We start from the raw sequence: 72,089 nt of genomic DNA, 5'->3' as shown, positions 1-72,089 counted from the left end.
AGCCTCTGATGAGGGTTCCTTCTTTGGCTACATAACATCATGGCAGATCGCATTGTTGCAGGAATACAAGCAAAAAGGAGAGATCACATGATGACCTAGTAAGCCAGAGACTGTGGAGAAGTCTTACTCTTTCATAATGACTATCAAGATGCAAGAACTAACCAGAGTCTCTTCTGAGGGCAGCATCTTCAGGTCTCCCTTTCTGAGGGCAGTGCCCTCAGTGACCTACCACTAGCTCCACCTCTTCAAGGTTCCACTATCCCCCATATCACCACACTCAGGAGCAAGCTTCCAACACAGGAACCCTGGGTGGACAAACCACAGCTAATCTAAGCACTTGGTAACTGAAGCTTTGCACTCAGTGCACAAAACTCTCACAGTGGGGAGAAAAATCTGGAACTCCTGCAGAAGCCCAGCAGATTGGAGAAGAATCAGCATCCTATAAGCATCCAGAAAGTACAAAGGGAAAGAATTAAGCTTTAAGATGATAATAGTAGTTCTCAATTAATTTATTTGGCAATGATAACCAAACACCTTGCTGGCTTAACTTTTACAGAGGAGCAGGGGAGGTTGGCTGCCTGTACATGGTTCCAGATAAAGGAAAACATTAATGATAAAGAGGGAGAGCAACCAAACACATCAGAAATGAGTGCTTTTCTTTTTTAAGATCATCTTTTAGCTTTGATTTCATTGAACCCTAAACAATGATCCAAGACATTACCTCTGTTCATCCTGATAAGAGCTGACAAGAGTCATGGAGACCACTTGTAGACCTCTGCCTTCCTGTTTCACTCTGACCCAGGTTGCTGACATGGAGATCTGCAAATGGATACAGGTCCTAAATGGCAGGCATCAAGCAGGGTGCCAGGACACAGAATAGAACCCTTCCCTCCAGGAGGCTACTGGAAATGATGAAATGCAATTGATGACTTACACCCAAAGGGACACTTCTTCACAGAATGCCATAGAGCTCAGGAACATATCCAGCCATACTATCTAGACCGTCTCTGCATGTCCAGGTAATGCAGTATACTGGCCACAACCAGAGACTGTGTCAGAAGACTGCAGTTCAAATCTTAGCTCTGCCATTTACCATCTGGGTGATCTGGGCGGCTCCTCAATTTATCCACATCTCAGTTCCCTATATGTAAGAACTGGGGAGTGATGATGTCTACCCTCTGAGATTATAGTGGGAAGTAAAAGAATCTGTACATACAAAAGTAGCTCATATTGTGCCCTGGATATGTAACCACGTTCATCAATCTAACCCAATTAGCCCAATATACAAAAGCACATTCATCTTTGCCCATTTATCCTATCTCCAGCCAAAAGAAACATTATGAAAATGAACTTTTCCCTCAAAACTTTTCTGCCAACTGAGTGAAACTAACCTTTAACTTCCACCTCCCAAGGAATGGCTGGTCTGAGATCTTTCCACCACTATGTGGATTTCTATTCACAGAGTTTCCTTACAAATCTTAGGGAGGTGTGATCCCAGCTAGAAGCCTCATGGTCCTGATAATAAAATTAAAAGGTCATCACTCTGGACAGCTCTGGTGGGGGACAACAGGCCGCTTTTGTGGATAAAGCAGCCACTGTCCACAGGAAAACAGCAGCCCCACATCCACCTGCACCAAAAAGTCCTAGCTAGCACACCGCCCAACAATTCCCTGCCAATCTGTCTGACCATGCAGAGAAGAAGTGTAAATGGGAATGTCAGCACACATGAAGAGTCAGTCACAACAAGGCACATGAGGAAATAGATATCTATAAGGATGTTAGGAGATCAGGCAAAGTACAAAATGAGTGATAAGATCAGGAATAATTTCAACAGGGGGGTAGTTGAACACACTATCCTTGAAAGAATCAAGTGTATACTCACCATAGGATTGAAATTTGAAAACAATAGGCAATGCAAATGTACATGATTTTAGTAATCCATGCTCTCTTTAAAATGAGGCTTTGGGAGAAGAATAAGATAAGTGTGAGTTTGTTCATTTTGTGTCCAGAACATGATGTGATAAAAGGAATATATGGAGCAGGTGTCAGGCGTATTTCTTCCACCATTTCTGGGAGCATGTTTTGAAACCCTATCATTTAGAGTTTGGGCATAAAAATAGGTGTACCCTGGCTTTATGTATATAGAGATGATGCATGAATAGACCATATGGTGAATAAAAAATATAACAGGTTACTATTTTAAATAATGGATAGAAGTGATATTTTAAAAAATACATAAAGTCTGGTATTCACATACAAACATTCAACCCAAGTACTTATACATGTAGTGGTAATATTAGGGTTACTAATTATAACCAACTATGTTTGAGTTTTGCTTCGAAAATGATGATGGAATTCAAAAGTTATGTGATACAAGAGAAATCTCATGAAAAAGCAAGAAGAGCAACATGGAGAAATACATGGGATCTGATACAGGGAGTGAATGAAAGGGAATCATATGCATATCAATTTGTGAATTGTGAATGAAATGATACATCCTATGATGTATATATAATTATGAAATAGAAATATAACAATTTTGAATAAAAATTTAATTCAAAATACACATCATGTCCCATATGAATATACTTTCATTGATCTTAACCTAGGTCACTTACTGTAGAAATATTAGTGTTAGTACTCAATATTCACTGAAGTTCATTTTGAGTATTCCAAAATGAATATGTATGTCAAGAAAATGAATATTTCTGAAAAATATCCCCTGAAAAGTTGATTATAAATCCACACAGAAGGACATGAAAGAATCAAGGTAGTATAAGTATATGACACATATAGTTCATATTTGCAAATTCACACACACACACACTATATATATATATATATATATATATATATATATATATATATATATATATATATATTTAATACATTAAAATGTAATAGTATCTTTGCCAATCAAAATTCATAAGGGGAAATATATCCTTCACATATGTACCAAAAATATTCATTTTCCTCTACATTGTTTCATGTCTAAACTTGTTGAATTGTAAAGCTCACTGCAGCTTGAAATTTCAGTTACCTCAGTGTATTGGGGGGGCAGTGATCTCTTCATTAAATTTATATTTTCCAAAGTGAGAGTACTCTCAAGAATATACTTGTGAGGGCAGTAGGATTGTATATATATGAATATAAAAACATGCATTGTGACCCAGGCGACAGAGACAGGGAGTCAGGAAGTTACATATTTGTAACTTCCTTATGTGTACTGGACTCATGAAAAAACCCAAACACCTGTGTGCTAGTTACTGAAGGGCTTGAAACAACTCATTTGACCCAGAGGATCCCTATTCTGAATTCATAGGGGTCAGGAGCCTGACCAGAGAAGGCGAGAGACTTCATCCAATAGTACACTTCTTTTTCATCCTTTTCGATTGGGATGGACACATGGGATTTTTCTTGATTTTCCTGGGGTGCTGAGAATGTAATTCACAGCCACACACAGGGCCAAGAGTCTGATTCAGACACAGCTTTTACAAAGCACTTTTTGAAAAGGCACAGATTAGGCCTCTTCATTTCCATTTGAAACTGTTTTCTTGAGGAGTCCCAAAGGAGTGCCCTAAGGCAAACACCTCCCTGATATTCAGGGGAACAGAACAATAGGGAAGAAAGAAGCCTGGAGAAAAACTTGTCTTTAATTGAACACTGTGGCACTGACAGCTCCTAATCATGCAACTTGGGTTACTATCTATCCAAGCAGGAATTCTCCAGAGAATTCCTTACCAGTCATGCTAATTTTTTAGTTTTCTGAGATGCTTGGCATGCCTTTCAGCAATCCAGTCCATGACCATGTCACAGAGCTTGAATGTGGTACACATCTTGGACACAAAACCACGAACCCCTTCAGAGAGTGGCCAAAATTCAGGAAGAATACAGAAACTTAGGATCTTGGTAGGTGTTTCCCATCTGCAAGGCAAGCAGCAGTCCATTCATACATTGGACATGAGGAGTCCTGCAAAGATTTCCACTAGACGGGAAACATTCACGGCTGCATACTTCCCTCTACTCTCTTTAACCACAACCCAGTGGGATCCACTGACATAAAAAGGCTCACTAGTTAACAGGCCATTTCAAACCAACAACAGCCACAAAAAATAAAATAAAAAGTTTTTCCTTCGTGTTCTGAGAACATGAGACAAAACGACAAATTGAAACACACACCCACTGAGAAACACAACCACCCATGTATTTGGTCTGCATCTATCCACTCTGTCCTCTGACTGGTGGGTGAAAATATGTTCCTCAGCAGTGGCCCATCCTGTCTTAGGCTCTGGTCTCCTTGGTCATCTCTGTGTAGTTGTCAGGAGCCAGCAATGAGCCAACACTTCTTTCTCAGGAAAGGCCCCTGTTGAGACCATTCAAGGCATTTGCCAATCCACACATCACTAGGTACCAACAAACAATGACTCTGGCCTTGGTACAGGTAATCAAGTGAGCCCACTGGGAGTGGAACTGCCTCTGGATGCCTCGCCTCCTGGATCCCATGTTCAGAGAGTTCCATCACCACGGAAGTGAGGTGAGGTCACTTCCTTCGGGGAAGTGAATGAGGTCACTGCCTTGGCAACCACTTTGTCCTAACAGTTGTTTCCAAGGGTCCCATGAGATGGAGGCTGCCCCACCTTCCTGTGACATTTTCACAGGACATAAAGGTCTATATACCCTAGGAGCCCGGGATCAGCAATCCACACAGACCTGATTGTGTCCATCTTCCCTGCATTGAGAAGAGAGAGGCTGATTCAGCCTCATCCCTTCATCCTGACTGGATTCTTGGAAATGGAAGATGACCTCAGACCTCACAGGTCCTATCTAGCTGCCTACATTTGCTCCAGGGATCATTTCGGCATCTACTTTTGAGCTTCTCAGCAGCTGTAGGATTCCCCACATACCTGTATGGCAAGATCAACTCAGGACCTGCTGTTATGTGAAAATAGATTGAGGAAACAGAGTATGGTTAAGGGTCATATCATGTTCGATTTGGGTTAAAAGTCATTCTGCTGGATGAATATGGCTATTGGTCATCTGGGATATTTATAGGAATGTAAGGGGAAATGTAAGTATGAAAATATAAAAGTCGATAAGATCTGAAGCACACAAGTTTTTTGGGCCCTTGATTTGGATACATAGTTTTGAATTATGTTCTGCAGAGATGAATCCTCTAAATACATGGACAATGGCCGAAGATCTTGTACCTGGGACTACTGAATGTAAAAGACAACTTTAAGTGAAATAGAGTAGGCAGGATTCCAGTGTAGGGTAAGGAAGAAGAGTGAGTTTAGGATTTGGACCAAAGGCCCTTTTTGCAATCCAATGAATTTCTATTAAAGTGTAAATGGGAATTTCAGCACACATGAAGAGTCAATCACAACAAGGCACTTGGGGAAATAGATATCTATAAGGATGTTAGGAGATCAGGAAAGTACAAAATGAGTGATAAGATCAGGGATAATTTCAACAGGGGGATAGTTGAACACACTATCCTTGAAAGAATCAAGTGTATACTCACCATAGGATTGAAATTTGAAAACAATAGGCAATGCAGACATAGATGATTATAGTAATCCATGCTCTCTTTAAAATGAGGCTTTGGGAGAAGAATAAGATAAGTGTGAGTTTTGCATTTTGTGTCCAGAACATGATGTGATGAAAGGAATATGTGGAGCAGATGACATGCATATTTCTTCCACCCTTTCTGCGAGCATGTATTGAAACCCTATCATTTAGAGTTTGGGGATAAAAATAGGTGTACCCTGGGTTTATGTATGTAGAGATGATGCATGAATAGACCATATGGTGAATAAAAAATATAACAGGTTACTATTTTAAATAATGGATAGAATTGATATTTTAAATAATACATGAAATCTGGTATTCACATACAAACATTCAATCCAAGTAGTTATACATGTAGTGTTAGTATTAGGGTTACTAATTATAACAAACTGTGTTTGAGTTTTGCTTCAAAAATGATGAAGGAATTCAAAAGTTATGTGATATAAAAGAAATCTCATAAAAAAGCAAGTAAAGAAACATGGAGAAATACATGGGATCTGATACAGGGAGTGAATGAAAGGGAATCATATGCATATCAATTTGTAAATTTTTGATGAAATGATGCATCCTCTGATGTATATATACTGAAGAAATAAGAATATAACAATTTTGAATAAAAAATTAACTCAAAATACACATCATGTCCCAAATGAATATACTTTCATTGATGTTAAACTGGGTCACTTACTGTAGAAATATTAGGGTTAGTACTCAATATTCACTGAAGTTCATTTTGAGTATTCCGAAATGAATACGTATGTCAAGAAAATGAATATTTCTAAAAAATATCTCCTGAAAAGTTGATTATAAATCCACACAGATGGACATGAAAGAATCAAGGTAGTATAAGTATATGACACATATAGTTTATGTTTGCAAATTCATACTATATTTATATATATATTTATATTTAAACATTAAAATGTAATAGTATGTATGCCAATTGAAATTCATAAGGGGATATATATCCTTCACATATGTACCCAAAATATTCAGTTTCCTCTACATTGTTTCATGTCTAAACTTGTTGAAGTATAAAGCTCACCACAGCTTGAAATTTCAGTTACCTCAGTGTATTGGGGGGCAGTGATCTGTTCATAAAATTCGTATTTACCAAAGTGAGAGTACTCTCAAGATTATACCTGTGATGGCAGTAGGATTATATATATATATAAACATACATTGTGACCCAGGCGACAGAGACAGGAAGTCAGGAAGTTACATATTTGTTAATTTTGAAAATTCATGGAGAAGTATAATGAGAAAAATGTGTCACAGGTTTTATAATATGCATCTCTGATGAAGCAAAGGCAAGTCCAAGTATACACCATGTGTCCTATCAAATGCCTCTACTTCTATTCCTTTAGGATTATTTTTATCGATGTTAAGATAAGTAAGTAGTCAGAGCCTAGAAGGTTATGGGTTAGTGTCAGAGATTCAATATTTCAAATGGCAAAATGGAAAATGAGTCTAATACATATGGGAATACGTTGCACATAAAAATCTTCGACGGTCATCCACCACAATGCCTGGACATTACTATCACCCCAACGCAGACACAATGAGAGGAGAAGAGGAAAAAAATCTGTGAATACGTATGTGGAATTGGAAATTCTGAGGAGCTCACACACTTGGGTGTGGCAGAAGAGATCCCAAAAGTAGAGGACAGGGTAAACCTTCCACAAACATGGAACTTTGCTGGCCTAATGACTTCTTGACTATCTGCTTCTGTCATTCGTGCACTAGAAATATAGCTTTGTGTTTTAGCTTCCTTTGTAGTGAGATCATGAAAGCTTGGTCTTAGTCTATGTGAACAGGAAGACATGGGTTCATATTTTCCAATAGGAACAGGAGGCAGCAGAGATGAATCCTCTCTATGCAGGTAACTGTGGCCGTTGGGGTATGAATGTCTCTCTGGGTGCATTGTGAAGCCTTTGGCTCACTGCCCAGTTTTAATGGCATTTCTTACAGCTTCCATGAAAAATTGTTGTTTGTTTTTGAAATACAAAAAGGTCAACCAGGACACAGTGCTGGACGGAGCTCTGCCAGTGGGGTGAGTCAGGGTCTGTAGGCAAAAACACAAACCGGGCTGCTACCCCATATATCTTTCCAACTTGAGCATAGCAACTTGTTTCTGATCATCGCACCAAATCCTCTCCCCACAACAAAATGCCTTTATTTTTTCGGGGCTCCTGGCTACACCTTGTCAGTCACATGTCATTTGAAAACCAATGACAGAACCACATGGGACAACCACAGATGTTGGATCACACACCTGCACTCCATTGCTCCAGGCCCAGTTCCCTGCTGGCTGCTACTCACTGGCATCTCTGTTCTTCACCATGGTCATGAATTCCACTCAGTCAAAAATGGCACTCGCTGGTTCAGTCATGATGAGCAACAGGATTTCTAAAGGTTCTCTAGGGATTTTTGGTCATGGGATTCTCAAAAACTTCATGGCATTGGCCTAGCCATATTTCAAGAATGAAGAAGTTGACACTTTGGGTTTTGATTTATTCATGATCCATTAAGTGTTGAGGAATCTCCTGTCAGTAAAAGCTCTGGATATCACATGCAGACAAGGTTCCCAAGGAGTGGAGAAAGGTCACAAGAATGCAGGCCCACTGGGGTCTAAAATATGGGGTTCCTGTGAGTTTTGGTTCTCAACTATAGCTGAAAAGGCTTTCACAGCAAAATCATGTGAAATACTGGCTGAGATTCTCAGTGCTGTGGAGAAAGACACCCTCGGCCTAGATCTCACTTTCCAAAGGCTTCTCTAATGCCTGGCCTTCTAAAATCCCAACACAATTCATGGCAATAGTTCTCTGAGATCAGTTACAGGACTCAGTCTCTAATGGCATCACACCAGACATCAAGCTGAGGTGGACCCAGTCATCTTTTCCAACCACCACACAAAAGACCACTATTCTAACAAAAACACTCCCACATGGCCCTCATCTTCTTTCATACAGACACTCATCATAACATTCTGGCTGGTTGTTTCTATAGGGTGAGCAGTCTTAGATGGTGTGCAAAGTAGGCTCTCATGCCCATCATATGCCAAATGTCATGGTGGCCTGGACACCCTTCCTGAGAAACAGGATAGATAAAATGGGCCTGTAGTTAATACTGTTCTGCTTGTCAAATTAGAGGCCTTCTGCCTGCCAGGGGTAGATTCTTTATGTGTACTGGACTCATGAAAAAACCCAAACACCTGTGTGCTAGTTACTGGAGGGCTTGCAACAACTTATTTGACCCAGAGGATCCCTGTTCTGACTTCATAGGGGTCAGGAGCCTGACCAGAGGAAAGGCAAGAGACTTCATCCAATAGTACACTTCTTTTTCATCCTTTTCGATTGGGATGGACACATGGGATTTTTCTTGATTTTCCTGGGGTGCTGAGAATGTAATTCACAGCCACACACGGGGCCAAGAGTCTGATTCAGACACAGCTTTTACAAAGCACTTTTTGAAAAGGCACAGATTAGGCCTCTTCATTTCCATTTGAAACTGTTTTCTTGAGGAGTCCCAAAGGAGTGCCCTAAGGCAAACACCTCCCTGACATTAAGGGGAACAGAACAATAGGGAAGAAAGAAGCCTGGAGAAAAACTTGTCTTTAATTGAACACTGTGGCACTGACAGCTCCTAATCATGCAACTTGGGTTACTATCTATCCAAGCAGGGATTCTCCAGAGAGATCCTTACCAGTCATGCTAATTTTTGAGTTTTCTGAGATGCTTGGCATGCCCTTCAGCAATCAGTCCATGGCCATGTCACAGAGCGTGAATGTGGTACACATCTTGGACACAAAACCACGAACCCCTTCAGAGAGTGGCCAAAATTCATGAAGAATACAGGAACTTAGGATCTTGGTAGGTGTTTCCCATCTGCAAGGCAAGCAGCAGTCCATTCATACATTGGACATGAGGAGTCCTGCAAAGATTATCACTAGACAGGACACATTCATCGCTGCATTCTTCTCTCTTCTCTCTTTAACCACAAACCCAGTGGGATCCACTGACATAGAAAGGCTCCCTTGTTAACAATCCATTTCAAACCAACAACCATGAAAAAAAAACCACGTTTTTCCTTCATGTTCTCAGAACATGAGACAAAATGACAAATTGAAACACACACCCACTGAGACACACAAACCACCCCTGTATTTGGTCTGCATCTATCCACTCTGTCCTCTAACTGGTGGGTGAAAATATGTTCCTCAGCAGTGGCCTGTCCTGTCTCAGCTCTGGTCTCCTTGGCCATCTCTGTGTAGTTGTCAGGAGCCAGCAATGAGCCAACACTTCTTTCTCAGGAAAGGCCCTGTTGAGACCATTCAAGGCATTTGGCTATCCACACATCACTAGGTACCAACAAACAATGACTCTGGCCTTGGTACAGATAATCAAGTGAGCCCACTGGGAGTGGAACTGCCTCTGGATGCCTCGCCTCCTGGATCCCATGTTCAGAGAGTTCCATCACCACGGAAGTGAGGTGAGGTCTCTTCCTTCGTGGAAGTGAATGAGGTCACTGCCTTGGCAACCACTTTGTCCTAACAGTTGTTTCCAAGGGTCCCATGAGATGGAGGCTGCCCCACCCTCCTGTGACATTTTCACAGGACATAAAGGTCTATATACCCTAGGAGCCCGGGATCAGCAATCCACACAGACCTGATTGTGTCCATCTTCCCTGCATTGAGAAGAGAGAGGCTGATTCAGTCTCATCCCTTCTTCCTGACTGGGTTCTTGGCCATGGAAGATGACTTAGGCCTCACAGGTCCTACCTAGCTGCCTACATTTGCTCCGGGGATCATTTCGGCATCTACCTTTGAGCTTCTCAGCAGCTGTAGGATTCCCTACATACATGTATGGCAAGATCAACTCAGGACCTGCTGTTATGTGAAAATAGATTGAGGGAACAGAGTGTGGTTAAGGGTCATATCATGTTTGATTTGGGTTAAAAGTCATCCTGCTGGATGAATACGATTATTGGGCAACTGGGATATTTATAGGAATGTAAGGGGAAATTAATTTCTATAAAATTTATGTTGTTCTGTATACATGAAAATACAGATAACAAATTATTATTTTTTGTGTTAGGATATATAACCCAGAACATTGTACTTGTTTGGCAAACACTGCCACTGAACTCTATCTCCGGCCCCCCACAGATAACAAATTCTTGGTTCAAATAAAGCAGTTTAATTGTGGTTTTTATGATAATGTTTTTTTTTTTTTTGTAACAGAATTTTTTAAGTCCAATGAATGACAGACATTCAGTCATAAATTTCTGAAGACTGTGACTGAGACTTATTCATCTTTTTCCCTTTAGAATTTAGCATAACACCTTGTTTACAGAAGGCCATGAGTGTGTGTGTGTGTGTGTGTGTGTGTGCATGCGTGTGTGTGTGTTTAATTTATATATGACAGCAGAATGCATTACAATTCTTATTACATATATAGAACACAATTTTTCATATCTCTGGTTGTATATATAGTAATTCACACCGATTCGTGTCTTTATACCTGTACTTTGGATAATAATGTTCATCACATTCAACCATCGTTAATTGCCCCATGCCCCCTCCCCTCTCCAACCCTTCTGCCATATCTAGAGTTCATCTATTCCTCCCATACTCCCTCTTTCCATCCCACTATGAATCAGCCTCCTTATATCAAAGAAAACACTAGGCATTTGGCTTTTTGGGATTGGCTAACTTCACTTAGCATTGTCTTCTATAACTTCATGCATTTACCTACAAATGCCATGATTTTTTTCTCTTTTATTGCTGAGTAATATTCCATAGTGTATATGTGCCACATTTTTTTTAATTCATTCATCTATTGAAGGGCATCTAGGTTGGTTCTACAGTTCAGCTATTGTGAATAAACATTGATGTGGCTGTGTCCCTCTAGTATGCTATTTTTAAGTTGTTTGGATATAGACCAAGGAGAGGGATAGCTGGGTCAAATGGTGGTTCCATTCCCAATTTTCCAAGAAATCTCCATACTGCTTTCCATATTGGCTGCACCAATTTGCAGTCCCACCAGCAATGTATGAGTGTACCTTTTCCCCCTGCATCCTCGCCAACACTTATTGTTGTTTTTATGCATAATAAGTGCCATTCTGACTGGAGTGAGATGAAATCTTAGAGTGGTTTTGATTTGCATTTCTCTAATTGCTAGTGATGATGAACATTTTTTCATGTATTTGTTGATTGATCTAACATCATCTTCTGAGAAGTGTCCCTTCAGGACCTTGGCCCATTTATTGATTGGTTTATTTGTATTTTTGGTGCTTAGTTTTTTGAGTTCTTTATATAATAGAGATTAGTGCTCTATCTTATGTGTAAAGGTTAAAGATTTGCTTCTAAGATGTAGGCTCTCCATTCACCTCACAGATTGTTTCTTTTGCTGAGAAGAAACTTTTTATTTGATTCCATCCCATTTATTGATTCTTGATTTTAATTCTTATGTCATAGGAGTCCTATTAAGGTAGTTGAGGCCTAATCCCACATGATGGAGATTAGAGTCTACTTTTTCTTCTGTTAGATATAGGGTCTCTGGTTGTATTCCTAAATCCTTGATCCATTTTGAGTTGAGTTTTGTGCATGGTGAGAGACAGGGGTTTAATTTCATTTTGATGCATATGGATTTCCAGTTTTCCCAACACCATTTGTTGAAAAGACTATCTTTTCTCCAATGATGTTCTTGGCACTTTTGTCTAATATAAGGTAATTGTAGTTTTGGAGGTTAGTCTTTGTGTCTTCTATTCTGTACCATTGGAATACCAGTCTGTTTTGTTGCCAATACTATGCTGTTTTTGTTACAATTACTCTGTAGTATAGTTTAAGGTCTGGTACAGTGATGCCACCTGCTTCTCTCTTCCTGCTAAGAATTGCTTTAGCTATTCTGGGTCTCTAATTTTTCCAGATGAATTTCATGATTGCTTTTTCTTTTTCTATGAGGAATGCCATTGGGATTTTGATCAGAATTGCATTAAATCTGTTTATTGCTTTTGGAAGTATGGTCATTTTGATAACATTAATTCTGCCTATCCAAGAGCAAGGTAGATATTTCCATCTTCTAAGATCTTCTTTGATTTCTTTCTTTAGAGTTCTGTAATTTTCATTATATAGTTATTTCATCATTTTCATTAAGTTGATTCCCAAGTATTTTATTTATGTATTTATTTATTTAGTTTTGAGGCTATCGAGAAGGGGGTAGTTGTCCTCATTTCCCTTTCTGAGGATATCTCACTGATATACAGAAATGCCTTTGATTTATGGGTGTTGATTTTATACCTTGCTATTTTGCTGAATTCATTTACTAGTTCTAGAAGTTTTCTGGTGGAAAACTAGAAAACTAGTTAGAGTGTTCCAGGTATAGAATCATATCATCAGCAATTTCTATTTCCTGAAATAAATTGGAGACTATTGGTATTAGTTCTTCTTTAAAGGTCTTGTAGAACTCGGCTGTGAATCCATCCAGTCCTGGGCTTTTCTCGGTTGGTAGACTTTTGAGGGCGTCTGCTATTTCGTCACTTGAAATTGATCTGTTTAAATTGTGTATATCATCCTACTTAAATTTGGGCAAATTATATAACTCTAGAAATTTGTCGATGTCTTCGATATTTTCTATTTTCTTGGAGTATAAGTTTTCAAAATAATTTCTAATTATCTTCTGTATTTCCGTAGTGTCTATTGTGATATTTTCTTTTTCATCATGTATGTTAGTGATTTGAGTTTTCTCTCTCCTTCTCTTTATTAGCATGGCTAAGGGTCTGTCAATTTTATTTATTTTTTCAAAGAACAATCTTTTTGTTCTGTCAGTTTTTCAATTGTTTCTTTTGTTTCAATTTCATTGATTTCAGCGCTGATTCTAATTATTTCCTGTTGTCTGCTGCTTTTGGTGTTGATTTTTGTTCTTTTTCTAGGGTTTTGATATGTAGTGGTAAGTAATTTATTTGTTGACTTTTTCTTCTTTTAAGGAATGAACTCCATGCAGTGAACTTTTCTCTTAGAACTGCTTTCATAGTGTCCCAGAAATTTTGATATATTCTATCTGGGTACCTCTAAAAACTTTTAATCTGCTCCTTGATGTCTTCTGTAACCCATTGATCATTCAGTAGCATATTATTTAGTCTCCAGGTGTTAGAGTGTATTTTATTTCTTATTTTATCATTGATTTCTAATTTTATTCCATTATGATCTGATAGAATGCAGGGTAGTATCTCTACATTTTATATTTGATAAGAGTTGCTTTGTGGCATAGTATATGGTCTATTTTAGAGAAGAATCCATGTGCTGCTGAGAAGAAAGTATATTCTCTCGTTGAAGGTTGGAATATTCTTAGCTAAGTTAAGTCTAAGTTTTTGATTATATTATTGAGTTCTATAGTTTCTTTGTTCGGCTTTTGTTTGGAAGATCTATCTAGTGATTAAAAGGGTGTGCTAAGGTCACCCAAAATTATTGTGTTGTGGTCTATTTGACTCTTGAACTTGAGAAAAGTTTGTTTGATGAACATAGCCGTTCCATTGTTCGGGGCATATATATTTATAATTGTTAAGTCTTGTTGGTGTATGGTTCCCTTGAGCAGAATGTAGTGTCCTTCTTTATCCTTTTTGATTGACTTTAGTTTGAAGTCTACTTTATTTGAAATAATGATAGAAACCCCTGCTTGCTTCTGCAGTCCATGTGAGTGGTATGCTTTTTCCCAACCCATAACCTCAGTCTGTGAATGTCTTTTTCTATAAGTCTCTTGGAGGCAGCATATTGTTGGGTCTTTTTTTTTTTTTGGTCCAATCTGCTAGTCTATTTCTTTTGATTGGTGAGTTTAGACCATTAACATTATTATTGAGACATAATTTGTATTCCCAGCCATTTTTGTTTATTTCTGATATTTAACATGACTTGGTTTCTCTTTGATGAGATTTTCCTTTAGTGTAATCCCTCCCTCTGCTGATTTTCATCTTTATTTTTCATTTCCTCTTCTTTGACTATTTTGCTGAAGATGCTCTGTAGTGTAGGCTTTCTACGTGTAAATTCTTTTAACTTTTTTTATCATGGAAGGTTTTTATTTCATCATTAAATCTAAAGCTTAGTTTTGCTGATATAAGATTCTTGGTTGGCATCCATTTTCTTTCAGAGTTTGGTATTTGTTGTTCCATGATCTCCTGGCTTGGAAGGTCTGGGTTGAAAAATCTGCTGAGATAATGAATCGGTCTCTCCCTATATGTGATCTGATTCCTCTCTCTTGTGGCTTTTAAGATTCTGTTCTTATTATTTTTGTATGTTAGGCATTTTCATTATAATGTGCCTTGGTGTACATCTGTTGTAATTTTGTACATTTGGTGTCCTGTAAGCCTCTTGTATTTGGTTTTCCAATTTGTTCTTCATGCTTGGGAAATTTTCTGATATTATCTCATTCAAGAGATTGTGCATTCCTTTGGCTTGAAACTCTGTGCCTTTCTCTATCTCAATACCTCTTAGATTTGTTCTTTTGATGCTGTCCCATAATTCTTGGATGTTCTGTTCATGGTTTCTAACTTTCTTCACTGTGTGGTCAACTTCATTTTCCAGATTGTATACTTTGTCTTCATTATCTGACATTCTTTCTTCCAAGTGATCTAGTCTGTTGGTTATGCTTTCTATTGAGTTTTTTATTTGATTTAAGCTATCCTTCATTTGAAGGATTTCTGACTGTTGTTGTTTTTTTTTTTCAGAGTCTCTATCTCTATTTTGAAGTAATCTTTTGCTACCTGTATTTGCTCTCCTATTTCTTTGTTGGAGTGATCAATTTGTGCTTGTATTTGCTCATTTAGGTCATTCTTTAATTCACAAATCATTTTGATTATGAACCTTCTGAACTCCTTCTCTGACATTTCATCAACTTCGCTGCTCATAAGTTCTGTTATTATAGTGTTCTGTCTTGTTTGGGGCACTTTCCTCTCTTGTTTTTTCATGTTGTCTATGTGTCTTCCTTTCTTGCAGTGTGGATCTGAGACATTACAGTTTCTTCCCTATATTCTTGTGGTACCTGTGCAGATTGTCTGTACCTCACCTTGATGTTGGGCTTTCAGACCCTCAATGGATGCTACTGCATTCTGGATCTGGGCCCTGCAGAAGCTGGTGTGGGTGGATCTAGGCCACTGGGCTTGACCTCCTGTGGTAGTCTGCTGGTAGGAAGAGGTGGTCTTGCGCCAAAGGCTAAGCTCTGGAGGTGTCTGCCCCGATGGGGGAGAGATGAACCCGACCTACTCAGAGCATGAACCCAGTGTGCTGGAGTGGCAGTCTGGGCTGGATCTGGGCTCCTCAGTAGTCGACTGGTCAGACGGGGTGGTCCTGCACCAGAGGCTAGGCTATGGCGAGTGTCTGCCCCACTGGGAAAGGGCTGTGCACCTAGGCCCTGCGCGCCTGGGCCCTGTGCGGCAGAGGCCAGTGTGGGTGGATCTCAGTAGTTATATTTTGAATGTATCAGTCTATGATGAAATGTATCCAACCAAGTTTTTGTTCCTTTTCAGTTGCTAAAAAAAAAGAATAATAAACTAGAATTTATTTTAACTTTTGTTTTCTTACAGAAATTATTACATTTCTGAAACGTGAAAAGTAGGTAATAAAGATGAATGCCAATTGGCATTTGAAAAGTCAGATTTACTAAAACAATACATCATGAGGTGATTGATTACTAGTTTTTATGAAAGAATATTGTTTAAAAATTGTTTTTACTTAGTAATTAATTGTATTTATTCAATTATTAAGTGCGTACTTCAACCACCATTTTATTTATTTAATTGGGTTTATTTAGGGATGAATCAGTTATATGAGTTATGTATATATCAAACATATCCAACTTAAAAATTGAGCTTTTTATAGGAAAAAAGAGTTTATTGTAGTTTAATTACCCCACCCTAATGATAATATATCTTTATTTTACAGGAGGGAAAACAGATATAACTTGCTGCCTTGTTTGGAGTCACATGGTGAGTTTTAAGATCAAAATTCTCCCCAATAATTTCTTAATCCCAAGTCCCATGTTTTAATATTTAGTCTTCCTTAAAGTGATTCATAAAATTGACTGATCTCATGTATCAGTACTTAGGTGACAATTTACAGAAAATTAGCTCTGCAACTTGATGGGCGAAAACCCTTTTCAACCAAAAGGTAAGTGTTGTGGCCACAACAGATGACAGTGTGTATGGCTTTTGTTTAACTGCTTCAAGAGAAGGTGGAGGACTTTTTCTTAAAAACCTAAGATTGTTGGAGTAGCAAATGTTCATATAAAAAAGTAAAGTAGAAGTGAACTTTATTCTTTTTGTTAACAGAGATAAATATCAATTTAGTATATTCATGTGTTTCTTCTATGCATAGACAAAAAATATTTCTAGAAAACATTAAAAAAGTGCTATGTGACCTTAACGTTTTTCTCTGCAGTGTATTCTGTATATTTTAACAATGGCAGAGTCCTGTGAGAAAGAACAAGGAAGATCTTTGCATACTCTTATCAGTTCTCTAGGGCTGCCACAACAAAGTACCACAGACTAGGTGGTTTATAGGATGGAAGTTTGTTTTCTCATAATTTTTGAGGCTAAAATCCAAGATTAACTTGTTTGTAGGGTTGGTTTCTTCAGAGGGCCACAAGGGGAGGGTCAGGCTTTTCTCTTGGGCTTGTAGATAGCCATGTTCTCATTAGGTTTTCACATGGTCCTCTCTCTGTGCATATGCCTGCATCCCAATTTTTACTTCTGTTAAAAGACACCAGTTATATGGATTTTATTGCCACCCACATGACCTTTTTAAAAAATATTATTTATTTATTTATTTACTTATTTATATGTGGTGCTCAGGCTCAAACCTAGTGCCTCATGCATGCAAGGCATGTGCTCTACCACTGAGCTATCACCCAGCCCCTAGTGACCTTATTTTAACATAATTATTTCTAAAGGTCTATCTATAAATATAGCCAAAGTCTGAGGTAGTGAGGGTTAGGAATTTAGCATATGACTTTTGAGAAAACACAATTTAACCCATTACATATATCAGCTGGAAATAAATAGTACTTTTTTTATCAGTTCACAGTGGATCTTTTCTAATTTTTTAAAATTAGGTACTCTCTTACTTCACCTTATCTATACGTTATCTCATGCTGTGGGTATGTTGATTATCTAATGTTCTGGGGGAAATGTATTCTCAGTGAATTAAATTTGACTGTGGCTATGTAAAATTAAGACATGAAGAAAGAGAGTAGTTTGAGATCATGTGTTTTAACATTTGAATTGAATGATATTGACTGTCAATGTAGTTCAAAATTCAAAGGAAAATAAAAATATAATGGTTTATTGAGGAAGTTATAATTGAACCAAGGATTAGTGCAAACAGGCAATAAATTGGTTGAGTTTCTAGTTGAAAATGGATGTTTTACATGGTGTTTTTCCATTTTCTTGAATGTATATAAAACTTAGGTAGATATCATAAATAGCTTCAAGTAATTTCTTCAGTCATACAATTACAAGGCAGTGAAGATTTGAACCATTCAATTTGATTTCAAGTCCATGTCCTTTTTATGTTGTAGACTGAAATGATATAGACTATAAAGGTAAGGTACTCTGTGCAGAAGTGATATAGATTTTAGTATTTTTAATGATCTGAGTTGAAAAACTTAAAGAACTCTTATCTAACTAGTAAAATAGTACAATTATAAAAAAAAGGGGTCAGTTTGTGATGTCGATGACATTTGAAAAAATAGGAAGGCCTTTGATAGGTAGATTACTAAACATTTAAATATTAGACCAGGGAATGGTTTGTGACATACTTTTCTATATATTTATAAAAGAATGGCATCTAATTTGTTGAAATATTTGCTTTGTATGCCGTCTCCAGAGCATAATTTCAGTTGGTATCTTTCAGTTTTATGGTAGAATATTGCTTGAATTTTGAGTTAAAAGTAGAAATGATATGATTTTAGTATAATAAAAAATTACCTTTTAAAAATGATGTATTAAAGATATTGCCAGAACCCTGGAAATTTTTATTTCTTTTGTGGATAGGAGGTTTTCCTAAAATCCTGGTGCTATTGGTGTTCCACCTATATCTAAGTGCTTCGTAGGAGCTCAGTATATTTGGTCATAATTTCTGAGAAGTAGTATTTACTGTATGTATTTCTTTGATCGGTTTCTTCAGGTGAGAAAATGTAATATAACCTGGCTGGTATAAGCCTCCCTCATTTCCTGTATTTTAATTTAGCACCTATCTCTGCTTTGCTCTGTGCCTAACGTTCCTGAATTTGGTAGTAATTCTAGTTTGTTTCCTACCTGTTATTTCTTAGTCTTAGTCTACCCGTGGTTAATATCTCTTTAGAAAAATAATGATTAGATAGAATATGTTTATCTAGGTGTACTATTGAAACTCACTTTGGATTTTATTATCTCTAAGTTTTCTATCTATGGTAAATAACTAATATCTTTCATTTTCAGTCTTCCTATCTATCTTTTATTCTATTATAATCCTAGTGAGATTTGAATTTCTTACTGTTATTACAGGGTGCTGACTACGGATATCAACTCAGAAATTGCTATTAGAATTGTTAAAGTGGATCTTCAATATCAGGTATTACAAAAATGTTTTTACTGCCAGGCATGGTGGTGCAAGCCTGTAATCCCAGCAATCTCAGCAGCTTGGGAGGTCAAGACAGAAGGATCACAAGTTTAAAGCCAATCTCAGCAAAATCGAGGTGTTAAGCAACTCAGTGAGACCCTGTCTCTAAATAAAATATAAAATAGGGTTGGGATATGGCTCAGTGGTCTAGTGCCCGCTAGTTCAATCCCTGGTACTCACCCTGCAAAATGTTTTTATTTTTCTTTTTGAAAATAAGGTTACTTCTCTCCTTTTGAAAATTAGATAATTTAAAAATGGCAGAACTCTTTATGGAATGTGAAGAAGAAGAACTGGAATCATGGCAGAAGAAAGTAAAAGAAGTTGAGGATGATGATGATGATGAGCCCATCTTTGTTGGAGAGATATCAAGTTCAAAACCAGCAATTTCCAGTAAGCATTTACTTTTACTAAAGCCGAATTTTATAAGATATTATTATTAATGGAAAACTTGTGAATGTCTTATGGGACTCAGTGTACTTGTTCTACTGTAAGGAGTTAGGGATGAGAGATGAGGGGGAGGCCAGTAAGAACTTGAGAATCAAAATGGGGATGTGATTGGAGACTAGAAGGAAGCCAAAGGTTAAATATCAGATGTGTGAGAAAGAAGTAGGCTTAGATTGGCTTGTTGCATTCGAGGTCTTCTGAGATTGGAAATAATTTCTAGTGAAACTGTTTATCCGAGTGAACTGTTTATCTGTTTATTTCTGTCTTTTCTCATTTAGCAGTTACATAAGGAAGGATTTGGAATGCTTAGATTAAAATTTTGGAATATACTAAGTGTATATTAGTATCAGATGGAAGTTCTCACATCTAGGCCTCATTGCATTGTCATTCATACATGGCTAAAACTGTATATAGGCAGTGAATGATTCAGAGTCTCTGACTTAAGTCCTCGATGGGTTGTAGATTCTGACCATATCCATTTTTTAGCAACTTATATTTATGAAAAAGAGGGACATCACCTATAGCCACTGTACTTTGATGATGTAGCAGTTAGCACACTTAAATCCTTTTAACTTTTTGGCAGAATAGCCTCTATGGATTACTAGCTTTCATATTCAGTAATGGGGCTGGAAATTGTTATATTGTTAGAGTACAGATATCAATACTTGCTAAGATATCCACTCTGAGATGTCTGAAGTATAGAGAAATAACATAGATTTCAAGTAGAAGGAGAAAATAGATCCTTTCTGATTTTATTTATACATTTGTTTTAAACCAGGAGAATTTATCAAAGAATGTAATGTGCCCCGCATATTACTGTTTTCTTAACTTACTATGGCAATGCTTAAAAGTGTGAATGAGTCTCAAGTTTCTGTACAACCTTGTCACCATTCAAAGAAAGATATAGATTGTATATAAATACATTTTAGAACACTTCAAATATGTAGACTCTTTTTGTGTGTTGGACTGCTGTTGAATGTGTGTACTATTTCTTTGTCTTGCAGACAGTTTTGATTTGTGTATAATCAGATTTGTCATCCTTTTTCTTCTGGCTTTTGGATCTTGAGTTTTAATGAGAACAGTTGTGCTTACTCTTGAAAATAGTCAAGGCTAATAATCTTGTTTCTTTTGTTTCTTTGGAAGCTAAAGATGTATGTGTTTAAAATTAACTGTATTCTTAAATTAGTGATAATTTATATATTCTTTCTAGTAACTTGTTTGTTTTCAAATTGTGATTTCCATTTTCTTAGTACATATTTTAAAATTAATATAATTTTTTTAGATATTTTGAACAGAGTTAACCCCAGCTCATATTCAAGGGGAATAAAGAATGGCATACTCAGTCAAGGTTCAGCATTATTGTACTATTTTAATTTTAAAATAAAGTATTTTGACAAAATTAATAGAAACATTTTCAATATATTGTGTAATTTTAAAATACAGGTATTACTGCTTCATTCAAGCCTACAAGTCAACACTATACGAACCCAACATCAAATCCAGTGGCTGCCTCGCCAGTAAATTTTCATCCTGAATCTAGATCTTCAGATAGCTCTGTTATTGTTCAGCCTTTTTCTAAACCTGTAAGTATTTTTGAAACTACATAGTCAGCCCAGGGTTATGTTTGATATTATTAATCAGCATCAGCAGTACTCAGTTAAAATTCTGGACTGTCACAGGTAGTTATCCAGTAGGAGCAAAATCATAAGAAAATGTCACCATTTTTATAATAGCTTAAATAGTACCCAAAGTAATAATTGCAGGCACTACATCCCCAGCCTATTAATAAGTCAGGTAATATGATTAAGTTGAATAGATATAATGTTGAAAACTATGTATCAAAATTTGAGTTAAAATATTAATAATGAATATTGCATAATGGCAAAATATTTAAGATCACAAACTGAGTCAGGTGTTCTTAATGGGGAAAATTATTGAGAGACCATCATAGCTTTTTATTCTAAAAACATACCTTCTTGGTTTAGTTTTAAAATCTTAATAAAAAGTAATAGTTAATAGTAATAGTTATCATCTATTGAGCTATTAATATACACAAGGATTTATGCTAAGTGCTATGCATAAATTAATCTTATTTAATTCTTAAGCATCCCTAGGAAGTATGTGCTGTTATTATCCCCATTTTATAGTTGAGGAAACTTAGGCTTAGAGATTAAATGATTCACTCAAGATCACACAGCTGGCGAGGATCTGAGATTTTATTGTAGGCTAAACCAGTTTTTATGTGTGGGTACACACACATAACTATACATTGTATATGAATTTTTGCTTTCTAAAAATTGGAAGCATTGCCTAGTTCTAACAGTTCTCAATGGATAGTCTGTGAAGTCCTCTGGGGTTCCCTAAAACTCTCTCTGGGTTTGGAAATCAATGACATTGTCATCGTAATTGAAGATACTAATTTTGCCTTTTCTACTATGTTGACATTTGCATTGATGATGTTGAAGCAATGGTGTGAGTAAGCTACTTATGCCTTAAGTGGGAATCAAAGCAGTGGCACCAAACTGTACCAGTAGTATTCATATTAGTCACCTACCGAATATTCACAATAAAAAAAATTCCAGTTATACTCATTTCCTTGATGAAACTACTAAGATCTATTAACACCAGTTTAAGTATGAAACATTAATGTTATTAATTTTTAAACTCTACCCATTAATATTTGTCTTTTAAAATATTTTGCATGATGAAATAGTATACATAAAGTACTTCTGTGTCTGAAGTTTGGTGCTTGTGTGATTGAATTATGAGCTACACTATCTGTTTTTAAAAAAATAGAACATCTTATCTAAATAGACATTTCCCAAATTTATTCTTGAACTAAATATTTAATAATAGCTTTATAATGTAAGTGATCCCTGTGTAGGGCATATAGGTTTTTTTCTCGTCATATTAAACCTGAAAAAGGTGACCATTATGAGCCTCCCCTGTTTTCTCCTATAAGGCGGAGACTATGTGTAAGACATCTGCTTAATCCATCATACTGAAATGTTTTTTCCCTAGATATTACTAATCGCAAATTATATAATATATAATTAAATAATATACAGTCTTTTGAAAGACTGTAGATTCTTACAAAAGAATTAGCTCTTTTCTAAGCCTAACAGTTCAAGCGGTGTGCCAAGTCCTTTTCAGAGCCCTTCATTGAAAGTTTCATGAAATCGGTAGATGGCACCAGATGGTCTAAGGGGTAGGGATCCAGGTGAGTTTCCAGGTCATGACCTTTTGGATTTCGAAACCAACAGTTATTTTTCTGCTTCATTTTAATTACCTTTCAATATTGGTCATGCCTTACCTAGACTATAAATGGAATTGGGGTATGGAAATTTGAAAGTTTGAGTTTGTTTTACTTATATCTTAGGAAATTCTCATTCCTTAAGCTCAGAATCAAAAGAGTTATCTTTTTCGTATTGTCTTATATTCTTTTTAGTCTAAATTTTCTTTCCTTATTTATGGCATGGTATATGGAACCCTTACCTGGTAATTTAATGGCTACAGGTATAGAGTTTTACTGGATAACACATGGATAGAAGAAGGCTGTTTTTTTGGTTTTTGGTTGTCTTCCGTGTGTACCAGGAAATTTCTTTGACATTTCACTCTATTCCCTGGGTATCCAGTTTTACACATAATAGATGGTATTGTGCTCCTACGTTTCTGTTGTTCTTGCTGGTCCCTTATCATATCTTTACACAAGTCCTCCATTTCAAGTGACTTGGAGATAGAGCATCCTATACTTAGGAATAGCATTCCAAAAATGCAGAAAGGGAATCATTACACCAAACATAGATAATCAGACCCATTCTGTGTATAGATACACAAACCTGGGCTCAAATTTTTCCTACAATGTGCCTAATCAATTTTGAGTGGTTCCTACCCTATCCTCAAGCAGCTGTTGATGGTTTTACTGGTAAAGGATAACTTTTGGTAGAGGAAACTATAGGTCCTTTGCACAAGATTGCAGTCCTTTGTTCAGGGACTGTAATCATGTACTTATACAACTAAGTATATTGTATCTTTCATACTTCAGGAATTCTCCCATCTGATCTTTTCTTTCCTTTTGACCAGGACTACATTTTTCAGGTAATCCCTAAGAACTAATAAATAATTCTTTATAAGAAATATAATAATGGATTTAATTTGAAAAATATATGCCCATTTGTGTACATTGTATGACTCGAGACTTCCTTATTGTGCTGTTTTTATTGTTTATCTTTATTTTTTGGCAATTGTAAAGGAATAAAATTCCAAGATTAATTACAACAAAAAATAGAATACCATTTTTACTTGAAACAATGACTGACAAACCATGGTCTATTATTTATTTATTTTTTTGTATCAACATTATCACACATGTATGTACTTAAAACAACACATGCATTATCTCACAGTCTTATGTAATATTACTGTGGGTCAGATGATGGTTTAGCTGGCTCCTCTGCTTTAGGGTCTCACAAGGCCGCTTTCAGTATGTGGTTCCTGAAGTTGCAGTCTTATCTGAAGCTTTGTGGGGGAAGTATCTGCTTCAAGTTCACATGGTTGTTTGTAGCATTCATTTCCTTACAGGTTGTCAAACTGAGTCTCAGTATCTGACTGTTTTTTGGTTCATTGTTTGTCAGATGGGTCTTCCCAGGTTGGCTATTTGCTTTCTCAAAGGTATTAAGAGAGAATCCTTAGCAAAATGTCATTAGAGTCTGAAGTAATGTAATTACAAATAGAAAATCATGTTTATCCCTACTTTTGCTGTATTCTACTGGTTAGAAGCAAGTCAGAGGTCCAACAAAAAGGGAGGGAATCACACAGGATATGATTAACAGGAGGTGGGAATTGTGGTGACCACTTAAGTATATATCTGCCAGGCATGGTTCTTTAATTTTGGGTAGTTGGCAATCACTTCCTCAAAATTGAACACAGTGTACCTGCCATCTCAAGGAAAATGACTGAGAGTAGTATTTCTTGATTATAGTATAATTTGAGCTTTCAAGTAAAAATTAGAATTTTGGAAAACTTAACATCTGCCACTCTGATCTTGACAGCATCCTACTATTTCTTGAAGTGAGGTGGAAGGCTACCCAGAATGTAAAAATTATTTGCTGTTAGTTAGAATCAAATTAACTTAATGGTGTTCTCATGATTGTCATAGCTGTTTGGCATTTAGGGGAAAAAAGAGAAAGCAAATACTCAATTATTTAATGAAGTTTATAAGTAAAAATATTTCAAACATAACTTGGGGGAAAAAATAACAAAGCCAGGTGGTATCTTTGATGTTACAAAGTTAAAAACTAGAGATTTTTTTGACTTGGACTGTTGTGTTTTTGTAGGCCTAGTTTTAAAGTCAAAGTACTTCAATTGGTGGTTCCCAATTCTTGGGTTCTTTAAAAAAAAAAAAAAACAAATAAACCAATAACAGTTTTGCCAGTTGGTCTGGGTGGGGCCTGGAAATAATAGATTTTTAAGAACTCCCAGAGATCTCCGTAAAGTTAAGAATGATAGAGGTGTATTCTAGAATGAATTGAGAGTCCTATTTAAGGAATTTTCTCCCTGTATTTTGGAAGCCATTGGTTTTAATAAATTGATTAATAGTTTCCCATTTTATGTCATCTTTTATATGTGTGTATGTTTACTTTTTCCATGAACTGTCTTTGTATTTCATCATCTCTTTCAGGTAGGCAGGGATGGAATATATTATTACTTATAAAGTTAGTATGATACTGCTTAAGGGTCAGACCAGGATTCTAATTTCGGCTCCATCCAAAACAAATGGTGCTGTATTGGGAACCTTCCTCAACCAGGAAGGGCTTTATTAGTTCTTTTGTGATGACTACTTGATATATTTACTATGACGAGCAATTACATATAAACATAATTGTGGCCGTTATTTGTCGGAAGATGAATAACTTGAAGTTCAGAAGTGAATTGCCCAAGGTTACATAGTTAAATAAAAATGCAAATCTTCTGAATGCCAGTAAAGTGCTTGTTCTACTCTTATTATTGTATATGACATTTTTCTGGACTGTTTTTATAATACATTAAAAATTCTCAATTGGAGAATTATTTTAATTAGTTATTGTTGATTAGTGGATTGCCTGCTCTCTGAAATTGTGATAATTAACCAGAGTTTTCTTCTAGAAAAGTGTTTAACAGCATTAACTTTATTATACTTATGTTAAAAGAACTATTTTAGAAAATGAAATTTTCAATTCTTAAAGTGCATATATTTAGAAAAAATATTTAAATCGAAGTAAAATTTTGCTTAGTTATAGTTCAGTATGGCATTATTGATTTTTTAAACTACATTTTAAGGCTCAAATATCCATATCTGCCTTTTTGGTACTAAATTCTAGATGTTATTTGTGTTACAGTAATAACTTATTTCTATAACTTCTTAACAGTTCTGTGTCAATTGGAAAGTTAGTAACAAAGTTAGAACAAATCAAAATTCTTAAACTTGATCAGCCCTCAATTTATAAACAAAATACTTCAAATTTTGTTATAAAATAATATGTATTTTGTGAGGAAAGTTTAGAAAAGAGAGAAGAATATATCCGGATCATGTTGTATATGTCAATATGTATTTCACTTTTTACTGAACATTCTACTTGGATCATATCATTGATTATTTCTCAAAATCTTGATGTTAATAACTGCATGATTATCCATCAATTTATTTTACCACTCCTCTATTATTGGATATATAGGTTTTAATGTTTCTGCTATTATAAATAATTTTCCATTACACTTTCATTTCCTTATCATGAATCCTTGAATGTAGAATAATTTAATCATGTGAACCTTATTTTAAAGGCTTTTGTAACTACTGCTAACATTTTTATGCAGATTATACCAAAATATAATCTCTACTTTGCCAGTAGTGAATGTTTCATCATTTTTTTAAAAATTTATTTATTTTTTTAGTTTTTAGGTGAATATAATATTTTTATTTTTTATTTTTATGTGGTGTTGGGGATCGAACCTAGCGCCCCATGCATGCCAGGCGAGCACGCTACCGCTTGAGCCACATCCCCAGTCATCATTTTTAAACTTTAACTTAATTCAAACTATCATTAGTCTGTTTAATTAAATTATTTATTTATTCTAATTTGTTATACACAATGGCAGAATGCAGTTGATTTTATATTACACATATAGAGCACAATTTTTCAAGTCACTGATTGTGCACAAAGTATTTTCACACCATTCATGTCTTCATACATATACTTAGGGTAATGATATCTAACTCATTCCACATCATTCCTACTCCCTTGCTCCCTTTCTTCCCCTCCCTCCCACTGCTTAAGGGAACCACATATCAATAAGACATAACAGTTCTATCATTAGTCTTACAAGAAAAAAATAATTCAAACAGTTCCTATATTTCTCTTACCCATTTTCCCCCAATGTTAACTTTTTATCACAGGCAATTAATATGAACTAAACCTCAGACCTTATTAGAATTTCACCAGTTTTTCCATTAATGTTCCTTTTCTTTCCAGGATCCTATTCATGATCTCACCTTGTAGTTTATTCTTAGTCTTATGTTTTCTGCAGTTATTAATTCTTTTTTTGATCTTGATACTCTTAAGAGTAGCCGCTAATTATATATTTTGCAGTATTGAAGAGTGCCAATACAGTAAACACTATTATTTGCATTTCTTTGACTAGTATGTTGGAAAAAAGGTATTTTGAATATATTGGCAATTGCATTTTAGTTTGAATTATCTCAGTTTATGTCCTTTGCCCATTTTTTTTTCTAAAAGTAGCTGTCTTTTTTTCCAGTTTGATTTTTAAGCATTGTTAATCTTAAAACTTGCTTGCTATACATTACAACATGTAGAGTGGTCTGGCTTACTCTCAACAATGATTGTTTTTTATGAAAATGGCATTGGAGCATAATATTGTGGTATGTGTTTTGTGTATGTGTCAGTATTCTTAATATACAATGCTATTTGAATATTCCTAAATTTATTGACCACAATTTTCATAATTATTTATAATAAATATATGTGTATATTTTCATATAAATGTATCTATTACTGTATATTTGACCACAGCATAGTTCATCTCATACTTTTCACTTCTCTTTTCTTGAGATCTTCCTGCTAGTTTGAACCACCCTTTCTCCTCATGGAAGGGCTGAAATTTCCTTTGAGGCTCTGGTCTCTAGGAGCAGGGCTGCTGACCCAGATCACTTCTGTAAATAACTTCTATTCTATTCCCTGTCTGGTTGGCATTCTTACTTATTCAGTCTACTGGCCAGGTTGCTTTTATATTTGCCTTATAAAAGGAGAGGTTGGCCTACCACAGCTTTCTGTGGAATGATAGGAAGAGTGAGGGGACCAGTCTTTTCTGATCTATAACATTCTTCAAGAAACATGGTTCCAAAATTCATATTGTCTGATATATTCATCCTTAATATTTCTGTTTGTTTGTATTGATATTTTGAAAGCAGGATTTTAAAAAAATATTTTTTAGTTGTACATGGATGCAGTATCTTTATTTTATTTATTTACTTTTATGTGGTGCTGAGGTTCGAACCCAGTGCCTCACATGTGGAAGGCAAGTGCTTTACCGCTGAGCCACACCTCAGACACCAGGATGCAGAATTTTTTAGAGGCACAAGAACTTTTAATTTTTATAACCTTGTTAATATGTTTTATACTTGTCTCCTTCTTTAGCCCAAGATTTTGCCAAGTTCTATTATTTGCTTTTTGATGGTGATACAGCATTTTTAGAATCCCTCTCAGAGTGTATCACTATTATTAATGTAAAGTGGATTTACTTTTCTTTTATCTTGAAAATGTTGGACTATAATTTTTTCTTCAAATTAATTGGCTAGTCAGGAATAGACCAGCTCTATTAGCTTGCTTTCAAAGTTTTAGTAAATTATAATTTTGGCAAATTAGAAATCATCTTTGTGTTTTTAAGCTTATTAATAATTGAGGCATCAAAGGTTATTCTTAGAATATTGGCATATAATTAATTTGCATTTATAAATTTTATGAAAAATAATTATAACTATAATGAATAAATGTAATATTCTTTCTCTGAAATATTTTACCAGGATTACATACTGAGCTCATCACAAGTTGTATCTAATAATTCTTCAGAATTACTATTTGACTTGACCCAGGAGACAGGATTATCACATTACCAAGGGGGACCAACACTTTCTATAGCAGGTTGGTATTAGTACTTTTTCCAAAAAGTTATAAAAGAAAAACTTGATGAATTTGCTTATGGAATTAACTTTCTATTTTGAAGCTCATATCCTCTTGTGAAGTCTTTCATATATTGTAACATGGAGTTGTGCTAATAGTTTTTGAATGCCTTTTTGGGTAATTTTATATAAAATCTTGGCTAAACTTCTTTGAACTCATTCTCACTTGGAGCCAAACTTAACACCTTAAAGTAATTTATATGAATTAGAGAGGTCCTCATATGCCCTAAATATTCTATTTTAAAAATTAGTTTCTATGACCAGTTAGGGGAAAAAGTGTTTGTTATTATTGATTTCTTCATTAGGTTAGTGTCACTCTAGTTCAATAAATGGTCTCAATATGATAGTAAAACATGATTTTAAAGTGTTAGTGTAAAGTAACCACATTAAATAAATGATTTGTACATAGTAAGTACTCAATAAATGCTATTTGAAGAAGTAATGAAATTTACCTATTGAAGAAGATTTTAAATTCATTGAGGGTATAACAAAATTCTTCATTAATCAAAATGCATTTGTATAGTATGAATTTTGTCTTATTGAAAATTTTCTGTAATCAAAGTACTTAATCTTTATATACTGGCAATTTTTATGTGTTTCAAATATTTGATGAGGTAGAGATGTATATGATTTTTTTTTTGGAGTTTTTAGGTTGTTTACTAAACAGATCAGTGTGAAGAATCTACCAAACTCAACTTCTGTCCATTCTTTTTCCATAGTAATAATGCTTAATGTTTTTCCTTTTTTGTGCGTGTGGTATAGAGGATTTGAATCTAGGGCATTACATGTGCTAAGCAAGCATTCTACCACTGAGCTTGAACTTTATAAAAAATATTTTTACTTGAGACTAGCTGTTGTTGAGTTGCCCTCAAACTTTCAATCCTCTTACCTCAGCCTCATGAGTCATTGTGATTTTAGATGTACACCACTGTTTTTCTTTTCAGCAATATTTGATACTCACTTCTCTTGGTGTCAGTACATACCTAGTAAACTTCTAGTTAATAAAGTAGGTAAGACCCAAAGAGAAATGGGAATGTATTTGTGATAAATCTGGTTTTACAAAATGCATGGACTTTTATTCATAGAAGATATGAGTTCTTGAAACTTCTTAAAAGTAAGGATTATGACACCTATTCTTTCCACTTTTGTTTTCTGATATTATTCAAAGTAGAGGTACTTATTATTCTTATATTATGCATTCATTCACCATACCTGAATCAGCCATTTGGAGATTTCACTTAAATTCTTTTTTAAAAAATATTTATTTTTTTAGTTGTAGGTGGACACACAGTATCTATTTCATTTTTATGTAGTGCTGAGGATTGAACCCAATGCCTCACACATGCTAGGTGAGCAGTCTACCACTGAGCCACAACCCCAGCCCTTTATTTTAATTTTTAATATAGTTTATTCCAGGCTTTTTTTAATTTTAAAATTTGTTTTAATTAGCTATACATGACAGGAGAATGCATTTATGCACTTTGATATACATAGTGGGATATAATTTCTCATTTTTCTTAGTGTAAATGTTATAGAAACATATAGCTCATGCAATCACATATACATAAAGTAATAATGTCTGTTTCATTCTATGATCCTTCCTATTCCCACATCACCTTCCCTCCTCTCCCCTCCCTTCACTTCTCTCTACCTATTTTAAGGTAATGCTATTCTTCTCTAGTGCCTCCCATCTTATTGTGAATTAGCATCCAGGTATTGGAGAAAGCATTTGGCCTTTGATTTTTCGGGGTTGGATTATTTCTCTTAGCATGATATATATTGATATATATATATATATATATATATATATGTATATATATCACATTTTATATCATATATATATATATATATATATATATATATATATATATATCACATTTTCTTTACCCATTCATCTATTGAAGAACACCTAGATTAGTTCCATACTTTAGCTATTGTGAATTGAGCTTCTATAAACATTGACATGGCTGCATTACTCTAATATGCAGATTTTAAGTCCTTTGGGTATAAACTGAGGAGTGGGATAACTGGGTCAAATGGTGGTTCCCTTTCAAGTTTTCTGAAGAATCTCCATACTGCTTTCCATCGTGGTTGTACCAATTTTCAGTCCCACCAACAATATATGAGTATACATTTTTCCCCACATCCTCGTCAACATTTATTGTTGCCTGTATTCTTGATGATTGCCATTCTATTCAGGGCTTTTCTGATGGCCAAATAAGATAAGGAAATTTAAAAATGCATTTATAAGGTTTAAATGACATTACAGCAGTTATGTATGATAAATATGAATAATTATATGAACTATGATGTTCAGTAACACACTGTAGAAATTATGAGGGTTCAGAGAAGATTGAATTTGAGTTTGATCTTGAGTGAGTATAGGATTTATACTGGCAGAGATAGAATTTCTTAAAAGTAGGGAATAGCACAGCCTAATAGAACGAAGATAAGCTAAAGAATCAGAAGTTCAATCAAATGCAAGTGACTTTTTTTAACATTGAGATTTCTTCTGTTAAATTCTTCCATTAAAGCAATCTATTTCTACTATTTAGCCTGTTGTAAAATCAACTGATTCATTTGAAATGCTAGCACCTAGTGGTTTTTCGGGTAACCTAAACATCTCACAAGAATGCTAAAGGGATCTCATGGAATCTTTCTTATGGACCTGCAGTTTGTAATAGAGTGCTTCATTAGTGGGAGATCATTTTTATGTTATCTCAAAGGATGGAACAGAGAAGCTAACTACTATAATACTTTTTATTTTTATGGCATATTTGTTCTCACTATTATATCTGTTGGAATAATTTTTCCCCTCTGAAATAAAGATGGAAAATATTTAGTTAGTAATGATAGTACCTTTCACTTTCTACTGAGTGCTTTTTATGTACCAAATATTTTCTTGGGATATTTTAAGTATATTATCTTTTTCTTAAATAGCTCTGTAAAATAAGGCATTATAACTTATTTTACAAAAAAGGAAGCTTAAACTCAGAGAAATTAATTAAATAAGCTTAAGAGTGCATAGCTAGAGACTGACGTAGTCTGGATTTGAACTTATCTTGTCTGACTTAAAAGCCTAGAATGTTTGTAGTTTATTCACTGCTTCTACTTTTAGTGTATAGTTGGCATTATTAAAATATGATGTACAGTTTTAGAATCCATTTTTACAAAGCCCATTGTGTATTATTTTCTAAGAGGACTTTGCCTGGCTTGGTTATAGTCTAAATATCCCCATTTTTCTTAGTAATGCTCTAAATAGGTCTAAATTCTTTATCCTTAAGGTAATGGTTTTTAAATGGAAGAGGTTTTTTTTTTAATGAAATCCCTGTACAAACAAAATTTTATGTTAATATCTAATAAATAAAATGGAAAAGTGTTTTTTTGTCAGACATGGCCCAACATATTCCCTAAAATGACCCCATTAAATTCTGGGGAACATAGTATGAAAATCCTTATACTAACTCTCTGTATTATGTGCCCTTTCATATGAATGAGTAAACTATTATTCAAACTTATTTGTTTCCACTTTGTACATGGCAATAAGTGGTTAAAATCACCTAAAGCTGTCAGTAGACCACTCTTCAGTTTGTTAGGTGAGAAAAGAGCTAACATTGCAGTAGACATTTTAAATTGCTAAATAAAAAAGCATATGAGGGTATCAATTTTTGGAACAAATAAAAGTTATTGTCAGATTTTCTTTCTTTTTTTTTAAGAAATTCTATCACATTTAAGTATCCAAAAGTAATTTATTTCTGGGAACTTGGTTCAGTGTTTTCTGCTTTAAAATTTTTTGTCTGGCTTCTTTTATAACAGTTTATATATTTCTGTTTGAAGCCACATTTAGAATTTCTTGCATAGAAATGTTATTTTACAAATTATCTTAATTCTTGGAGTTTATAATAAAAGTTTATACTATTTCTGTATATGCCCTGAGTTTGGATCACTTAATTTTTCTTGTTATTTGTGTGATATGATAATTAATTATATTATCTGTAAATTAACTCCAAAGTATTTGTACTTAGTTATGAGTAGTATTCTAGGTGTTCTAAAATATTTTTTCCACTGTTTAAATCATTGTAGGTGTGAATGAAAGTTCATTTTTATCAAAATGTCCTTCTGCTTCTGAAGTAAACAGTGTTAATCCAAAAAAGCCTAAGCCCTGTGAGGGTGTTTCTGGAACAAATTCTCCAGCTGAATTCCCTTCAGTTAAATCTCCTTCACTGACATCTTCCCAGGCTATGCCATCAAAAGGTAAATATGAAATCTGACATTCTATACTATAAAAATTACTATAGTATTTATACATAAATTTTAGAAATTATTATAAATTTTGAAACTATCAGTGATTATTTAATGTTCAAAAGTGATGAGTTTTGAATCATAAATGTTCTGAATTTATTTTAGGTGCAAATACTTCATCAAATCAATCTAAAAATGGAACACCTTTTCCAAGAGCTTGTTCCAAGTGCAATATTCATTTCAATCTTTTGGATCCTTTTAAAAATCACATGAAGGTAAAACTTTCAGAATTTAATTTTTATAAAGGTTGAAGCCAGGCATGGTGGCACATGATTATATTTGCAACTACTTGGGAAGATGAGGATAGAGGATTACAAGTTCAAGGCCATTTGGGCAACATAGTGAGACTCCCCCTCTCAAAAAGGAATTTTTTGAGATTTACAGTCACTAAGGTCTATCTCAATATTTAGATCAGAAATCTTCTCATAATGGAATTTTTATTTAGCTTAGATAAAAATCTGCTTTCATAGTAATTATGTAAGACTGGCATTCCTTAATCATCAGATTTAAGAAATTAAGTTCATATATTTATAATGGATGCTTATTCTTATTTTATTTTAAAAAATCAATATTTTATTGGTCATATTGTTTTTCAAATTTAGAAAACATTTGTTTAATTTTTTAATTACTTAGATATTTTGTTACCTTATTTTCATAATCGCCAACATGTACATGTCATATTACATATGAAAATCTGAGTTTTTACATTTTAATTTTTAATAGTCAGACATAAACTTCAAATGGTGAAGTGTTTCATATGAAATAATTGTTTTAACACACAGTTCAGAGCATAGTTTATATAATTCTCTTGAACTAGTTTGAGTTTTTTATTATTGTAGGAGACTCTGAAATTCAGATTTTAAGGAATTTTTTAGATTATATAAGAAAAAGAAGGGTTCTGTGGCAAAGAAGTAAGGAAAAGTTCTTGCTCACTCTTTCAACAGTACACAACTTTTTTGTCGCATTTTACAAAAAAAGAAAGAAAGAAAAAAGCAAGGGATCCTTTTAAATTTTTAAACACAGGCTCTTTATTAATGTACAGACTATATTTGATCTATACCACTTCCAGCTCTAGTAGTAGTGTAGTGTAGCCTCTAATCACTTCAATTTAGTGCTTTGGTTCTATATGAAACTATTCCCCTGTGAGTATTTTCAATTTCCTCTTCTTTATAATGTTTTGGTGAGACACCTGATGTTTTTTATGTTTTGCATCATAGGTGGAGAGGACAAAAAAAAAGACTACATTCAGTCCTCCCCGCAACTGATCAGACTTTAATCTTGTAGTTATTCTTTTGAATTTTTTTTAATTTTTAAATTTATAATTATTAATATGTCCTTATTGTACAAATTAAGAAGTTTCACTGTGATGTTTCAATGTGTGTATATATATTGTGCTTTGATCATATCCATCCACTCTCCTACCCTCTCTTGTCCTTCCTTTCCGACCCCTACCTTTTGTCCCTTTTCTTTTCCTTAAGAATGTCTTTCCTATTTCCAGGTTATCTTTATGTATTTTGGGCAGTACTGGATAATTGACTGGACCCAGGGCTTTGTGCATGCTAGGCTCTACCACTGTGCTACATCTTAGCTATTTTTTAAGTTTCCACATATGAGAAAAAACTATAATGCTTGTTCTGTCTCTTAATTATTTTGCTTAATATGGTGTCCTCCAATTTCATCTTTTTTTCTGCACATGACGTGATTTCATTCATTTTTATGGCTGAAAAATATATACCGTATTTTCTTTATCCCACTCATATGTCGATCAGCAACTAGTCTAATTCCATAGCTTGGGTATTGTGAATAGTACTGTAGTAAAAATGGATATGTAGGTATCTCTTGTATTCTGACTTAATTTCCTTTGGATCATAATAATATACCCAGAATTGATAAACTTGAATCATATGATAGTTCCATTTTTAATTTTTTAAAAATATTTTGAGGAACCTTCATACCCATTTTAATAGTGTCTGTATGTACTGTTATATTCCCACAAGAGTGTAAGAGTTTTTTTTTCCCATGTCTTTGCAAGCATTTTTGGATTTTTTTTTGATAATAGCATTCTGGGGTAAGATAGAATCTCAATGTAGTTTTGATTTGTAGTTCCCTGATGGATAAAGATATTGAATATTTTTTCATGTATTTATGGCCATTTGTATTTCTTTAGAGAAGTGTCTGTGTAGATAATTTGCCCATTCTAAAATTTAGATTACTTTACTTGTTTTTTTGTTGTTAAGTTTTTTGAGTTCTTTATATGTCCTGGATATTAATAATTTGTTAGATGAGTAGTTGGCAAGGTTTTCTCCCATTCTATAGGCTGTCTTTTCATTCTGTTGTTCCCTTGCACTGCAAAAGCATTTTAGTTTGATATCATCCCATTTGTCAGTTCTTGCTTTTGTTCCCTAAGTTATTGAAGTCCTATTCAGGCAATCAACGATTGCTTGTATCAGTATCTTGAAATTTTTCCCCAATGTTTTCTTCTAGTAGTTTCAGAGTTTCAGGTCTTACATTAAAATCTTTGATCCATCCATCTTGACTTTATTTTTGTTCAGGATGTAAGATAAGGTCTGGTATTTTCAGTCTTTTATAAGTGAATTTCCAGTTTTCTATCCAGTTTGAAAAGGTTTCTTTTTTCTGATATATTTTTGACACCTTTGTCAAGAATCTGTTCGCTCTAGATTTGTGGCTTTATTCTTGTTTTTCTATTCTATTCATAGCCTTCATGTTTGTTTTTACGTCAGTAGATATCTTTGTTACTATAGCTGTGTAGTGTATTTTTAAGTCAGATATTGTGATGGCTCCTACATTGTGCATTCTGCTGAGGATTGCTTTGACTATTCTAGGTCTTTTATGATTCCATACAAATTTTAGGATTTTTTTCAAGTTCTATGAATAATGTCATTGATATTTTCATAGGGATTGCATGGTACATGTAGATCACTTTTGGTGGTATAGCCATTTAAATTATATTCTCCTAATATGAACATGGGAAGCCTTCCCATGTTCCATTAGTTTTTTCTTTTTCCCTCAAGTTCTTTATGTTTATACCTCTTTGGGGTCATTTTTATTATAGAAGTCTTTCACAGTTCTGGTTTTATTTATTCCTAGGTATTTTAGTTTTTGTTTTCTGAGACTACTGTGAATAGGATTGCTTTTTGATTTCTTTCTCAGTGAGTTTGTTATTGGTGTCTAGAAAAGCTACTATTTTTTTGTGTGTGCATTTTGTAAAATCTTACAACTCTGCTGAATTTGTCAGTTCTAAGAGTATTTTGGTGTAGTCTAGGATTTTCTGAGTATAGAATTGTGTCTGTAATCAAGAGATACATTGACTTCCTCCTATCCTATCTTTATCCCTTTTATTTCTTTCTGTTGCCTTATTGGCCTGGCTAAGGTTTTAAGTACTACTATATTGAATAAGAGTGGTGGAACATGTATGAAGGCACCAATTGGTGTCAATACACTTTATATATAACCAGAGGTATGAAAAAGTGTACTCTATATGTGTAATATGAATTGTAATGCATTCCACTGTCATATTTATAAAAAAATTGTAATGCATTCCACTGTCATATTTATAAAAAATTATAATTGTAATCCATTCCACTGTCATATTCAATTAAAAAAAAGATTGGTGAGAACAGATATACTTGTCTTATTGCTGAGTTTATTTATTTATTTATTTTAGTGTTTATTTTTTAGTTGTAGCTGAACACAATACCTCTATTTTATTTATTCATTTTTACGTGGTGCTGAGGATCAAACCCAGTGCCCCGCATGCACTACGTGAGCGTTCTACTGCTGAGCCACAACTCCAGGTCCTTGTTGCTGAGTTTAGAAGGGACACTTTCAATTTTTCTGTATTCAGTATGATGTTGGCTATGGGTGTGTTATATATATCCTTTTTTATGATAAAGTATGATTGTGTTATATATAGTTTATTCAGAGCATTTTATCATGAAGCTTTACTGAATTTTATCAAAGGTTTTTTGAGATCATGTTTTTTATCCTCTATTTATTTTTGTATTAATGTGCTATATTACATTTATTCAATTGTGTGTGTTAAACCATCCTTGCATCCCTTTCATGAAGCCAACTTGTGGACAAGCTTTTTAATGTGCCATTGAATTTGTATTTTATTGAGGATTTTGCATTTATTTGCATTTATGTTTATCAAGGATATCAGTCTATAGTTTTCTCTTTTTTGTTGTGTCATTATCAGGTCTTGGTTGCAGGGTAATTCTAGCTTGGTAAGCTGAGTTTGGAAACATTTTTTTCCTTTTTTTTTCTAAATAGCTTAAGAAGCATTGCTGTTCTTTAAAATCTGGTAAATTTCAGCATTGAATCTGTCTAGGCATGGGCTTTTCCTTGTTTGGAGACTTTTCTCCTGCTTCAGTCACATTGCTCATTACTGATCTATTTGGATTTTTAAAATTTGTGTCCAGAATCTCCTCCATTTCTTCTAGATATTCCATTTTTTTGGTATGTAGTTTTCCCAGATTTTCCTGAAGGATCTTATGAATGTTGTCTTTTGTAGTATACCTTTTTCATCTCTATTTTTGTTAATTTGGGTCTTCTCTTTCTTTTGGTTAAATTTGGTAAAAGTTTTTCAATTTCATTTTTCTTTTCAAAGAAACAGCTCTTTGTTTTATTGATTTTTTCTTTTCTTTTTTTTGGTACCAGGGATTGAACTCATGGGCACTCAACCACTGAGCCGCATCCCTAGCCCTGTTTTGTATTATCTTTAGAGACAGGGTCTCACTGTTGCTGAGGCTGGCTTTGAACTTGTGATGCTCCTGCCTCAGCCTCCCAAGCCACTGGGGTTATAGGTGTGAGCCTCTGCACCTGGCCCCTTAGTTTATTCTTGTTTTTCAAAGACCTTGAGATTTATCTTAGGTTATTATTTGGTATCTGCTCCCCCTACCTCCCTCAATATAGCCATTCATATCTATAAACTTCCCCCAAAGTACTGTTTTCACTGTATCCCACAGGTTATACTATATTATGTTTTCATTTTTATTTGATTCTTGGAATTTTTAAGTTTCCTTCCTGATTTTTTCCATAACCTACTGTTTGTTCACCAGTGTATTTTTAGCCTCAATGTTTTGATATAATTACTGCAGTTTTTCTTGTTACAAATTTCTGGTTTCATTCCATCATGATACAATAAGATACAAGTAATCATTTCAGTTTTTCTGAATTAGTTAACTCTTGCTTTATGGTCAGAAATATGATCTATTTTGTAAAAAGTTTCATGCACTGATGAAAAGAATACACGTTTTGCAGCCCTTAGATGTATATGTCTGTTAAGTTATTTGAACTATGGTATAATTCACCCCTGATGTTTTTTTGGTTGATTTTATTTGGTCTGTATGGTGAAAGTGGCTACTGCAGTTACTCATTATTAGGGTCATCTCTCCCTTTGTGTCCTGTGGTGTTTTATAAAATTGGTGCTCTTATGTTTGGTGCATATATGTTTGTAATTGTTAATGTGTCTTGATGAATTATTTCCTTTATCAATATGTAATGACCTCCTTTGTTTTTTCTGTTTTGTCATCTATGAGTATAGCTATTGCTGCTTGCTTTTGGATTTGGTTTGCTTACAGTATCATTTTCCATCCTTTCACTTTCAGTTTGTGTATGTTTTTGCCAGTGAGTTTTTTAGGATGTATATTATTTGGTCTTCTTTTTTAATCTAATGAGCTAATCTGCACCTTTAAATTGAAGAATTAAGACCATTTATGTTGAGAATTCTTATTCAAAGGTGCGTGTGCACTTTTTTCCTTGTTATTCTGTAATTTTTAAAATTATTTTTTTTTGTGCCAAAGATCGATGCTAAGGTCTGTAAACAAGTCAGATTGGCACCTGTTATTTTGCCAGAGAAATGTTAGAGTCTGTAAACAAGTCTGGATGGTGCCTGGCCAAATGCCAGAGGGAGTGGTTTGTGAAGTAACAAAAGCAAGCCATGAAGTGTGGAGATTCCTTATTGGTTGACTGCTGTATCTATTTTATGTTAATTAGATAAGCTGTGTAAAATGTATAAATACCTCAGTTGTCCTACAATAAATGGCTCCCATTCCTGCTGCATCAACGTACACAAGTTATTCGTCATCCCCCCCGGTTATTTTGCCCAGCCAGCCAGGCTGCGGCAGATTGAACTCAGGGGCACTCAACCACTGAGTCATATCCCAAGCCCTGTTTTGTATTTTATTAGAGACAGAGTCTCACTGAGTTGCTTAGGGTCTTGGTAAGTTGCTAAACCTGACTTTGAACACACAACCCTCCTGCCTCAGGCTGCCCAGGTGCTGGGATTACAGGCATGTGCCACCATGCCTGGCTGAAGTTTTTTTTTTTTTTATAGAGAGGAGAGAGAGAGAGAGAGAGAGAGAGAGAGAGAGAGAGAGAGAGAGAGAGAGAGAGAGATTTTTAATATTTATTTTTTAGTTTTTGGCGGACACAACATCTTTATATGTGGTGCTGAGGATCGAACCCGGACCGCACGCATGCTAGGCGAGCACACTACCGCTTGAGCCACATCCCCAGCCCAGGCTGAAGTTTTTTTCCTAGTTGTTTTGAATGTTCTATGTTGTGTCTTGCTCTTTTATTCATCTTAGAGATTTGATGATTTTATTAATACTGTTTGATTCTCTCCTTTTTTTTCTTATTAGCTGTTCTAATCTCGTCTAATGAAATTTATTTTTTCCTGTGTCATTATTTTTGTGTTAGTCTTTCTTCCTCACTTCTGTGTAGAATTCCCTTATGTATATTCCATAATGCTGATTTAGTGGTCAGGAATTCCTTTAATGTATGCTTATCATGAAAGTTCTTTATTTTTCCTTTGATTTGGGAAACTTTGCTAGGTATGTTAATTGAGTTTGACATTTATTTTTTTTTTAGGCCTTGAAATACATCATTCCTTGCCCTTCTGGCCTTTTTGAGTTTCTTCTAAGAAATCCACTGTTACTCTGATGTCTTTGTCTTAAAATATGATTTGACCCTTCTTTTTTGCAGCTTTATAAATATTTTTTTAGGTACTTTTGGGAGTTTAAATATAATATGTTGTGGGTAAGCTTTTTTATTTCTTTTCTTTTTTCTTTTTGTTATGTCTACTTGGGTTTTTTTGTTTTATTTTGTTTTGTTTTGATACGAGGGATTGAACTCAGAGTCACTCAACCACTGAGCCACACCCCCAGCCCAATTTTGTATTTTATTAGAGAGAGGGTCTCACTGAGTTGCTTAGTGCCTTGGCAGTTGCTGAGTCTGGCTTTGAACTCATGATCCTCCTATCTCAGCCTCCCAAGTTGCTGGGATTACACGCAAGCACCATGGCGCTTGGCTACTTGGGGCTCTTTATTTCTCTTTGACCTGGATATCCATGTCTTTTCCAGTATTTGGGAAGCTATCTTCTGACATTTCGCTGAATAGACTTTCTATGCCTTCAATCTGTAGCTCTTCTCCCTCATCTTTTCTGATCATACCTGTGTTTGGTTCTTCAATCGTATCCTAGAGATCTTGTATATTATGTTCATTTTTACTGACTTTTTAAAATTAGTTTCTGAATCTGGTAACTCCTCAACTTTTTCTTTAAGTCTTGTTATTCTTTCTTTTGGTCTATCTAATATTTTGGTGGGGCTTTCAAGTGAGTTTTTAAAAATCTGACTTATTGAGCTTTTCATTTGCAAGAATTCTGGTTGGTACGGTTTCAAAATCCCTGTCTATCAGATTTCTCATTCATATCCTGCATTGGTTTCCTTAATTCATTCAGCTCTTATATCCTCTTGGAATTCATTGAACTGTTTTTTTAAAAAAAAATATTCTCTTAATTTCTCTGTCAAGTAGTTCATCTACTTTTATATCTTTGGATTAGAGATTTATTAGAGATTTATAAATCTCAGGAGCTATTCTACTGCCTTGTGCTTTCATATTTCTTGTGTTTGTATGTTGAGATTTGCTCATCCACTGGGATGGATATCTTTCACTCTTTTCCACTATTTCTTGGTGAGCCTTGGGTCACTGGGTTTCTATTTAGTATTGAATTTAATTCAATTTGTACTTCCTTGTGTACTTTCCTGTGGCTTCTTTGGCTGTGGTTAAAGATTTTTACACAATATATGTCAGAGCCTAAGTGATTTATTTTCTTTATAGGACTTGCAAGAGGGTAGTCTGTCTGGTATTTCAGGCAATTTTGCTATAGACAGCAATAGATATAGAGTGTACCCTCTGTGATTACTCCTATAGTGGGAATCAAAGCCCCTATCAGGTACTTGTTGGGGGTTTCCCTGGGCTTTTTTGATCTTGGCTGTTAACTTGGAAGCAGTTCTGCTACTGGCTGTTCCAATTGTGGTGATGTCCTGGAGCCTTTATCTTTTGTTTAGACATTCGGGGCATCTCTAGTTGTTTCATGGGGAGATACAATAGCCAGTTACAGCTCCCTCCACTGTCACACTCACCTGTGGAGTTTCTAGGAACGCAGAGTTCCCTAGAAACAAACCCTATCAGCAATATGCTGTCTGATAGGGTATGGGAATGACAATATTGAGGCCCCATATATAGGCACCATAAGTATGGTGCCTATAAAAGTTATGCTATTTCTTCTGTTCTTGTTATAGTAGTGAGGGTTCCCAAGAGGGACTTCAGATTCACCCACCTTGCCATGCTTGCCTGGGGACAGGTTATAGTCTGTGGGCTTTTATTCCTCCTATTCTCTAAGTTGAAGTATCTGCCAAGGTTTAAGTGTGGCCCAAGCAAGGCATAATTCCCCTCAGTTGGGTTGGGAGTGTAGCTCAGTGGCAGAGCACCCAGCTGATGTGTTCAACACAATCAGACTCAATCTCAATCACTGCAAAAAAAAAGAAGAGGAACAAAGAAGAAAGAAAAATGAGATAGATAAATAAAGTAAAATCCAAAAACTAAAAACAGTAATACCACAACAAATGAAAAGAAAGAAGAAAAATAATATTAAATAACAAACAGTTAAATAATAAAAATAGAATTAATCAAAGGGATAAAATATAGTTGGAGAAAAGTAAAATAGAAAAGGGAGAAGGGAAGAGAAGAAAAATATTTCATATTAAAAAGAGGAGAAAAATACAGGCATGGTGGCACATGCCTGTAATACCAGTGACTTGGGAGGCAGAGGTAGGAGGACCAAGAGTTCAAAGCCAGCTTCAGCAATTTAGCAAGGTGCTAAGTAACTCAGTAAGACCTTGTCTCTAAATAAAACACAAACAAGGGCTGGGAATATGGCCAAGGGGTCGAGTGTCCCCGAGTTCAGTCCCCAATATCAAAAAAATAAGAGGGAAAAGGGAAATAACCACAAAACAGCACATAAAAATAACAACAACAACAAAAACTTAAGCCAGGTGTGGTGGTATATGCCTGTAATCCTAGTTATTCAGGAAGTTGAGGCAGGAGGATCACAGGTTCAAAGCCAGTATTGAAGAGAACCTGTCTGAAAAAATGAAAAGGGCTGAGGATGTAGTGCAGTTTTGAAAGTACCCCTGAGTTTAAAAAAAAAGTAAAACTATGAATAAAAAAAATGAAAATTTTCTTTTCCCTCAGGTGCCCAAGTGAGCAGGAAGGATAGAAACTTTTTGACTATGCTCATCAGAGAATTTCTTTGTCTTTAGTCTGTGTGCTGCTTGGACAGAGAAAAGACTGGGGCTTACTCCTTTCTTTTGTGGTACTAGTCAGTTGACTGATGGTAGTAATTTGTGGCTTGATTCAGTTGGAATACCTCTCAGCTGCTTTGTACATCAGAATGACCTAGTGTGGAACGCAGAGTTCCCTAGAAACAAATTCTCTCTGGAGCTATTTGTGTTATGCACTTCTAGAGCAGAGCTGATGCTGACATCATGGCATGTCAGAATGTGGAACTCCCCAAATCTTCTCTTCAGAGCTTAGCACTTGGAGGATAGAGCTAATACTAGCTCTGTGGAGTGTCCCTCTATGGCCCCCCAAGGATGGAGAGAGGATATAGAGTCTCAAAGATCTGTGGTGGAAGGGATGTTGGTGAGTTCTGCATAATCCACAGTCCATTTTTCTGATGTTTCCAGTCCTGGCTACATGTGACTGCTCATTCCCCAGACTCTGAGAGCTGCATCTGGCAAACTGCCAGGTTTAATGAGAAGCACCTTCTGTTATTGCATATGCTGATTGCTAAAGCAGTAAGTAACCTCAGACAATAGGACCTTTTCTAAGATGGCCCCAAATTATAAAACTGAGAATATGCAAAGAAGTACAGGGGTCTTCTACAGAGCCAATTCAACATGCAAACTGTACTGTTGTTTGCTTAGCCTATATTTCTGCAGGAGGCTGGATCCTGTGCCAGTCATGTTTGTTGGGACTCTGTTTCTTCTCTACCTCTGGGGCATACTTCCCTGGGATTGGCACTGGTGCATTTTGTTTCATTCTGTCTTCCACAGTCCATTTTATTTGGGCTTCTCCAAGTCTCTATCCACAGTTGAAACCTGGTATTTTCTCATAGTCATTCATCTCAGTGAGCAACTATGTTACAGTTATTTTAATTTGGTTTCAAGGAGATGCAGGCAAGTGTATAATGCCTCTAATCTACCATTTTTGGAAGATCTCTTGCTACTATATTCTCTTAGTCACATTTATTTATTTATTTATTTATTTATACTAGGTAACAAAGTCACACTATTAAAAATTAAAAATAGGAAGGTGTGTATGGGAAGAATCTTTACCTCAGACTCTTATGACCTGGTTGCCAGTTTTATATCCTTCCTGATTTTCTTTCCACATATAGAAGTAGACATGAATGTTCTTATTTCCCCTCTACTTTGCATACAGTCTGTATACAAAATAGAATCAGTTCAACATGCAAAACATACACACTCCTGGGCCTGGAGAGATTGACAACCTTCTTCCAACTGTGACTTTTACATGTTATAGCATTATTTGTGACTACTTGTACTGGAAATAACCAAAATATTAAAAGATTTATGTAATGGAACACTGTAACATTTTATGAAAGGAGGGTATCTCTATGATAGATAAAATGGGACAATGTGAAAGAAATACTATATAACTAAACTGAATGCAATTGAATAACATATGTGTTTATAATAATGAAGTGTCAAAGCATAGTCACAAATCTAGGAAGGAAATGTTTAAAACTGGAGAGTTTCAGGCACAGAAAGACAAATACTACATGATCTCACTCAGTGGGCAGTTTTAAAAAGTTGATCTCATAGAAATCAAATAGACTAGAGGTCATCAGAGATGGGGACAAGTAGAGGGGGAAGGGAATAGAAATTGGTTGGTCACAAGGTACAGTGTTATAGTTTGATAGGCACAGCAAATTCTTATGTTCTATGGCATAATAGGGTGAGTATAATTAACAGTAATGCATTCTATATCTCATATTAGAAGAGGATTTTTATTGTCTTCACACAATTGCATCATAAAAATGAAAAAAATCACATTGTTTCAAAAATGTATAAATATAATGTGTTGATCATAAAAATTAAAAAATAGAAAACTGGGGACTTTTTTTACTTTTTAGCTTTTATATTTTTATATTTCAGTTAAAATTTAATATAATTTCCATAAAATAATGTAATTTTTAGATCAATAATTTAAAAAAACTTAAATAGAAGTTTTTGATAAATCAAAGTTCATTATATCACAGTTAATGTTTTTTCCCAATGGAAAAATATTAAAATATCCTATAATAATTTATTTGATTCCATGTGTCAAACATAAAACTAAGCTTTAAATAAATACATTATTTCATTTATTCTTTAGGAATTTCTTAAAGTTAGACATTTTTCTCATTGTATCATTAGTTAATTGGTATTTTAACCATACCTCTTATAGTAAAGCCCAAGTGTTGATGAATACTTTTTTTTTTCTTTAGCAAAAATGTCTGTAGGTTGTTTTCTTTACTATTAGGTAGAAATTTGAAAATACATGTATGATATAGTAAGATATACTATAGATAGTGAGGTACACTAAAAATAATAAGTAAATTATTTGCTTGTCATATAAACTTTTCCAGAGTATTCATTATAATTTTAGTCTTTATTTACATTAATTTTGACTGGTACATAAAGCATAAAATTTTACGTATTAATGGGGTATGATGTTTTGATATGTGTCCATTGTTTAATGTTTTACTCTGCAAACACTTATCAATTCTTTATGGTGAAAACTTTAAATTTTCTGGCTTTTTTTTAGAAAAAAATTTAGCTGTAGGTGGACACAATGTCTTTATTTTTATTCATTTATTTTTATCTGGTGCTGAGGATTGAACCCAGTGCCTCACCCGCACCAGGTGAGCACTCTATCACTGATCCATAATCCCCACTCCCTTTTTCTGGCTTTTTAAAGTGTACAGTGCATTATTGTTATCTATAGACACCCTACTATATAATAATAGCATACCAGAACTTGTATTCCTATCTAACTGTAGTTTAGTATCCACTGATAAAACTTTTTACATATCCTTACCTTCACTTATTCTGTCCTAGATATATAATCACATCTCAATCCATATCTTTCATTACTTAGCTGATATTTGTGATACAGAAGAATCTAGCTTTCATAACTGTATCATGAATGTATCCTTAACATTTTAAAATGTTCAAAAAAGTGTTTTGTTTTTGATTCTAGTGTTCAGTGTTTGTTGTTGTTTGCTTTTTGTTACTTTGTGTTTCGATACTGGGAATTGATCTCAGGGGCTCTTTACCACTGAATTACATTCCAGTTCTTTTTTTTTTTTTTTTTTGCAACAAGGTCTCACTAAATTGCAGAGGGTCTCATCTAGAAAGTAATAAGTTTCTTTTTCTTTTTCTTTTTTTTTGATACTGGGGATTTAGGGACACTTTACCTCTGAGCTACATCCCAGTCTATCTATCTATCTATCTATCTATCTATCTATCTATCTATCTATCTATCTATATTAGACTAATATTTATAAGATTAATAATTTTATAGTGACTTAACTTACTATAGAAAGTTTGAGTTAGTCTTCTCTAGTGTACATTGTATTCTTTTGCCTTTATATTTGTGTCTTTCTTTGTTTTAGCACAGTTTTCCTGGATTATATTTTAAAATATTTATTCCATACAGTTGTATGTCCAAAATGAATTTTCCTTTGCATGCTATATCTGTCATTTTCTCTCTAATCTTAATCTCTCTTTTTTTAAACCTTGCTTTTCTCATTACTGGCCTCTCTTTCCCTTCTTTTATTTTGCAGTATCTGTTTACTACTATCCTTGTCTCTAATTTATCTTACCTCTCTGTTATTCATTTTTCCCTCTCCTTTTTCCCTTGATGTGCTACTTCTTAATCTCTCTCTGGGGGTGAGGTGGGATTCTAAAGCAAGTTTATTTCTGTAGAAAGGGCATGTTTTGTGTTCGTGCACAGGGAAGAGGAAGAGGAAACCTAGGTATTCAGACTCTTTTTTTCCCCTTCTCAGAACCCAGTCTCTAAGTTTTCAGCAACATCATGCAGTGCTTAAGCATTCTTACTGGGACCAGAGATGTTAGGATCATGAAGTGTCAGACTGGTCAACAATTGTTTAAATTCATCCAGTCTTCATGGTAGAGATGACAGATTTCCAGGTCTAAGAGATGACCTGTTGTTGGTGAGGGTCCTAATTGAAGTTGAGCAAGAGACCAGTCTTGTGCTGGGGCAGCCACAGAAAGACCTGGTGCAGTGTTATATTCTTCATTAATTGTGTGGCTGCTTTACCCCACACCTGGGCCTGGAGCTCCAAATGTTGCCCCAACAGACTTTGGTTGGTCACTGAATGGCAGAAAACTTCTTGGTTGTGTGAGACTGTTCAGAGGTCACTTACATCAATGGCCTCAGGGGGTAGAATGGAGAAGAAGGTACCCTCAAACAGTGGATAGTTTCTTGTGGGCTCCATGGGCCTGGGACTAGAGTATAGGCTCTAGAGAGATTTAAAAGCAACCCATATGGGGACACATCTCCTCAGCTTTGCTGTCTCTTCTTACATCTGCTCCAGAATAACATTTTCCTGATGTTTTGCTAGAATTGTATATATTCCTGTTATTAGCCTCCTTTTATCTGAAAGTATTTTTGTTTAGATGAGAGCCTAGATTTCTAGTATAGTCTCACAGCCTGCTAGTTGGGTTATATAATTCTTTGCTTGGCAGAAGACTTCCTGCAAATGCAATGTGTGTGTCTGCTTCTTTCTATAGCACTGCCTTTTCAGCTTTCCTTTTCCAAAGTAGGTCTGGGTTACTTCTTCTGCCATGCTCTTGACCAGCTTCTATATCTGCGTTTGCCTGCCTGCCTATCTATCAATCTATCTATCTATCTATCTATCCTTGCACTTCAGGATATGCCTATCATGTCACCTCTTTCAGGATATATATTTAAATTGTCATATTTCTGTTTTTCTCTTGTTGTTGCTGGTGGTGGTGCTTTTTTGTTTGTTTGTTTGTTTGTTTTCTTTTATGGTGCTGTGGATCAAACTTAGGACTTTGCATATGCTAGGCAAGTGCAGTACCACTGAGCTATATTCCCAACTCCCTTTACTGACACTTTCTAAGATCTTTTGGATTCTTTTGTCTTTGATCTCCTTCTGACTACATGCTTTATTTCTTGGATGCTTTGGGTAGTGCTTTTGTATATTGTGGTCTCTGGATTTTCTCTGGATCTAAGTTTCCGTGAAAATCAGGTTTGTGGAATTTGGTTGTTGGTGGCTTTTGGATGAATTCCTATAAGTGGGGAAATGTTGACTTATGTAGGATGTTTGTATGAGAAGTCCTATTTTAATATTTAAAAATTGCATTCCATATCCTTTGCTCTGAAAATTCTACCTAAATTTTTAGGGCACTAACAAAGTGATGGAAGATGACCTATGTATTTGGAAATGTAAAGATGAGAATAGCATTAAAGGCATTTAATATTTGTAGACTAGCCAGCCCAGGAAAATAAAGGCTGTGTGAAAGGTTGTAGTAAAGGGTGAGAACTAAAAGGGTTTGGGAGCTGAACAAAAGATAACCAGTTGATTTTGGACCATAGTTCACAGTCGTTAGTGCTCATTTCTTAAGTTTCTTTCTTGCCTGTCTTTTTTTTTTCTCTCCTGTAGGCTATTTTGCTCCTTCCCTTCTCCCTCACTCACTATAGCCATTGTCCACGTTTGGTTGTCAGCAGTTTATTGTTCAGCTGTTTTTCATAGGGATCTTAAATATTGCTTAAAAAAAGTTACTGTGAGGGCTGGGGTTGTGGCTCACTGTACAGCACTCATATATCACGTGTGAATCACTGGGTTCGATCCTCAGCACCACATAAAAATAAATAAAATAAAGGTATAGTTTCCAACTACAATTTAAAAACAAGTTTTTAAAGTTACTGTGAACAAGATTTGTATGTTAATTTTTAAAAATCTGATCCTGTCTTTTCTGTAAAAGAAAAAAAAAGAACAGCAAGTAATTGATTATATGTTTTATATATATATATATATATATATATATATATATATATATATATATATATATAGTAATTTATTACTCTAGGTCAACTTTAATTTCATATTAGACATTTTTGGAGAATATAAACCTTGCAACATACTCTCTCATAAACTATTTTGTAGATTTCAGAAAATAATCAGGTGCTAAATATGACTCAGAATAACTTCTACTAAAAGCCAGATCTTGTGTTTGGGACACAAAATAATCTGCATTTCTTATTAGGAAGACTTTTCTCTATTATTTATTTTTGTGCATTATAACTTCTCATTGTTTGAGATCTTCCTGCAAGGAATCCTTCAAATAAGTGAAGAGTTTTTTTTGTCAAAATGGTGCCAGTGATACATATTAGTAGTAGTAAGAGGATACACATTTTGAGTAATTTTTCTAATAATGCTAGTTGTTTTATTCCTTACCATGTTTTTCTTCATTTATCCTTAAAGTAGAAAGTAGCATTTTTTTAAAAGAAGGAACTTAGTCTTGTAAAACTCCTTAGAAATAGTCTGAATTTCCTAAGTTTGAGCTCTCAGATATTATGTGATATTGCAAGAAGAATATAGGAACATAAATAGCAAAATCTTTCTTACCTCCCTTTTTATGTTGTATTTCTATTTCAATTATAATTTATTCTGAATGGAAAACTACAGAGATTCATGTTGTATTAGAGAACTAATCTATTTGTCCTAATTTTTCATATGGGTAAAACCTCAACTCCTTAACATAGGTTAGTTATACCAGTTATTTGTGGCTCATTTTACTTAGTATTTTTTTTCTTTGTATCTATTTTAGATTTTGTGTGTGTGTGTGTGTATGTTTTTTCTTTTCAGATTTATAAATTGATAAGTAAAACAAAATAAGTAAAATGCAATCTTGAAAGAAATGTTATAAGTCTGTCTTGGACCAGAAAGGCCCACTGTCCCTTGTAATACAGAGTGTTCCACCAGTTGTCTAACATTTTACATGTGGTAGAAGTGGATGTTGTTATCTTAGAAATGAAATAGGTGTATTAAGAGTTTAAATTTTTCTTATGTTGATGCCAGTTTAACACATAACACATATAGAAAACATTTAGGTTGTAAAAGAATTACCACTTGTTAAAAAATATAACTTCTAGGGCTGGGGCTCTAGCTCAGTGGCAGATCTCTTGCGTAGCATGTATGAGGCACTTGGTTCGATCCTTAGCACCACATAAAAATAAACATAATATAAAGGCATGCTGTCCATCTACAACTATCAAAAAAAATTAGATAATATATTAACTTCTAGGCCCTATCTCTGGACATTGTAGCTTAGTTGTTCTGAAGTGAGGCCCAGGAATTAGCATTTTAACAAATACTATAATGCACATCTTCCTGAGCTTGCCCTTTAAGTAAAAACTATACAACTGAATGTTATGTGCAATAAATAAATGAAAGATAGAATTTGTTCTATCTTGTTGAAAAAGAAAAAGAAAAGCTCACATATGAACAAATTCCATATTAAAATCATTTTATGTGACATTGTGATTTTACTCCTGAAGAGGTAAGTTTCCTCTTCAGATATTTAGCATTCTAGGTTTTAAGATGTAAAAACACTTTTCTTTTATACCTAATATAAAAAAGTGGATTTTTTTCTTTTCTTTCTTTTTTTTTAAGAAGGAAGATTAGTCTTATATACCTTTGCATTCCATACCTTTTCTAGTACCTTGAGTCTAAGAAATAGCAGGTTAGTTGGGTCAAAGTCTAGTTCCATTAAGGTTTTACAAATTTTTTTTGTGTTACTTGTTAATTAAAAATATACATCAAGGCATATGAAATATTTCTTTCTGTACTCTCGAAATAGATGTGAAATGAATAATTTTGGACCGAGCAACAAATTATTATTAAATAGTTACACCTGAACAGATAAATTGCAAAGGAATATTTATTACATCTATAGCCAAGTCCTGTTTAAGGGTTTTCATTTCTTTTTGAATTTTTTTTTGTTTATTAAGACAATAAGTGTTTGTCATTTGAGTGTTTTAGAATATGTATGTGCACCACAAATTTTTGGTGACTATTTTTCCAGATGTCTTACCAAGCAGAGTTTTACATAGCCTGACCTTACTTGTAACCACAGATTAATTTTTGCTTTTTTTTTTTTAAATAAGGCTTCTAATTTTTTTCTCTTTCAGTATTGTTGTCCAGAAATGATAAATAAATTTTTGGGACTGGCTAAAACAGAATTTTCAAATACAGCAAATACAAATAAGACTATTGATTCAGAGAAAGGAAAATTGATCATGTTAGTTAATGACTTTTATTATGGAAAACATGAAGGAGATGTCCAGGAAGAACAGAAGACTCACACAACCTTTAAATGCTTCAGTTGCTTGAAAATTCTAAAAAATAATATTAGGTATGTAAATATTTATTTTTATTTCTATTTGAAAATTGAAATGCTACAAATATAAATGTTGTATCTTTAGGTTACATTTTACTATGCTATTCTAGATAAACAATTCTAATACTTTCTACTTTAGGCAAAGGCAGACTTTTTGTTTGTTTGTTCATTGTTGAAAAGCTTTTGTCATTTCTTGTATTTTAGAATTTGACACCAGGATCTACTTATTTGTATTTCTTTCACATTTCTTAAGATGTACAAAGATTATTTTAACTTAAAAGAAAAAAAAAGTTCATTTTGTTTTAGCAGTGAATCTTTTAGGTAGTTTACATTTTATTTTTCTTCAGTTATAAGAGAAAGCACTTCAAAAGTGTCCAGTTTTGAACTTCTTTATGCTAATCTTAATGCTCAAAGCTTTCCATTCATATTAAGAACATTTACCTAGTGGGAAAAGTGATCTATTTGGGGGGATGGGGTTACTAGGGATTGAATTCAGGGACACTCAACCACTGAGCCACATCCCCAGCCCTATTTTGTATTTTATTTAGAGATAGTGTCTCACTGTGTTGCTTAACACCTCGCTTTTGCTGAGCCTGGCTCTGAACTCGAGATCCTCCTGCTTCAGCCTCCCAAGCCCCTGGGATGATAGGCATGTGCCACTAAGCCCAGCCAAAAAAAATGTGTTTTAAAGATATACCATTTCTAGGAGATGTGTCTGCTTTGATTTTATAATTTGACACCTTTAACAATTAGAGATTTCATTCTCAATGAAATTTTGAAGAGGTGTACATAAATGTTTTAAATTTTAGAAACTTACTTTAAAATTTTTGCGTTACATGACATACTATAAAGATATCTTATGTAAGTGAGTAACAAGAACAAAATAACAAGATATATTGAATGGTATTTTTCATTGATTATATGGCATGACATTTATAGTATATAAGGTTACTTTCTACCATTTCATTATAAAAATTTTCAAATAATCATCAAAAATTTAAGTCTTATTGGACACTTCTACACTTACAACTTTTATTCTTAATATTTTACTGTACTTGCTTTATAATATTTTTCTTCCTTCAGACTATCTGACTTTTAAATTAATTTCAAAGTAAGTTGCAGATATCAGTGTACTTAGACAAGATATGTGTGTGTTTGTGTATACAAACATACATGTATATGTGTATATTCCATTTACTCTTTATAACTATCACCTGTAGCATTTTTAAGCACGTACTTTCACGTCTGGGCCCAGCATTTATTTGTTTTCTTGTCTTCTATGATATGCTCCTATAATAATCATTAATGGTTGCTTTATGGTAGAACTTTTTCCAAGTTCTTTCCCATATCTTACATCATATGAATTTTCTCATTGTTTTACCTCCTTTGTGACACTGTTAACTGCCATCAAGAGCTAGTGGTCCCCATTCTTTAACAAAGGGGAAGTTGTGCTTTGACATATAACACTGAAACAGTACTATAATAGAACTCTACCACCTATTTACATATTTTTACCATTTTAATAGTAAAATATGTCAGAAATCATGTTAATAGATGCAATGAGGGCTGAGGTTGTGGCTCAGTGGTAGAGCGCTTGACTAGCACCTGTGAGGCCCTGGGTTCTGTCCTCAGCACCACATAAAAATAAATAAATAAATAAATAAATAAATAAATAAATAAAATGTATTCTGTCCAACTACAACTAAAAATATATATATTTAAAAAATAGATGCAATGATAAGCATGGAAGTGTGATTCACTGATTTAAGCTCCTTGTGAAAATTAAATATGACACATATCATATTACAAATTATTTGACCAACAAGTTTTTTTTTTGCTTTTAAGATTAGCCATTTCCATTTCATATCAAACATGAAAATGGGAAATTCCTTTTTTCAGGAATTATTTCAGGAGACATAGGTCTATATTATCAGAATATTTAGAAATTTTCAGCATGCTCCGTTTGATAACATCCAGTGATTAAGCATTTAAAATATATTGGTTATCTGATAAATGTAACCTTAAAGTACCTCATAACCAAAATTAAGTGTATTATATAACATTGCTTTTAATTTTTCCAGTAAAGCTGGGAAGGCAAATTATTTTGCAAGGATGGTAAGAAATGTACAGCTCAAGATTTCTACTCTGTTCTGTTATTATCATACTGTGATATTAGTATTTTACCCCTTACTTATCAATGAAAACAGGTATATTTCATTCTGTGAACATGATTCCAAGAAATTTGCCCTTTTAGTTTCTCCCATTTCCATCTGTTCATTTGAAAAATATGAACTCCAGATTGGGCTTATTTAATAATTGAGAAAAATAACTAGCTGATTAAAGGATTCTTTATATAAATATACTTAAGTGCTAATGATTTTGAGCTAAAAGATATTGGCTTTGCATATGTAAATACTTAACCAAGACTAGGACTTTTTTGGTAGGTGTTGTAGAGCTTGTGTTAAAACCAAAGAAGAAAGATATTTTAAGGTGTATCATAACTTGCTGTAAAGAGTAGTGTGGTAGAGGTGTAAAAAAAAGAGATATATGTTATAACCTTCTTGATGATAGTTATCCAGATTCATGACATTATCATCAATGTTAATAGTTGCAAGATTATTTCTTATAGGGCTTCAAAATGAGTAATTGTAAATAGCTGACCAGTCCAAAAATTGTTGTTTTGATTGAGTAACTTTTATTTTCAAATTCAGCAAAAAGCTTCAGTAATATCTTCAAAATAAGTATTCTCATTTATACTACACTCTCTGCTGTTGAAAGTTATAGTTCCTTTTCATAAGGAGCCTTTTAGGGAAGCTGAGATAACAGAATGTAAAACTGAAAAATGGACCTTTCTTATAAAGGGCACAGTCTGCAAGTTAAAATAAACAGTATGTGCTAACAGTAAGCCAGTATCATTAAAAAAAAAAGTTCTTGTAATTGTAGGCATTAAAATTGCTATTACATACATTTAGAAACCAAGACACAAGTAAAAATACCAGTAATTTGTCTTTTAAGCAGCTGGAATCTATTATATGTGTTCACAGTCTTAAAAGATTTCTCTCATGACTCTAGCTGCTTTTGGTGGTAGGGTTTCCTTTCTTTCAGTGTTTTATTTTAAACTAAAAATAGTATTTAAGGTATAAAAAACAAGCCTGCTCTTTTACCTTAAATTTTTAAAAATAATCTGAAGTAATGATTGAGTTAGAAAATGAGTGATATTTTGATTATTTTGAAATAAATTGAAAAAATTCACTGAAAAGGCAATATTTAAAATATACTCTTTTCTAGAGGACTTTTAAGACATTTTGGATTTTGAGTAATACTTGGTATTTTTAAGATTAAGACTCAGAGACTTATTGGTGAGATTTTGTTTTAAAATCTGAATTTTTGCACCTGTTGACAATCATTTATAGGTTTATGAACCACATGAAACATCATTTGGAACTTGAGAAGCAGAGCAGTGAAAGCTGGGAAAACCACTCCACCTGCCAGCACTGCTACCGTCAGTTTCCCACACCATTTCAGCTGCAGTGTCACATTGAAAGTACACATACGCCCCATGAATTTTCTAGTAAGTTGCAGTTTCATTTAAATGTTGAATATTATTGAATTTGAAGATAGAAACTCTGAGAAAACCTGAGTAACTCTGTAAGAAAAATAAGAAATAGACTCTGGAATTTGGGGGCAAAATGGAAAAATTAAGTTTTAACTTTTGGAAATTTTGTAATAAAATTCGTTACTAAAATTAAAGTCCCTCTGGCAAGTAATTCATTATAGTAATTGCCTTGACATAATCTGGGCATTACATATTGGGGATTCACAAGCCTCAAATCCTATATATCAAATGTGAAATCAGTGTTCTTCATTTAAACTTTAAGTAACTACGGTTGTAGTTAAAATCAGATTTTGAAGCTAAGTAGCTTGAGTTTAAATACCAGATCCTTCTTTTCTTATAGCTATAAGAATTGAGATATAAACTCTTGAAAAATGAGGATAATAGAAATGCCTTCCTCATATGCTGTTATAGGAATCAAGTGAGTTAATTTAGGTGAAGTGTTTAGAAATGTGCTTGGCAACCAGTTAACAAACTATATGATTGATCACTTCTGCTGCTGCTGCTGTTACTACCACTATTTATATAAATTTGTAAAATAATTTTTTATATCTTAAAATGTAATACCTTTCCCCCCTCTCACTTTTAGCCATTTGTAAAATCTGTGAATTATCATTTGAAACAGAACATGTTCTTTTACAACATATGAAGGATAATCATAAACCCGGTGAAATGCCATATATCTGCCAGGTACATACACGTTTTTATTGTGTTCTTTTAAGTGGTGTGTTTGTGTTTTAACTACAAGATTTAAGCCCATTAACCCAGAGGTCAATACATTTTTTTTCAGGAAATATTTCAGGTTTTGATGGTTTACTGTCATTGTTGGAAACAAGCAACTCTGCCATAGTAGTACAAGGGCATGTTCCAAAAAAATTTTATATATAGACATTGAAATTTGATTCCATAAAACTTTCATGTGTCATAAAATATATCAGTGTTTTATTCTTTAATCATTTAGGTAAATTGGTTACCAAAATTAAAGTCCCTCTTATAAATAATTTATTAGTGGAAGGCATAACTCATTCATTATATGAGGGGTAGGCAGTGAGCTGCATTTGGCCCACAGATTGTTGCTTGCTTACATCTGTGGTAGTCAAAGAAGAGCCCAGCTAGACATACAGATGGACATGTCTTACCATATAGGGAAGAATGTAGGTGTATACAAGGGAAATTTGAAATGCTGTTAGTTATAAAGAACCCTAGCTAATGTTTTGTGACCAGTATTTTTCCAGAATTTGAAGGAATAGGAAGACAAAAAAATAAAAGATTGATTGTCACCACCATAGTGTGGGGTCCATTTACAGTCTAAAGAAGAGTGCTGTTTTTGTAGCAGAAAAAGCACTTTATAGGACAGGAGGTGCCAAAACTCGAAAATTTCAGTCAAGGCAGTGATTGATGAATGATCTGCTAAAAAGCACACAACCTAGTTATGTTTTGAGAAGAATTCTTTAATTTTGAAAGATAATTTCTGGATTTTTTTTGGTGCTTCTGTTAGTGGAATTTTTGGGTGTATAGGAATCAGCAAGAGTAGTACTACACAGTGTTCTTCTAAACAAATGATCCATAATTTGCTTTGTAATTCCACATCAGTTATAAATTTTTGAATCAAACAAAACCTTCTTTCTATTTCTAGGTTTGCAATTATAGATCATCATCATTTTCTGATGTGGAAACTCACTTTAGAACATCCCATGAAAACACTAAGAAATTGTTGTGTCCTTTTTGCCTCAAAGTTATTAAAATCGCAACACCCTATATGCATCATTATATGAAACATGAGGTGAGATTTTCTAATTCCTGTTTGTTCATATTATCTTAATGAAAAAAACAGGTTAAGTCTTGAAACACTGATTAGTTTTATTCTGCAAATGAAGCAGAGTTGTTCCAAATAACCCAATTAAATTTATAATTTATGTTGAATTATTTGTGAAACTTCCAGTTCTTTCCTTACCTCCTTTCCAGTGATGGTGTAGACCATAAATAAAGACCATAAATAAAATTGTGAAAAATGATTAGAAATAGGTAACCAAGGATTGAGGGGGAAAAAAACAAGAGAGAAGGTGAGTGAAAAAAGCAAGTGGCAGATAGTTAGGTCCTAAGAGTAGATCTGGGAATGATTTTGAAGGAGTTTTCAAGAAGGAGTTTGAACTGAGAAAAAAAAAAAGATTGTGGATACATAACCTTCTTTTCCTATTCCTTTTCAAACTTTATTTCCACTTTCCAAAGCTCTGTTATTATGAGAAAATGTGTTGTCATTGACCTAGGTTCATCCTTTACAGCTACAAGGCAAAGGAAGCTGTTGATGGATTGATGTATGAATTCTGCCAGAGAACTGTGTTTAGATCCTAACTTCTTTCCTGGATTACTTCTGCCAGTTCTGCTGTGTAATTTTTGGAACTCAGCATTAGTGCTTGGAATTCTGATGTTATGCTTATTGTGTTTTTTTTCCTGAAGCACTTAAATTATCCCTGTTTATGCTAAAAATGTTGATACAACAGTGTTTTTGTCAAAATCAGAACCTAATGGATTTATTGCACCTGATCATATAATCAGGTTTTTCCAACTCATTAAGCATTTCCGTATTATAAATTAAACTGGCACACCAATTTATTCACCATTGGTACTCACCTTGCTATGAGATGCAGTTGTTAGATAATCATGAAATCAGGTAGTAATTTTTAATTGGGAAAGATGATAAAAGTAGCATTTCCAAATGAATTTGGGATCACTGGTGTTGTGACTGGGATACCACTCATCCTTAAGAAGTTCTGGAAAGATCTTTTATTTGATGGTCCCCCAACAGTATTCCAACAGGTGTTAATAGGGGTTCTCCCAGTATTGTCACTGGTAAATCAATTTGGTAAATGCCTGGATTTAAAAAATTAAACAGTTTTCTTTGTCTGTTTTTTAAAACAGGACTTCTCAGAGCTTTTAATATGCTAATGGACATGATAAATCTCCAAGCAAAAGATATAGTATGTATCATTTCCCAAACTTATTTGACCACTGAACTCTTTATTTGAACATACCTATTAACATTTCTTGATAAAGAGTTTGGGAAACATTGTCCTTCATATTCTGTATTTCATCTTTAGCCTTTAATTTTAAAAGGGAGAGTAAGGTATAAACTATTTTATTTTGAGGCTTTTTAATGTAACTTTCCCCAGATGCTTTACTAAGCTCTACATTGAGTTATAGACATGAAAATAATGATAAGATGTGTGGAGCCAGTGTGTGGGGTGTACAATGTATTCTATTTATTTTTTGTGGTGTAGGGCATTGAATGCAGGACTTTGCACATGCTGAGCATGTGCTACTAAGTTGTGTCACCAGCCTAGGCTATGTTATTTAAAATCAAACCTTCATGCCTGGAGCCATCTTGACTTGCCATGGGTTCCTAACTTTTAAAATTTTTGTTTGGGTGTGCCTGGGAAGTAGATAGCCAGCAGTAAAGATAGGGCAATCTATTAGTAAGAAAGAAGGATCATCAGGCATCCTCCAATGTATTTATAATTTGTATACTTATTTATGAAAGACTGGGAAACCTTCACTGAGTAGAATTATAAACTTTTAACAGATGACAGTACAATATCAGGTAATAAAAATTGTTGATTCTGTGTCTCATTTTATTATGTTGAAGACCTCACTTGTAATTGTTTCTTTAAAAGATTATATTGTTATGTCTTGAGTAATTTTAGAGCAAACAACCCAGTTTATATGACTTTTATGAAATAATTTAAGAATTTCTGATATATTAAAAAAGCTTATTAGATAGAACAATAAGCGGTTAGCATATAGTAATCACCATATGGTATCAGGGTACTTAATCCTCACAACCTATATATGTTTTATAAATGAGGAAACAGGGTTTTAGTGAAAGTAACTTGCCTAATGTTGCATTGTCTCATAAAAGGCAAAGACAGAACATGACTTTAGAGCACTAGTTTTTACTGCTGTCACAGAGTTGATTTTACATTGGCATTAGATCTAAAGGTAGAAATTACATATAGTAAGAATTACCCTTAAATCCCTCAAGACTCTCAAAAAAATCAGTACAGTTATTTTTCTATACTCTGAATAGATCATTATATCTTTGATTGAACATTGTTGTTATTAAAAACTTTGATACTGTATCTTCATCACCCTTAGCACATTAAAATGCATATGTACATAACATCAGAGATGTATAAGACTTGAGTCGAACTCAGGGAATTATAGCTTGATGTTTTCTGTCTCAGGATTTTGGATAAATGTGCATTGAATGAAGTAGCAGTCATTTGAACTAGTTAAATTGTACCTGCCGCTCATGTATTTTTCTGCATTAGTCTCTTGCTTTCTGCTTCACAATTTAGTCATCCAACAAATATTTTTTTAGGATGCCTTACTGTATGTCAGGAACTGTTTTAGGTATTATATAGCAGTGTGATTTAGGAATTGGTACTGTAATGGAGAAAGATAATAAATTTATGTGAATGTGTGTTTGTATATGCTGGTGATAAGTATTGTGGGTAGGAAATAAATGTGGAAAATAAGGAGTGCCAAGCACTGGGGAGGAGGGTTTGCTCTTTTATAAACAGCATGGGCATTAAAGGGCCTTTTCAAAGGAAATTAAGGAGTAAGCCATGTGGGAGAGGTAACATTATGTAGGCAATGAAGTGAGTATAAACCAGAGTTACTAATAAGATTGGCAAGGAGGCCATTGAAGCTAGAGCAGAGTTAACTAACAGAAGGATGAATTGTAGGAGATAAGGTTGTAGCAATAGAATGCAGGCCAATTTGTGTGGACCCAGAGTCAGGACTTTGGAAAGTTCCTGGAAGGTTTTAAGTGAGAGACCTAGCATATTTCAAGAATTACCAACAACCATGGAGAGAATAGATCACAGGGCAGAAAAAGACATGAAAGGAAGATAGAAGTTTTTTGTTTTTGTTTTTGTTTAAACCATAGTCTGGGTGACTTGCCCCAGTATGATAGCAGTGGTTGGAGGTAATGACAAATAGGAATGTTATCAGTAGTCTTGAAAGTGAAGTTGGCAGGTTTTATTAATGTGTTAAAGAGAGAGGTGGGGGAAGAGGGGACACTGAGTTTTTTGTCTTAAGCATTAATAAGAATAGAGTTTTAATATTCTAAGCTATGGAGAAAACTGAGCAAGGAACAGATTTAGGATGGTAGGAGAGAGATATAGGAAACCTAGAGTTTAGTTTTGTCCATGTTGACTTGAGAAGCATATAAGATGTCAAGTAATATTGCCAAATAAGCTTTTGGGTAGGTGGTATTTAAAAATCATGAAGCTGGATGAGGTAACCTAGTAAGTGATTCTAGTAAAGAGTTCTGGGAAATGAATTCTAGTTAACTTTTGTTCTGTACTGTTGTTCTGGTATCTGTTTCTTGGCCAAGTTTTTCTTTCTTTTTTCCTCCTCTCTTTGAATACTTTATAAGTGAATTTCTGTTAAGTTGCTTATATCTATGATATAAGATAGTGAGTGCACTACACTGCTAGTCTTAAGATACAGCTAAAATTATTCTAACATGTTGTTCTTACATATTGCTTTGGACATTGTGAAGAACTATTTTCTATTTTTTTTAAATTTTAATGACATATAACAATTGTACATATTTATTGGAAATAGAGTTATAATTCAATACATGTTTACAATGTATAAGTTCAAATTAAGGTAAATAGCATTTCCCTCAAACATTTTTATCATTTGTGTTGGGAATATTCACATAACTCCCTTCTAGCTCTTTATAATAATATATAAATTATTATAAACATAGTCACCCTGCCGTGCTGTTGGACACTAGAACTTATTCTTCCTATCAAAGTGTTTTGTTTTCCAGTGTCTGATCTCCCTCATCCCTATCCCTGCACCCTTCCTAGCCTCTAGTGACCACTTTATATACTTCCCATGAGATCAACTTTTTTATCTTGAATGTATGAGTGAGAACATATGGTTTTTGCCGGGGGAGGGTACTGGGAATTGAACCCAAGTATACTTCACCACTGAGCTATATCCCCAGCCCTTTTCATTTTTTGAGACAGGGTCTTGCTAAGTAGCTGAGGCTGGTCTCAAACTTGAAATCCTCTTGCCTTAACCTTCCAAATTCTGGGAATACAGGATTGAGCATTACACCCAGCTGAATATGTGATATTGTATTTCTATGTCTGGCTTTTTTTTTAATGAAATGTTTGCTGTGTGCTAGTAACTTCGCTAGATACTTCTCTGTATATTACCTCAGAGAAGTATTACCTTAAATTTTATGAAGAGTTGTTGATTGTATTTAAAGGGAAATAGTGATGTATCTGGCAGAGATACAGCTTTGAAGAAGATATTTTGCATGTGTTATTCTAAATTTCTATATACTATAAGCATATGTATATGAAATATATTTTTTATATTATTGAGAATAAATGTGTAAAGGTTTCAGTTGATATTATACAGTAGGAAGAACACTGGATCAGGGAGTCTAGCATTGTTATAATCTAGCTATGGGAGAGGGACTTAGATTTCTCTTGGGTTCTATTTCCCATCTGTAGAATGTGATAGGACCAGGATATTAGGAGGAACTCAGGGAGTTTTCAACTGAAACATAGGTTATGATCAGTTATATTTTATGCCTCCGTAACTATGTTGTCCAGTGTAGTAGCCACTGGCCACAATTACCTGTGTAAATTAATTAAATAAAATTTAAAATATTTAGCTCCTCACTTTCATTTGCCACGTTTCAAGTGCTCAGTAACCATTATATGGCTAGTAATTATCATGTTGAACAGCAAAGCTCTAGAGCATTTCGCTATTGCAGGAAGTTTTATTGGACAACATTGCTTTACATAACCATTTTTGTAACTTAACCTTTGAAATATCTATTTAGATTTACTTGAGTTTTGAGGGTATAATTTACTTTACCAACTTGTCAAATGATTGAAAATAGCAAAATTTTAAAATGATTTTGACATTTTCTAAAATTAAAACATGTTTAGCTCATTTTCATAGTATCATGTTTTTAAATAATTTGTTTATAATTAAAAGCTTTCATACATTTGGTGTAACTTCAATTTGAACCTGTTAATAGAACTTTTATGTTTGACTCTATATAGTAACAAATACATTTGATAGTAATATAAGTTTTAAAAAATACTATCTATGATAAGAAATTATAAACTTTAATTAAAATTAAGTTAGAGTAGTTCCAGGACACAGAATTTTGTGGTTATAAAAGTTATTTTTCCTTTTTTCTGTTTCTCAATAGAAAAAAGGAATACATCATTGTACAAAATGTAGACTGCAATTTTTAACATGCAAGGAGAAAATGAATCATAAGACACAGCATCATCGAACATTTATAAAACCTAAACAACTAGAAGGATTGCCTCCTGGAACAAAAGTGAGTTCAAATATGTTATATTTTAACATTTTGTATAATAAAAACTAGCTCTAACCTGGTTTTATCTATTAAATATGACTTTTTTAAAATGACTTCAGATTTTTATTGACTAATTTTAGATTTCATTGTTTTTATGCTTAGAAAGGAAAGCTTTAACCATTGAGTTCAGTGGCGGGTACTATGTTGAAATGGCATTCCTTCATTAAAAGTGTACCTAGTTTAACTGTTCCTTGGGTCAGGGGGTTGTTTCAATATTATATAGGCTATTTTTGAACTATGTCAGTTTTAGCAGCTAAACTCTAAGAGACTTGATATCAGGAATCTTATTTTATTTATCTTTGTATCCCCAGTGTCTGGCATAGTGCCTTGAAAGCCATAGGTTCTCAGATGTTTGTTGAAATTGTTATCATTTAGTCTACTCTCAGAGAAGCAAGTATTGCTACTGGACAGCATTGTATTTTAAGTGAGCAAACACATGTCTGACTGCATACTGATGATTGTAATTTGCTTTTCCCTTTTTGCCTTATATACATCTGTTTTTTTTCTAACTTCTTTACATACTGTCAGCTCTTGAATATTTGCTTCAGTGGAGGAAAACAGAGGCATGGATAATCCAAAGTGAAATAACCCCCAAAACATTTATATTTGGCTTTGGGTACTTACCTTTGAATGTGGGTATGTCTGGTACTTGAATTAAATGAAATAATATAAAGCCATGCTCTGAAGACTTAGAGCAAGAGAAGCTATCCAACATTCTTCCCTGCAAACCATTCATTTCATGCTGGAACTAGACATGCAGAACACTAATGTAAGCAGTGCAGTCCTCTCTCATTTTTCCCCTTAATAATAATAATAATATTAATGATAATGATACTAAATGTTGTAACGACATCTTAGAATGAGGCTTTCAGTGTACTTTTCATACATTGTATTATTTAATCCATACAATCATTTAGTGAGTAGAAAAGGCAAATAGTGCCCTGTATTTTAGATATGAAGAAGTTTAAAGAGGGTATCTTATTTACTCAAGATTACATGGCTTGGAAGGCATAATGTGAGATTCAACCTCAGTTCTTTTGATTCCTGACCTAGTGCTTTTGTATAATACCTAAGCACATGTTTCATAGGACTTCATCATAGTCTGTTCCTTACATGCATGAGGAGAGTATAGTCAAGTGATCAATGAGAATGTTGGTAGGCAATTGACCTTTCCATTGTCAACTAACAGATATAATTGAATATTTTCTATTTTGAACACTAAATGATAAATTTTGTGTTAGTTCCCTTTAAGAGAAGTCTCAATATTAAATTCTTCACACAGTGCAAAAAGTTGACTTAACTCTTTCTTATAACATTTAATAAGTATAAATCCAGGATAATGAGCCTGTAAAGGAGAGGTCACATTTACTATAGATCTATTTGTTTTGTAGTTATGAAAGGGTGATATCAGTAGGCCTTTCTAGAGTTATTTTTCAAGCTTTGTGAAACTTAGACCTATATATGAATTTTTTAAAAATTATGTCACAGCATAAAAATAGCTATGGAATGTGCTCTTTTGATAGTTATACAATTTTTATTAACTCCTAATTACTCATTAATAACTGTGTTTACACATAACTGATTTTACATTAAGTGAATAAATATCAAATTTAACTTTATTTAATTGTTTTGAACATTTGGAGTAAATAAGACTAAATACAATTGTAGTTTATGTGTACTCTTTCAAAATACTTGATGTTTAAATGGTTTTTGTACAGTGATATTTTAATAGTAATATAGTGATTTTTTTGAAGTAAATATATTCTGCATTCTTGTAGGTTACTATTCGAGCTTCAGTTGGACCTCTTCCGTCAGGATCTTCACCTACACCTTCCATTAATGCAAGCACTTCTACCCTTCAGCTCTCACCTCCAAGGACTAAAAATATAACTGCTAAAAATCCCACAAAATCGAATACAAGTAAACCTAATACAACCAAATACAATGCAAATAAACCTGATGGAAACAAGCCTAATGGAAGTAAATCTAAATACAAACCAAAAATCTCTAATATGCAAAAGAAACAAAGCATATTGGCTAATAGCAATTAAAAAATCAAAGTTAATACTGCATTCCTCAATCACCTTAAGGTGATGTTTTATTCCTAATATACAATACCAATTTAAATTTAAGTATAAAAACATTATACTTTAGTTAATTAGAATAGTAATATACTTTAGTAATTAGAATAGTAATACTTTTGTTTTAAAATATATTTATACCATTTTCTTTGTGTCTCCATAAGGTGTCATTGGGGCATTCACAAGTGCATTGAGTGCTGTTCTGAAATAAAAGATTTTGCAAACCATTTTCCTACATATGTCCACTGTAGCTTTTGCAGATACAATACTAGATGTAGTAAAGCCAATGTAAATCATATGATGAGGTAAGAAGAGTTAAACCTGTAAATTGACAACTAAAATTATAGTACAGGAAGTTTTTGTTTTGAAGCAAAGTTATCCCTATTAGAAACTAGTTTTTCTCCTCAAAGAGCCAAAAGGACCTAGCACTAAGGAACTTCTAAGATACTATCTGATGTTATTCTCCAACATAGTAACTCAAGTAATTACTGGTCTTAAATTGTAAGAACGGTTAATTAAACTAATAAAATTAGGATAGGTTTGTTGGGGAAATAATTATTCTGTTTTTTATTTTCCCTATAGGTATTTAAAAATGGTGATTGTCAAATAAAACTTTAAGTGTTTTAAGCTTATTTAGCATACAAATAAATGTCCTCATTAGGAATATCCTCTTCAAATTAATCACTTTGAGAGAAGCTGTAGTTTTGTGATGAAATCCAGTGATTACTGCTTCTGCTCATAGAGGAATAGCTGTACCTAAATTTATTGATAGTTGAAACTATTAACCTTATATTCAACTAGTAGCTGTAGCTTTTTAATTAATAGCTAACATTATTGGAGGATTTTCAGTGATGTTAGGAAATTCATTGAATCTGGTTTTCTTTCTATGGTCCTTCATCTGTGAGGCCATCTATACATACATTTGTTCAGTGAAAAGGAGAGACTATTCTGGTTATGATGCCACTGTTGGAATTCTTTTTCATTAATTCATTTAATTTATGTTGTTTGAGTACCTATCATTACACTATGCTAAGAAACCCCTTCAAAACCCACATTAATTACATTTGTATTTCTTTAATAGGAGAATATTTTATTCTATCAGGGTGGATTTTTATCTTTAAAAATAGTTATTCCATTATAAATGTGGTATACTGCTTATTCATAGTGAGTTTGTTCCATTTAAATAAATATTAGAATTAATGTACAACTGAGTTTCTTGGAGATCATGACATAACCTCTGTTTTACTTTCTTATCATTATCTGTTTTTCCAGAATTCTCCTACCTTTCATGGCAACTTTAGCCCTTCTCTCTCAGTTTTTCTGCCTTGATGATTGGCCTACCTCCTGGTGTTTTGGCTTCTTTAGTGCCAGCACTTCACATCAGCTTTTAAGTTTTGGGTCCTCTTCATTTTTAGTCTCATCCTATATACTCTTCATTCCTTCTGAATTCTTATTACTCCATGATGTTCAGAGTTTTGACTCTTTTTGCCAGTCTAGCAGCATTCATCTAACTTTATAGTCATCGTGGTCCTCTGTTTCAAATCCTGTTCTTTTCTTTGTCTTCTACATTTTTATTCATGCTCACCTAGCATAAAAGACAGTTTAAGATTTCAGCCTCTTCCCCTTTCCATCTTTATGTATGCTCAATTCTAGAATACAAGAGTTTATTTATTCATTCTGACTTTATAATCTTTAACTTTGATTAAGACCTATCTCTTTATTTTTCTTTTTAAAGACCTCCTTATTTTTACCTACAGTGTTTGTTTAATCCTTTTTCAGTACCCTAAAGATTTTATTTTCATCTTTCAGTTGTTAAACCAACTTATTAATTGCTCAATTGAAGGTCATCTTTTTTATTTTTCCTAAAACTAGCTCTTTTCAACTCCAAATATTTTTCTTCATCCAGATATTAATCTAAGAAATTAAGCTTGTCCCATTTCTCCATAGCCAGTTCTATGTTTTATCTCCTTCAATTCATCATAACCTAATTCAGTTAACTTGTATCTTCATCCCTATCTCACTATTGGTCTTCTGCTTATAAACACTTTCAAGGTTTTGTTTCTTTAATTTTAGGATGAGGGAGCTGTGTCCTGCCTGCATATTTTCTTTATTTCTTGTCTGCCTTTTTCCATCAACATTTTTCAAAATGTTTGTTGCCAGCTTAATTTTGACTCATTTCTTTATCCTTTTGAGTATCATCCCTACCTATCAACTAACACTGCCCCTTTAAAGATTATTGTGTCATGTACTTATCACCACACTTTTCCTCTTTTTTCATTCTTTACTCCTTAACTTTATTTTTAACTTTGTTGCCACTCACTTTTGAAACGTTTCTCTTTAGTCTCTATTAAGTGGTTAATACCATTTTTCTTCTTTTTAGGTAACACCTCTCTTTCATTGCCTGTCTCCAACTGTTTATAGTCCCTTTCTTAGTAATTTTAGCACCTGTACTTTCAGCTTTCAACTTGAAATCTTAGAATTTCAATCTTTTGTTTTTCTAAGATCCAAATCTGTGTTTCTAATTATTTTGTAGATGCTTTTAACCTAGACCCAGTGGCATCTCAATAGAACAACAACAACAACAACAACAACAAAAGCCAAATATTATTATCTGTCTCAGATTCACATTACTACCATCCCAACTTTTTAAGTTCCATCTCTTTCAGGTCACCATTTTGTGTGAATGTTTAGCTCCAGCTAGAAATAATTTACTGTTCCAAGTTTCTGAATCTCAAGAAGTTCTTTGGATTCACTGTGCATCATGGCTTCCTGAGACTGCCTCCCAACCACTGCAGTATCTGATACTCCTATTGCTCTAAACCAGGCCCCATAATCTTTTCCCCTAGTATACTTCTGGGTAGAATGCTAATCTCTTATTCTGTTCAAAACACAAAGCTACCTAAGGTTGTCTTTTATTTTGCCCTTAATTTCTAAAGGATAAAATTGGAAAGTATTTTGTGTTTCTTAAACTAAGGTTCATCTGGCCTTCCTTCTTCCATTTATCATAGGTTTCCTTCCTGTCCTGAAGAACTTCCAAATCCATTATATCTCCAACCATTTGAAGTTGGCTCAAGACATTCTTCTTACCCTTTTCCAAACCACCCAAACCTGCATTTCATTGTCATCACATATGCTCCTTATTCATTGTTAGCTCCTTTCTCCTTTTTTTTTGTTTTGTTTTTCCTTCATTGATACTGTCATTTCCCTTTGCCTTCTCACTGAGTAGCACACCCTTATTTCTACTTACTGCAGATACTTGATCTAGGTTTGAAGTTTTTATGAAGGGAAGCTTCATTTCTCCAAAAGATGTGTACATTCAGTTTTTACCCTATACCATACCAACTCTGTAGCCTTTCAAGTAGTCTTTTTCTTTCTGGTCTCATACCTGCCCAGTCTTCTATAAAGAGAGACTCTGATCCTCATAAGTTGGCTAATCTTTTCTAAAGTATTTTTCTTCCCATACTTATTTTATATAGTAGTTTTTTTCTTATTCTTTATTAGTCCCCATGGCACCCTGTCCTTCCCTCCCAGTTCATCTTTCAAATGTCTGGTCAATTCTTTTGAATTGTGTACCATTCATCTGATCTGCCTTTCATTTTGTTTGTGTATGTAGAATCTCCTTGAGAAGTGGTCTTTGTATTTATCATATCACTTACTACTTTATAAACTATAAATGATGATCATTATTTATAATTAGAAGAGACCCCAAACGTAATCTCAAAGAAGAGATTCAAAAATCTTGAAGCTGTTGAAACATCTTTAAATTCAGACTCTTTGAAGGAAACAGAGCATTAACTTCATAATTATAAATTATTTTTTAAAAATAGTATTATTGGGGTCAGTTATTTAAATTATTGTACTTTGCTAATAGCTTGTAAGTGGTAATCGAAATCACCTGAGAAAGTGAAAATTAACTACTATATAATATTACTGTTATTCCTCAAAAAGATATATGAGACAACTTTTTCTTCTACATGTAAGAGAATTAAGTTAATGGACATTACTAATATCTCTTTTTAATAGTATTTATATCACCCAGATTCATTTTCACAAATACTGATTATTACATACTAGGAAGGTACAGTTTGTGTTTTAGTCAAAAGACCTGACAAGAACAATTAGAGAAGGAAAAGTTTATTTTGGAGCTCATAGTTTTAGTGGTCTCCATCTGTAGATGTTGACTCCATGGGCCTGGGCCTGAGATGAGGCAGAATATCATGGTGGAAGCAAATGGTGGAGGAAAGTAACTGGAAACATGGCATCAGGAAGGAGAGGCAGAGCACTCTCATGATCACAAAATATATATCCAAAGACGAGCCTCCAGTCACACCCTACCTGCCTACAGTTACCACCCAGTTAATCCCTATCTAGGATAGATGCACTGATTATGTTAAGGCTCTCATAACCTAATTGAGTCATCTCTAAACTTTCTTGCATTGCTCACACATGAGCTTTGGAAGGCATATGAAACCATACAGTTTTCTAGAAAGTGTGATAGGCAGGTAGTATTGGGGGGTCAAGTCCTTGCTGTTAATTTTTGCTAATTAGTAGGAGAAATATGTTTACCTAGGTTAATGTGATAAGCAGATGACTATGAGAGCACAGAGAAGGTAAGAATAAATTCTTTAAATAAGAAGTAGAGAAGACATTCTATAAATGACATTTCTCTTAGGCTTTGAAGAAAGATGTTAAACATTTCCAAGTAAAAAGAAAGCTGTTGTAATGATTTGTTCCTGTACACAGAGTTCTGTGTCACTGTTGATTTTTTTCTTGCATTAATTTATGAATATATATTCATTCCACATTTATTTATTAGCATTTATTCTGTGTCAAACCATCTTCTTCTCTTTCACTCAACCATGAATTCTAGGGCAGGCAACTTACCATTCTAGTTATTATATCATCATTCTACAGTTTAGTGTCTTAAATAGTAGGTATACCATCAATATTTTTGGATGTTAAGGAAGTCATTCCTTTTGTGTTTCTCAGAAAGTTAAGTTGTTTCTTACATGGAATCAAGATTATTAAGGAAAAGATGGTCAAGGAGGGATTTTGTCCTCAATTTCCTTGAGGTATAATTTATACCCAATTAAATTTACCTATTTGTGAAGAACAATTCAATGAGCTTTTGGTAATTATAGTCATGCAGTTGGGTAGCAGGTTTTTTAGACCTACGTCTTAACACTGTATTTGTACTGTATTGAATAAAAGTCTTAGCCTTTTCTGTTTTCTTAGGTGTGTTTCTGTATTTCTATCAACTTTGTGGAAATAGGGAAGAAAGGTAGCTTTTTCCTCCTTTTTATTTGTGAGTTGTGATTCACTTTTTCATTCTTACATTACATAAAATTGCAGTTGTAGAAGTTATGTAGTAAATACAGATGAGTCAAAGAAGCAGTATAAATGCTTTTTTTTTCCCAAAGATAGGGAACTCTAAATCATAACTGAATTCAGACAACTAAAAATTTAATTAGGAACATTTGTAGATATTTGGTTCAAGTTATAGATAGATGTGGAAGCCATCAAAAAGACCCTAAAATATAATTTTCTCTCTCCTTATCAAAGAATAAATAAAAACAGTACACTTATTTGAAGAGAAAAAACTTTAAAATGTCATTAAAAAAATAACTTATTTTGAACTGAACCTGGTGGTACATACCTGTAATCCCAGTGACTTAGGAGGTTGAGGCTAGAGGATTCCAAGTTGGAGGCCAGCTCATCAATTTATGAGAGACCTAGTCTAAAAATAAAAAGGGCTGGAGGTATATTTCACTGGTAGAGCATGCTGGGGTTCAATCCCCAGTAAACATGCCTCCCAGTCTTGGACTCATTCCTCTAAGGAAACAATTATTTATATATTTTTTGCACACAATTTCAGGGCTTCCCAACCCCCTGATCTCTCTAAAAACTGTATTTTTGTGATAATATCTTAAATTCATAAATCTCCAAATAATAGTTACCCTAGCTTGAAGAAATGATATTTGAAATCTTCTGAGGCTGTTTTCTAGGGATTATATTTAGCCAGAACATTTCTGTTCCTTTACATACAGGCTTCACTGATGTGAGTAGGCATTTACCTAGTTTGTTGGCTACTGCTTTTCAAACTTTAACTTATTTAAGAACCTCTGAAAAACTTGTTAAGGCAGTTTCCTGGATCCCACTGCCAGAGATTAATTCAGTAGGTTTGTGAAGAGCCTAAGATTTTCTTTTTCTAAATAAACTCTCAGGTGATGGTGATACGGTTGTCTGTGACTTTCAGATATAGTGTGCTAAACTACTTCTGGTTTTCTAGTACAGAAAGCTTTCCTTATTGGCTACAATGTTTGATTAGTGGTTTTTTGTTCTGTGATTAGAGGAAGCATTAAGTTATGAGTTCTGCTTTTTTTCTTAAACCTCTACTAACAATTACAAATAACTGTCTAGATGTTAATTTACAGATGGTAAACAGTAATATTTAGCTGAAATAGTGTGTACTTTCTAGATCAATTGAATTCTGTTCCGCTCCCTCTATACCAGCATGTTAAGATTATTAAAAAGTTATTTTCAAAAAGTTGATTTCTAATGATAATTCAGATTGTAGCAAAATTAGTTTGTTAATAAAAATTTAGAATTGTTTTAAATGTATAATAAATGAAAAATTTAGCTTGTTTTTTAACTCTTTGAGCATTTCCTTTTTACATAATGGTGAGGTATTGATCATCTAAGTATATGCTTAGGGAAAAAAGTATGTGTCATTAGGAATCAAAAGCAAAATGGAATATCAGATCAAATGTTAAATTAATTAAAAAGTTTAGAGTAAAAAGTGTTATTTTAAGTTTATCTTTGGGGGATATATACCCCTTTCCAATTCCCTCTTTTTGCTTTAATAAGTACGTTTTAATAGTTTGATGAGCTCTTTCAACTATGCTTTGTCCCTGTGGATTGTATGGGATTCCTGTTATATGAGTAATACCAAATGATGAGCAAAATTGTTTAAAAGAGGTAGAAGTATAACCAGGACCATTATCAGTTTTTAACTGTTTAGGAACGCACACAGTGGCAAAATTTTGTAAGCAATGAGATATAACATCTTTAGTTTTTTCTCCGGCATGAAGGGAGCCCATCAAAAATCCAGAAGAGGTATCAACTGTAACATGTAAATATTTTAATTTTCCAAATTCTAGCAAGTGTGTGACGTCCACCTGCCAAATACGGTTAGGTATCAGTCCTCTAGGATTGACTCCAAGATTAACTTGTGGTAAAAAGATCACACAATTTTGACATTGTTTTATTATATGTCTGGCTTGTTCCTTAGTTATTTTAAAATGCTTTTGTAAAGTATTAGCATTAACATGGAATCTTTTATGAAAATTTGTAGCTTCTTCTAGTGTAGAGAAAATATGTATGTCATGTGTAGTATTATCTGCTAAATCATTGCCCAAACTAAGGGCTCCAGGCAATCCTGTATGTGCCCTAATATGTCCTATAAAGAATGGATCTTTTCTCTCCCAGATTAGACTTTGTATACTGGAAAACAAAGAGAAAACAGTAGAAGAAGGGGAAATCCTACCAGCATCTTCAAGAGATACTATAGCATTAACTACATACTGACTATCAGAAAATAAATTAAATATAGAATCTTTAAACATCAAAAAGGCTTGTAAAACTGCATTAAGCTCTACCTTTTGAGCTGATTGTTTGGGTACTAAAAATGTAAAAATTTGATCAGGGGTAACTACTGCTTCTGTACCATTATTTGACCCATCAGTGAATATATTTGAGCATTCATGATATGGGTTTTTCTTGTCATTTTTGGAAAAACTACAGGATGCTTAGACCAAAAGACAACAAAGGATTAGATGGTAAGTGATTATCAAATGAAACATTAGATTTACACATGATTATTGCCCAAGTATTTAACTCATTAGCTAACTCATCAATTTGATCCATAGTATATGGAGTAATAATTTTATT

At 33.9% G+C, this 72,089-nt stretch overlaps 2 pseudogenes; one reads left to right on the top strand and one right to left on the bottom strand.

Moving 5' to 3' along the window:
- Positions 1–16,698: 16,698 nt before the first annotated feature.
- LOC143389759 (zinc finger protein 280D-like) lies at positions 16,699–66,523 on the top strand (annotated as a pseudogene).
- Positions 46,813–47,088, bottom strand: LOC143388744 (ran guanine nucleotide release factor pseudogene; annotated as a pseudogene).
- Positions 66,524–72,089: the final 5,566 nt, after the last annotated feature.

This window comes from Callospermophilus lateralis, unplaced genomic scaffold (genome assembly GCF_048772815.1).
Source record: "Callospermophilus lateralis isolate mCalLat2 unplaced genomic scaffold, mCalLat2.hap1 Scaffold_62, whole genome shotgun sequence".
NCBI classification, from domain to species: Eukaryota; Metazoa; Chordata; class Mammalia; order Rodentia; family Sciuridae; genus Callospermophilus; species Callospermophilus lateralis.
The sequence above is the reverse complement of the archived record's forward strand: the minus strand, read 5'-3'. Positions and strand labels throughout refer to the sequence as shown.